Genomic DNA, 53,184 nt, shown 5'->3' with positions numbered 1-53,184 from the left:
CAAAGTCAGATAATAAATATAGTTCGGATCATGAACAGGCCTACCTGGCTCCAGCTTGTTGTGCTGGCTCAACTGGCTCATGAGTTCATTTTCCAGCTCCTCCCATGCTTCATACTGGGGAAAATGATCCACGGGCTGCCCAAGGTGCATTCCAGTGTGTCCAAGGAGCATCCACAAAATCCAGTGTCCCTAAGTAGCAAAGAGAAGTGGAGGAGATAATCAAAAGATGAGCAGGAAAAGGTAATAATGGTCAGTGGGTCAGTATATCTAGCAGGATTCCTACCATATTTTCAGCTGGGGATCTAAAATAGAATGCAGTTCTGCACTATACCTGAAAAAAGTGATTTTCTCTGGGATGCATAACCCCTGAATCCTCTATATTGGTTTTTATGTCGAAATCTCAAATCCTAAACAGGTTTATCATATATTTAGGAGACCAGCTATGTGCATAAGCTCATGGACACTGAATCCCAGCTCTGTCACTAACTCTATGACCCTGGGCAAGGTACTTAACTTCTTTGTATCAGCTTTATTTATTCACTCACTTATTTATTCGTTCACTCAACTAACACTTATTAAGATCCTATTATGTGTCCAGGTACCCTGCTAGGCGGTGAAACAAAAGAGACAGAATCTCTAACCTCAGAACACAACATACTAGTGAGAGAGACAGCAAAAAAAAAAAAAATCCAACAAATGAAAAAAATATTTTTTTTAAATGTGAGAAGTGTTATGAAGAAAACAAACAAGGAGCTGAACTGGAGAAAAAGATATTTGCATTAGATAAAATAATGAACTGGAGAAAAAGATAGTTGCATTAGATAAAATAATTAAGAAGAATCTTTACATAGAAGCATCATAATCTTGGGAATAATAATATGCTTATGTGAAAATTGGAATAATAACACAGTCTTCATTGGATCATGGTGAGGCTTAGTTAGATGTTGCATGCAACACATTTGATTTAGTGCCTGAAGTATAGGAAATGTTCAACAAATGTTTATTATTATTTCTTCTATCCTAGGCTGGACTTAGCACATAGACTTAGTACGTAGTACTAACACGTGGCTTTGCACAAAGTAGGAATTTAATGTGTGTTGGTGGTGAGTTATGATGAGAGTATGGTGACATGGTGCCACTCCTCCATCCTGTCGCTATTCACAGTCTCTGGCAGCATCAGAGGGGCTAAAATTGCCCTCTTAGGCACATACCTATGATAGAAAGGGATATATCATCCTCTGGATTCCCAGAGTGGGTCCCTGCAGGATAATATTGTTCCAGGCAGAAATCAAGATAACCCTAGTACTGATTTGTGTCTCAGTTGCTCACAGTATAAACAGAAGCCAGCAGGGCTGTCCACTCAGCACTTCTTCCCAGGCACAGGAAAAAAAATGTTTCTTTTATAAAAGAAAGATGAAAGAAGGGCATTTTCAGTCTAGTCTGCAGCTCTTTAGAACATAAACTGCTCAGCCCGGGGGAATTGAAATGGATGAAGCATATGCAAAGTCAGATAATGAACGGAGTTTGGGTGAAAAAGATGATAAAAGAAATTGCTTGTTTTTATTTTTCCATCCATAGTGATTGATAGATGAAAAGTGGTCAGTGGTACCAGTCTCACTGATGTGGAACATTTAGGGAAGAGGGCAGCAGTATCTCTGTGATCGCACAATGGATGTAACAGGATTTATTATTTTTAATTCATAAAATAAAATTTCAAATAGACACACACAAATCATGTGAATTTCTAGGACTACTACTTATTATACATGAGAAGTAAAACTACCACATTTACTGGTCTGCTGGTAGAATTCAGGAGACATACTTCTATCCTTGAGGATGGTATGTTGGTCAAATTATTAATGAGATGAACTATGGAAAGGGGAAAGAATACAGACTGAGTGGTAGACAATACCTTCTAATCCTGGGCTGTCACTTACAGACGTGGGCCAGACATTTGTGTTCTCTGGGCTTCCTGATTTTTATGCCATGCAGTGGTTATAGGTATGTTGTGATCTAATAAACCCCTGGCCCATGAGGCCTGGGATAACTGAGGTCCTGAGCTGATCATCAGTCCAGGATTCCTTGAAAGCAGTTTGAGGGGATTCTGACAGCATGTCCCATAGTCCCTGCAGGTGGCAAATACCACAAGCTTGTCTGCCACACACTGAGTGCTGCCAGGAAAGTGCTCCTCACTGTCTGTCTCAGCAGTCTGCTTCAGGGCACGCTGCTACCCACTGTGGGCAAGAAATCTGCAGAGATGCTAGAGACTTCTTGTTCCAGGGGCCCGAGGAGCTTGCTATGAGGTCCAAGTCTTGATTGAGTGTGGCGGATGAGGAGAGAGGGAGGACAGGTGAGACTCCAGCAGGGTAGAGTTCAAGGGCTGCCCTGCACCTCTTTCTTCACGTATGCTGGATACTTACATCTGTACTTGCAGTAGCAGTGCCCTTTTTATGGAGTCCATACAAACAGCAGGGCAAGAGCTCCAGCACTGTGAGCACGTTCTGCATGTTCAAGCGCCTTTCTATCGAAATACTTGGAATGAAAAAAGTTTGACTGAATTTGAAATCCATTCTCATTATCAAAAGAAATTTTAACATTTACATCGGTCAAAGAAAATAAAAAAGAAAAGCTCAGATTCTTTAAAGATAATTTCAACTGTTATAAATTTCTGAATGGCTGTAAAAAATGGTTTTATCACCTACTTGTGAGAACAAAGTTTCTCATCAATGGTGACTATCAAGAATTTGAAAAGATCATTAAAAAGATTTGATCAGGACTTGCTTGTAGCCATTTCAAACATAAAACTTGGTATAAAATAGTTATGTACATGGAAGCAAGCTCAACTTTCTCGTTAAAATTCTTGGAAAAGATGTATTTTGAGCTTTTACACACATTCACTATTCAATATCCATCTCTGATGCTCTTTATTTTTATTATAAAGTATAAAGAAAATGCAAATGTTTTCACTTTGTTTATACAGGTGTCCTCAAGTCCCCCCTTGTATTAGGCCATTCTTGTGTTGCTATAAAGAAATACCTGAGTCTGGGTAATTTATAAAGAAAAGAGGCTTAATTGACTCACAGTTCTGCAGTCTGTACAGGAAGCAAGGCACTGGCATCTGTTTGGCTTCTGGGGAGGCCTCAAGGAGCTTTTACTCATGGCAGAAAGCGAAGTGGGAGCAGACATCTCTCATGGCAGAGTGGGAGCAAGAGAGAGTGAGGTGGGGAGAGGTGCCACAGACTTAACCAGATCTTGCAAGTACTCACTATTGCAAGGAGAACACCAAGCCATGAGGGATCCGCTTCCCACCAGACCCCACCTCCAACACTGGGTGTTAAATTTCAACATGAGATTTGGAAGGGACATCTAAACTATATCACCTCTAGTTCATTTCTGTGTGATTGGTGTACAGATATTATCATGTCATAGTTTGAGTAGATATCAGGACACACAGATGTTAATACTGGTCAAAGAATGCTGGCTTTCTTTGACCCAATCCCATAAGTAACTTGGGCCTCCACTATCCCACCTGTGAAATGACTGGATTAGATTAAATTATTTCAGTTACTCCAATTTCCAAGTTACTTTCAACCATCCATATACTTCTATGCATGTCAAGAATTTATTTCTTATGAAGATGCATCTTAGTAATTGATCAGTGATTTCTTGAATAACTGTAATGCAAAATGGTCTTGCTACAAACCAAAGAAACTTGGTATGCATCACACAGATAGTGGAATTGGGTATACTTTGTGATAAAAGCATTTATTAGCAGGAGAAATTTAGCCAGCACCTTGACTCCAAAGAACTCAACGTGCTATGTTAATGCCACAAGCCTGTTTTTTTTTTTCAAGTTAAAGTCCCTGCAAGCATTTCTCTTGCTCCTCTAAGTTTGGAAAGACACATCAATTTGAAGGAAGCCACGGCATAGTAGTTCCCTTTCCCTTTGCATTCAGAAAGCATTGATGATATGGCCTGTGTTCATGTTGATTACTTTTACATTCCAACATGACTGCCCATTGATTTCCAGCCATCTCTTTCCACCTTTGAAAACAATTATCTCAGATACCTTTTAATCAGCTCATTTGGAGTCAGAATCCTACCTTAACTACCTTCTCCTCCCCAGTTCCCTGCCCCTCTATGGGCAAACACAGTTTTTTTTAAATAAGCCAGACATATTCAACAGTCGAGAGCAGAACAGAGGTCTGGTGCAGACCTTAAAATCAACATGCTTTAGGAAGAGGTCTGGAAAAGTATATTTCTGATTATCAGAAAATGTGGAAACAGCAAAGCATTCATTTCAAAGGAAAGAATTTAAAATAACCGAGTACACATTACCCTAACAGACATGGACAGCTTTGGCACAGACCATTGAATATGTGAGTGCATGACTCCTAACTGCTTGCAGCTACTTCTAAAATTAGAAATATGTGCAGTCCAGAGAAATCTGAGCAGGAGAAAAAGTGTTATGTATCATGATGCCTCAGACCTGCCCTTTGAGAGATGTGGCCAGTCTTTCTAGGAAGATGAGCATCAAAATCTATGTAAAGAAATGATATAACATTGTCAGCACATTTGTTCCAGGGATTAGTATCAACATCACACAAAATAGGTAATACAGGGTATAAGCAAAAGTTCAGGGTTTGGTCTTCAGGTGAAGGAGATAAAGCAAAAATCAGGAATTAGTAAGGACTTAAAAACAATGAGGTCTCTTGGGATTCAGCAGGAGCTCAAGTTACATAAATGGACCATTTAGTAAAGATGAAAGACACCATAGAAAACTATAAAATTCAAGAACTCATATTGTAAAACCATAGGAAGAAATCACATTTATTAAGCACCATATGTAGGGCACTGTAATAGGGTGCTTTCACACCTTGCAAGCTAAGTATGACCATAGCATCATTCCCCTTTCTAATTGATGAGGAAACTAGGACTAATAAAAATGTTAAGAAATTTGTTACAGGTCATACAGCTGGTAAATGATCAATACCTCCTAAGCTCTGACTTGGTGTTAACTTTAGGCATAAATGTTATGGGTATGTCTATCTCTTGGCTTAAATGAGGGGAAATTCTCCAATATCATAATATCTTCCCTACTGGCTCCATTTAATTCCACAGTTATAGGTAAATTCCTTAAAGTCTTAATGATTTTGTTTTTAAAATTTCTGATCTAAATTCAGTCACCCAAGGTGTGGGGCATCTTAAGTAGCTCCCAGGCATTTAATCAAAAGGGACGTGTTGCTCAATGAGCTCTACCGGGAAGCCAAGAGCAAGTCCTACAGGGTTGAGGGGAATCTCCTCTGGGTTCTGGGGCTGGTTAGGGGATCACAGCAGTAGAATACCTTTTTTCCTACACTTTTTGGCTACATATTCTTTGGTTGACTCTGCATGTGACAATTTTGTAATATTTATTACAGAGAACATAGAATGACAATTCAGTCTTTAACATAATTGTTCAAAATTTGATAGTTTGTTGTTGATAGGTTTAAAAAGCACCTTTGGGCTTCAAACTTACTATTTAAATTCCCTATCTGTGAATTTTCTCTGTAGTTATGTTCTAAGAACAGAAAATGCCCACAGGAGAAAGGGTGTTCCTGAAAGTAAACCTTCTATTTCATAATTTGTTGATGGCCAACTAGATGCAGATACAAGGCATAGATGGAGATTAAAATTCAAGGTCTTTTTCAAGGCTCAGGTGCTGTCTGCAAGAGAAAGCAGCCACCCCAGCAAGAAGACAAAGTTGCTAACTCGGCCTGGGGGCATCACTGCCCTTGCCTGTCATGGTCCTAGGGCTGTTGGCTGGCCTGGTGGGCTCAGAAAATCCTCTCCCTCTGCCTACACCTAATGACAGCTCCTTCTGATAGGCCTGCCATGAGCATCCTGACCCATTCTTACCTTCAGTAATAGGAATCTGAACTAGGCACTGTTCATTACTACTTTGACCTAGGTGTCAGAGCACCTTGACTCCCTGGCCACCTTACCCCAGGTTAGACCTGGTAAGGAAGGAGTCAGTGAGAAACTGTAACTGGGAACAGGGAGGTGGAGTGGGGCTGACCAGCCAGATTAGAAGGTTGACAGTCTCTAAACGTTTTGGCCTCAGGCAAAAACTGCCAAGGAATTTACAGATATGGCATTGCCAATAAAAGGCTGAAGTGAAAAGTAACTTTTTGAAACCAATAATGACCACATTTTGATCAAACACAGTAGAGGAAAGACCAAATTATGTTTTCCTCTCTAGAAAAAATTACAAAATTGTTATATAAAGGGACAATCAAAGAGTATAAAGGCAAAGATGAAGGGAAACAAGCATTATAGAACTGTAATTAGGCGCTTAATTACCAAAAACATAATGTTACTTTCCTTTCTGATTTTTTTTTTTAATTTGTGATATTTTTCAGTGTCTTAGTTCATTTGTATTGCTATAAAGGAATAATAAAGACTGGGTAATTAAAGAAAAAAGGTTTGTTTGGCTCATGGTTCTGCAGGTTGCCCAAGAAGCATGACACCAGCATCTGCTTCTGGTGAGAGCTTCAAGCTGTTCCCACTCATGGTGGAAGAGGAAGAGGAACCAGTTGTGCAGAAATAACAGGTGAAGGAAGAAGCACATGACATAAAGAGGGGAGTGCCAGACTCTTTTAAATAAGCAGCTCTTATGGGAACTAATATAGAGCAAGTACTAACTCATTACTGCAAAGATTGCACCAACCATTCATGAGGGATCCACCCCATGACCCAAACACCTCTCATTAGGCCCTACCTCCAAAACTGAGGATCAAATGGAGGAGTCAGATAAACTACAGCAGTGAGTTTTATAACATTTCTGATTTGATGCAATTTCTTTTTGAAATAAACTCTCCCATGCGTACCTACTTTTTAACTCATCTTTTAAAATTCTTTTTCTTAAAGAGTGACCCACAAGTTTAAGCTTTAGGTCCCATAAACCTGGATCTATCATGGGGGCCAACCTTGGAACTTCTGCTTGACATAAAAGGCCATGCCCAGCACTCTCATGTTCTCAGAGATGGAGTCTCTGTCTAGAGGGATGTTAGGAAAAGATGCCTGGTTCAGTTTCGGGGAAAGAACAATAGACTAGAATGGGACTTCAGTTATATTTCCAGATTCGCCTTGTTCTAATTATGTGCCCCGGGAAGGAGGCTGTAATCCTCAGGGAAATGGGATTCTAAAAGCCTCTGCTCATCTCACAGGATGTCCTGCATTAGTATTATAATATAAATGTTAAAATCTTTGTAGAAGGCAGCTGACATAAAGGAAAATGCCATTGCTACCACTCATTGCATATTTTCCCTGGCTAGCAGCAAACTTCAGAGGTTACTGGTAGCATTTTCGTAAAGTTTTATCACCTTCATATCTTGTTCACACACCAACTTTGAGACAAATTGAAAACTGACACGTTCCTTTCTAAATTTCCCCTAAGCGGTGGTGTTGGTAGTGAGGTTCCTTTTAGTTTCTTTTTATTTTTTAAATATGGGAGAAGATGTGAAAACACTCATTTCCCTCCTTTTCCATCTTTTTACCCTTCCTCCTCCACATCCTCGTTGTCCTCCCACTCTCTCAACAGCTCAATGCCACTGCCCTCTACTTCCTGTCAGATACTACACTCTACTTCCTGTCAGAAACTACACTCTACTTCCTGTCAGAAACTGCCCTCTACTTCCTGTAAGATATTGCCCTGTACTTCCTCTTAGTTACAGAATTGGCCATTGCCCTTGTCCAGCTCTTCCAGGGTCTTGTGGAAATATCCTGGAATTGGGCTGACATTCCACTCACCTAGACTGATTAAGAGATAATGGAGGATTAACAGAGAGTGGGGCTTGTTCAGATTTGAGGAAGGCCCCATAGTGATGAAGCCAAAGTCCTTTGTGTACCTCACTGGTCACCCAGTGAGGTCACTTAGGCTCCTCTGATACATGAAGAAACTCCTGACCTGTATCCTCTTCTTTGCCACACCCTTACCCCACCCCAAGCTATTTTTGGCTTCTGCTATACGCAGAAAATAAGCAAATAAAAATGGGGAAATAATCTATAAGTCAATAGCTAATTAGCCACACTTTAATATCCAAGAAAGGAGAATAACACCCTCAAAGGTGTCATTAACCAAAGTGAAGGGCAATGAGTTGGTCCCTTCTGGAAATTTTCTGTATCTCTATAAATTTGTTACTCAAGGTAAATCACCAGTCTGTCTAGCCACATTTGTTAACAATGCATGTAACTCTTAACGGCATCTCAAAAGCATACTTACTCTCAATTTCGCTTCTCATTCGTTTTTATGATGCCAGAGAAATTCAGATTATATAGGCTTTCTTTGTGCTGAGATGGTAATTTTATATCACTGTAGATTAATAGCATTTTTAGTGATATTTGGTATCACTCATTTGTCTCCTATGGTCATAAAGATATATATTTTTTCTAATTTGGCTTTTCCAACAAATAAAAAATAAGAGTCTTTTTCTGTTGAATGAGGGAAAAAGTCATTCTGATCATGAAGAATTATTCTCTTTTAACATACCCACAATCCACCATCTAATTGTTTTGGTTATTGCAGCAATACAGTTTCTACAAAAATGTGTGTGTGCATGAGTGCATATATACAGTCTGTCCTGCAGAAGATTTTCTCCTTTTTGCTACTTGATCTTTGGGTTCTCATTACTGAGAACTCTGTTACAGCTTGTTCATCTAGGTACTCCTGTTTAGGAAGATGTAAACTTTCCCTTCCTTCCCCTTCCTCTCCCTTGATCCTAGAGTTTTGCAGATATTTTTACTTTGTGAACATATTGATATTTCTGGAATTCTATTCTGGGAACTGATTCTGCAGTGCTCACAGGAACAAGTACCCATTCCAGGGATGGTTATTATGAAACAGAAAGGCAGTCAGACTCGGTTTAGCTATCAGCTTTTAAGAGCTTCCTCCATCTGCTAAAATGTGCACCGCAAAGTTGCACATAAAATGCTGATTAGTATCTCAGTGCAGATTCATATAATGATCCACTTTCTCTTGGTTTACACCACACTCTCCTAAGTACCTATTCACCTGTTCTATTGGAAAATTTTAATCATCTCTCTGACATTAGCTTGGCAATTTCAGTGGCCACTTCACAATCTTTCAAAGTCTTTCTGCTCCACTTCATTCCTATTTCTTTTCTGCTTGTGTTAATTATTTTTGCAGCCAGCATACGTGTTTGTCAATAATGCATTACATTTTCCATGTGTCAGTTCTTCAGCCCATCAAAGAACCCTGCTTTTACATTCTGAGTCTATTTTCTCCTTTCCCGACTCAGCTAATTTTGCTCTGGGCCTGCCTCTGCTCCTCATTCCAAATCCATCAGTAGTTGCATGAAACTTGGTAACTGCAAGGCAGTCCCCAATTTAATTGGGTCTAGTTCTCCACAGAGCATTACGTTTGAGCCTACAGCGGGCTGCAAGTTGTCCAACAGCCTGTACTTCTTTGATAACTGAGGTGCCTTAAATGTCCTCACTTCTGGGATACCAACTTCTGGAATGTGCACAAGACAGTTCTCCTGTCTTGAATCAAGGGCCAGGAGGTAAGTCCCTCCTTAAGCCCGAGGATCATGAAAATCTCTCCTGACCCCACTAACTTCATTCCCAAACATGATGTCTTTGCTTAATGAAAAAGCCTTCTCTCACTAAAGAAACTCCTAGCATAGTGGTAGGTACACTCCAAAGCCCTATGAATACTTACTTACACAATTGAATGCGATAAAAACGCTTAGGATCCACAAGCTCCCTGGGCTGTTTTGGAGGATGTGGAGGGGATGAATGTTGCTCAATTTTAAAATATCAGTACCGTTCTTCCCTCTGTCCCAGCATAACCTATTCTTGGGAATTTTCTAATGGTTACCACTTCCTTTTTCATGATTAGTGTCAAGGTTAGCAACAAGCTGTTATAATTCCAAGACTCTGCTTTTGCAGTTGCTTCTGAGAATCACTGACTAGTTCCCTCTCACAGGCCAAGGAAACGCCATTTTACTTCTCAGAATGAATGCTCCTTTGGTGAAGGGCACATAAAGGGAAGTTTCTTTTCTTGTTTGCTTTTGTTTAGAATTCCCTCCGGGGTTACACACATCATCCTGTTCTAATTCCCTGGCTTCTTGGGGAAACACTCAGGCCATGACAGGAAGAGAAGGGACACAGGCCCCAAGCTCATGGACAGGGAGATGGCATGAGGGTCCTCTGCATCTGGGCTGCCCATTTGGTTTCCTCGTTGGCCCAAGTTAGTCATTCACGTGCCCCGGAATCGTCCAAGTGCCACACACTGACCCTTGGTAAGATTCCATTTCTTACTTCCCTTAACTATGACTGTCATTTGCCAGCTCCTTCTGATATTTTTAACTGCTTGCCATCACTTGGAAGCCCTTCATCTCCATGCTGAAAGAGACTGCTGGAAATGTCTGGGCATGGAAAACAGAAATGTGGAAAATGAGAATGTAAGGAGGAGTAGGAATACAGACTTGGACTGACAAATAATACTAATGCCAATCCTGCATGCTTAAGGTGTGTAGATAATCAGAAATTTCTTTCGTTGTTAGCCCTTTTCTAATAATCACTACAGACAATAATTTTCTTCTAACTGTCCCACAAAGAACATTGCTTTTTAACTGTTGTTCTGCCTACTCTCTGGCAGTCATGCTAATAAGCAAAGGAACTGGCAAAGACCTGCTAAAGGGACAAGAAGAAAGGGAAAATGAAGTCATATTTTATTCATCATTCAGATATTCACCTCATTATTTGAACTATTAATAGAAAATTGAGGCTTTTTCCTCTCTTGTGGGTATCCTATCTCTTTATTTTTAGATCTTCTTGGAAATACCTTTCTGAAACTTGAAGATCCCCTCTAGATATTATTTTCCAGGATGAAAGGCCTCTAGCAGAGTCTTTAATGTGCAATAATGAGAAGATGAAACATTATTGTGTTTCCTCTGGACTCTTGTATTTGAACTTGATCCAGGATTGACACTAGGCAGCTCACCTTTCCCACATCATGGTTAGCTCTAAGTCAGGCTAAGAAATTACCTTCCCTGGCCACTCCCTGCTTTGTCCAGTTAAATAAAAATGAATTTTTAGTTTTATTTAGTTAACTAACTCCATGGGCCATGGTAAGCTAAAGAAAAGTAGATGTATGAGAGGAAACGTTGGCAAATTCTCTGTACTTATTTAGAGTACAGGAAAGATCCATAATTAACCATGCTTTGGGAAAATACTTCCTTGGAATGGTCATATTGAAGGGTTTGGTTTAAAAAAAGTTGAGGGTTGGGGGCTTCTACATCACATCCTCGCTACATTTTTTTAAAAATTAAGATTTCTATAATTTTTTTTTAGAAATTAAGGCTTCTATAAAATTCATGTAATTTTAACCAGGGATAATCTCACTCAGTTTCCACGTGTGTGAAATGGGGATTATAATAGTACCTTTTCTCGGGCTTTCTGGGACTACTTTATATAACATTTGGAAGAGTACCTCTCCAATTATCATGCTGTACACCTTGAATATATACAATTTTTGTGTCAGTTATACCTCAATAAAGCTGGAGGGAAACCCTCATTTCCACAGTGAAAATAAGTACCTAGCACACAACTAATATTCTAGTCTATAATTCTATAAATGTTAGCAATTATTATTATCAACTAATAAAATTCCCAATTACCCTTATACCATATGACCCTTTGGGGGAGAGGACTAATAGTCCATGAATAGTATGGAATCTGCATGTACAGAGTTTTAGAAACTTTTGTTTTCACTGCTGCATTTTAAAATAGATTACTTATCAGAAAAGAAAAGCTATTTTCAATATTACTTTAAAATGGGAAGACCTGCCTGCAACACCAGTCCTTCATTCCTGCAAGGCAACAATGAGCTAGAGCTGAAAGGCCGTTTTAAAAAATAGGGTGTGTCTCACCAGTTTGCAAAATCCCCCAGCGTCCTCCATGCAGCTACTTCGCTCATTTATGCATCTGCATTTCCCTCTCCTGTCTTATACTCTACCAAGTATTTTTATATAGGCTCATCTCTCTTGTTTTACACAAACAATGAGACAAGAGGTTAGGCAATACTATCTAAATTTTACAGTTGAGAAAATTAATAAAAGGTTAAAGGAATTTTATAATAAAATGGTGCACAGTGAGTCACTTGGGACAGGGACTAAAATCCAGACCACCCTCATCTCCAATATTGTGCTGCTTCCCAAACCATGTGAACAAACTCCTTCCTCAAATTTCATTAGAAATGATTTGTCCTCTGTCAATTGCATCCAGTGTTCTTTGCTGTGATTTTAAGCAGCAGGACAACATGATGCGCCAGTTTTAAATAGTAAGTTAAAATGTGACCTAAGGTGTTTGAGGCAGCGTCCTCTCCACTCTACTAATAATCAGGGCAGTTTCTAATTATTTGCATGGAAGTTGGCTCCCAAGATAATTCAGTGTCCGTGTGGCTCCATTTCACCTCTACTTATTTCCATTACCTTGCATATTAGCTATGTCAAGTTGATGGGCCTGCTGTTCCCCAGGGTGGCTATTATAAATACTGGTGCTACAGTGAAATGCTTCCAGTCTTCTGGAACCTCATTTGAACTAAGGAAGTTCTCCATAATGATCATTAATGATATATTGCTTGCATAAAGATGTTGGATATTAATCTTTTGTTTACTTTCTTTATGCCATCAGACTTTTAAAATGTTCTTTGTAATATGAGTTAACTGTTGACCAGGAGTAGCTTCTCCATTGGGGACTGAATGACTTTTTATAGCTGACAATTTACTATGGCAGGTAAAGGAGCTATCTTAGACCCCTGCCTGAAAAATCCACTTCTCTTGGCAGATATGGCTGCCTAGAGCTCTTGTAGCTAAAATAGCATTAATGCCTATGTACAAAACTTCATCTGAGTCTCTTTTCAAGTCTGCAAAGACTGTCAGCTGCCTAAGTGTCATAAATTTGGGACTGGAGCTTGTTTCGTGCCAGGAATTTCCTGCAAGGTGACTGGGATGAGTCTAGTCACCAACCCTTGAAGGAGGGGCATTGTGGGTGCTGGATGAATTATGTTCCTTTCTCACAGGACCTAGATTTGGTCCATGCTGATGAGTCTGAGAGTTCATCTGGTCTGGATCCTTCCACAAATTCCCTTCTGTTGAGACTCAGATTTCAAGTGCTGGATTAAATCTAAGAGAATCCTCTAAGGCTTAAGATAAGCTTTTCTTCCAATTTTGAATTGGATTGGGAGAAATGCCTGCAGTTTGGTTTAGTTTGCCCTTATATCATGGGACTGGACTAGAAATAGATGAGCATCTGTGCAGGAAATAACGATGATACTCTCTGTGGCACAGCGTCACTGAGCTTGAGCTCAAGAACATGATAGACCTGGATTTGAATCCCTGCTTGCCACCTACTAGCTATGAAACTTTAGGAAGGTTTCTTAAACTCTCTTTAAGAGTTAGTTTTCTGCCCAGGCATGGTGGCTCAGGCTTGTAATCCCAGCACTTTGGGAGGTCAAGGCCGGCAGATCGCTTGAGGTCAGGAGTTCCAGACCAGCCTGGCCAACATGGTGAAACCCCATTTCCATCAAAAATACAAAAATTAGCTGGATGCCTGTAATCCTAGCTACTCAGGAGGCTGAGGCAGGAGAATTACTTGAACCCAGGAGGCAGAGGTTGGCAGTTAGCCAAGATTGTGTCACTGCACTCCAGCCTGGGAGACAAAGTGAGACTCTGTCTCAAAAAAAAAAAAAGACATAGTTTTCTGTCTGTTTAATAGGAATGCTAACAGTAGTCACTTCATAGGATTTTTGTGAGGATTAAATGACAAGATATACACAAAACTTTAAGCCCACAGTGCAGTACAAAGCAAGAGCTCAGTACAAAGTACAAGGGTGTAATATTTATTTATTTTGTTATTATTATTATTATTTGAACCCACATAGGTCTCAGCTGTATGGAGTCCCTTTCTAATTTTACTCATCCTGAAAAAGAGAGGGTGTTTGTAGGCTGTCGCCATGTGTCTATTCCTGCACTACCTGACTTTGTGATCAGCAGTTAGAATGTAATAGAGGTAAAGAAGATCTTGCTGGATTTAGTTATGAGCAGGATGAGGAAATGGCCCTATGCCAAAACTGTAAATTTACCAGAAATCTGTTACAGTAAGGAATGCACATTAAAATATATTAGAAGCAGACATGCTGATGATATGTAAGCTCATATCTGAGGAAGATGTGGAGCAGCTCGTGGGTAAACATAGACACCAAAGCCACCAAGGTGGGGATGACATGGTCTGGGGACACAAGGAGGTTTGTTAGGACCATGGTTGTCAATGTAATTGCCACTGTCCTTGAAATTCTTATCCTCTCTCAAAGTACTTTTTATTGTATTGTATTTTTTTGAGACAGGGCATTGTTCTATCATGCAGGCTGGAGTACAGTGATGCAATCACAGCTCACCATAGTCTCAGCCTTCCAGGCTTAAGCAATTCTCCCACCTTAGCCTCTCAAGTAGTTAAGACTACAAGCACACAGCATGACATCTGACTAATTTTTCTGTTATTCTTTGGAGTTTTTTTTTTTTTTTTTTTTTTTTGTAGAGACAGGGTCTCATGATGTTGCCCAGGCTAATTTCAAACTCCTGGCCTCAAGTGATCCACCTCAGTTTCCCTAAAAATGTGCTGGGATTATAGGTGTGAGCCACCACTCTGGCCATAGATACCTACGGCAATGTTTGCTGCCATCATCCTATTCTTGTTCTAATTCATCTCTCCACACTGCTGCCAGAGTGGGCTTTATAGAACACAACCCTAATCATGCCATTTCTCTGCTTAGTGGTCTTAGCTGGTCCCCATGGCTTACCCAATTAAGTTTAGTGGTCAGAATCAAAAGGATAATCCCCTAGACCTATGCACCATTGTCAATCCCTTCATCCCTGAATCCAGAGGAAGCTGGTGGTCCCACACTAGAGGACAGTGCTAGGAAGAAGCTGGAAAACTCAAGGAATGCTTTTCACCACATCCTCTAAGCATTCCCCCAGGGGTCCAACTGAAAAAAGCTTAAGGGAAAGACACACACGAGTTTTCCCTCTTGCCTGGAGACTAAATATCTTCACAACAAGGAAATGTTTGTGGCTTTATATACCTGAAAAGCTGTTCAATCCCTGTATTAGTCCATTTTCACACTGCTGATAAAGACATACCCAAGACTGGGCAACTTACAAAGGAAAGAGGTTTAACAGACTTACAGTTCCATGTGGCTAGGGAGGCCTCACAATCATGGCAGAAGGCGAAAGGCACTTCTTCCATGGTGGCAGCAAGAGAGAGAGCTTGTGCAGAGAAACTCCCATTTTTAAAAACATCACGTCTCGTGAAACTTATTCACTATCATGAGAGTGGCACATGAAAGACCTGCCCTCATGATTCAATTATCTCCCACTGGGTACCTCCCACAACACGTGGGAATTATGGGAACTACAAGATGAGATTTTGGTGGGAACACAGAGCCAAACCTTATCATTCCATACTTGGCCCCTCCCAAATCTCATGTCCTCACATTTCAAAACAAATCAGACCTTCCCAAAAGTCCCCCAAAATCTTACTCATTTCAGCATTAACTCAAAAGTCCATAGTACAAAGTCTCATCTGAGACAAGGCAAATCCCTTCTGCCTATGAGCCTGCAAAATCAAAAGCAAGTTAGTTACCTCCTAGATACAATGGAGGTACAGGCATTGGTTAAATACAGCTGTTCAAAATCGGAGAAATTGGCCAAAACAAAGGGGCTACAGGCACCATGCAAGCCTGAAATTCAGCAAGGAAGTAAAATCTTAAAGCTCCAAAATGATCTCCTTTGACTCCATGTCTCACATCCAGGTGACACTGTTACAAGAGGTGGGCTCACACAGCAGTGGGCAGCTCTGCCCCTGTGGCTTTGCAGGGTACAGCCCCAACTCCCGGCTGCTTTCATGGGCTGGCACTGAGTGTCTGCAGCTTTTCCAGGCACACAGTGCAAGCTGTCAGTGGATCTACTTTTCTGGTGTCTAGAGGACGTTGGCCCTCTTCTCACAGCTCCATTAGGTGGTGCCCCAGTAGGGACTCTGTGTGGGGGCTCTGACCCCACATTTCCCTTCTGTATTGCCCTAGCAGAGGTTCTCCATGAGGGCCCTGGCCCTGCAGCAAACTTCTGCCTGGACATCCAGGCGTTCCCACCCATCCTCTGAAATCTAGGCAAGATTCCCAAACCTCAATTCTTGACTTCTGTGTACCTGCGGGCTCAACACCATGTGGAAGCTGCCAAGGTTTGGGGCTTTCACCCTCTAAAGCAACAGCTGTACCTTGGCCCCTTTTAGACATGGCTGGAGCAGCTGGGATACAGGGCACCAAGTCCCTAGACTGCACACAGAAGAATGACCCTGGGCTCAGCCCATGAAACCATTTTTTCCTCCTAAATCTCTGGGCCTGTGATGGGAGGAGCTGTGGCAAAGGTCTCTCTGACATGCCCTGGAGATATTTTCCCCATTGTCTTGGTGATCAACATTCAGCTCCTTGTTACTTATGCAACTTTCCACAGCCAGCTTGAATTTCTCCTCAGAAAATAGGATTTTCTTTTCTACTGCATTGTCAGGGTACAAATTTTTCAAACTTTTATGCTGTTTCCCTTTTAAAACTGAATGCCTTTAACAGCACCCAAATCACCTCTTGAATGCTTTGCTGCTTAAATAATTTCTTCTGCCAGATACCCTAAATCATCTTTCTCAAGTTCAAAGTTCCACAAATCTTTAGGACAGGGCAAAATGCCACCAGTCTCTTTGCTAAAACGTAACAAGAGCCACCTTTGCTCCAGTTCCCAACAAGTTCCTCATCTCCATCTGACACCACCTCAATCTGGACCTTGTTATTCTTATCACTGTCAGCATTTTCGTCAAAGCCACTCAACAAGTCTCTAGAGAGTTCCAAACTTTCCGACATTTTCCTGTCTTCTTCTGAGCCCTCCAAACTGTTTTAACCTCTGCCTGTTACCCAGTTCCAAAGTTGCTTCCACATTTTTGGGTATCTTTTCATCAGCATCACTCTACTGGTACCAATTTACTGTATTAGTCCATTTTCACACTGCTGATAAAGACATACCTGAGACTGGGCAATTTACAAAATAAAGACGTTTAATGGACTTACAGTTCCACATGGCTTGGGAGGCCTCACAATCATGGCAGAAGGTGAAAGGCACTTCTTACATGGGAGCAGCAAGAGAGGGAGCTTGTGCAGGGAAACTCCCATTTTTTTAAACCATCTGATCTCATGAGACTTATTCATTATCAGGAGAACAGCACAGGAAAGACCCACCCCATGATTCAATTATCTCCCACTGGCTCCCTCCCACAACACGTGGGAATTATGGGAGCTACAAGATGAGATTTGGGTGGGGACACAGAGCCAAACCATATCAATCCTTAATGTTGATTCTGGGGTCTTCCAGAAGAGTCGCTACAGAGGACTTGGGACTCAGTTTTTCCAACTGATTACCATCTCTTTTTGGAATGATGTCTTCCTCTCTGCTGCCTCCATGTGTCTGACTTAACAGTCTTCTGCTTTTTCTTTAAATGCATACCTGATTATCTGATTGGCATAATCTGTGTGATTCATAGGGAAGCCTCAATTACATATAGCTTTTTAGTGTTCCATGTGTAAATGGGAGTTGAGACTGCTCACCTTCAGAGTTTTTAGAAAAACCGAGTTGTCCCTTGACAATTACAAAAACAACTATTCTTTCAAACCTAAGGGGCTTCACTCAAAGTCAATACAGGTAATTTGGCTGAGGTAGCAGGTACAGGTCCTCCTGTTCTTCCCCACTGTTTTCAATTTCTTGGCTCCCACGTCAGCAAGCTAGATGACTCTGCCTCTCTGCTGGGAATTTAGGAGATTGCCCGGGAAGGCCACTGTGGTAATGATGGTGGCAGCAGCCTTTCTCTAGACATTACACTTTGCTCCATATGTGGCTATCATTATATGACATGTTCCCATTTTAATAACCCAAACCAAGAAAGATACATTATGTTCAGCTCTTCCCCAATACTTATCTCACAAAGAAGTATAGGTTGGGAAAACATTTATATTTTTAAAATCGGTGATCTCTGTGCATTGAGATTTACCTAACTGACACAGATCAGTAAACTGTTGGCCTCTGGTTTTGGATTAAGCCAAAGCACCTTGGCTTATGGCATACAGAAGATGCCAGGAAGCCTGAGGGTCCTCTGAGAGAGTTAACTGCTCTAGTACCAGCTACCTGTCAGAGGCTTTATTTACCACAATTTATAAAATACTTTGTTTTAAGCATTCAATGAAAATGGGTATGTTAATTCCATATCATGACAGGCATTTCATGAAGATACAGAAAATAACTTTTAATATTTCTCCTTATGAAAGAAGAGGGTTTGTGAGATAGTAAAAATTCTTCAGCTCCTTGCTGGAAATGAGAAAACTCAATGAGAAACTCAACCTACAGACAAGATTCCCATCTCTACAACTATTAGCTTCTAAGTCCTATCAGTTAAGAATCTAACAACACGTTTGGTTTCTAAAATTACTGACCTATGTTCCAAATCAGTTTTTTAAACAGAAAACGATTTCACTCCCATCAACCTTGTTGGTCACTGGAGAGATGGCTTGAGAAATGCCTGCCGTCAAACTTGTACTCAGCAGCATATTTCCTATTAAATTAGCAGCGTGAAAAACAAAAATAGAAGTTAGTGATTTCCTACAGCCCCTAAACCGCTTTATTCTTCCAACAGAAATGTTGCAGCACATTACTCCAAAATGTAGACTAGGACCCTTGGGTATTTTACAAGTGAACAATGGCTGAGACATTTAATTTAAGAAACACAGCGAGCTAAGCACTTATTTATTTGAGCAAAAATTTCAGAGGGCTTTTATCATGCTTGCACAAGATCCAGATATCTGAAGACTCTGTAAATCCATAAATACCCTCTGGCATGATGGGCCATTATGGCTCTTAAAGACTCATTGCTGTCTATAGGATCAAATGTGTGCTTCATGTGGAAGCCTGGGAGGAAGATTTATATGTCGACAATTCCAAATCAAATCTCTATTTAAAACTCACTGTCTTGGGAAAGAACCTCAAACTATTTTTGCCTGCTGGTATGAAGCATTAAGTTTCCTGCAGAGAGTCCTAGTAACATTTCAATTCCCCAAGCTCACATCTGTACACACCTGCAACCAAATCTCTTCCCTTTTTTTCTCCCTGGGGGATGGAACTCAGCTTAGTAGATAAGTCTCATGGGCTCAGACCTACTACTTAAATCAGATTTGACCAGTGTCACATAAATCACTTAATCTTTTGGAGAGATGAGTGTTGGAATGAAGAGATAAATTTCTTTCCAAAGGTCATTTCTGTTTTGCTCATGACCAGAAGGAGAAGCAGGGCAGTGCCGCCTCATTAAAGAAACAGAAAAAGCTTCCAGAAGCCAGGAGTGTTAAGCAATGTCATGTGGGCGGGAAAGGTTAGAGAGGATAAGAAATCTGAAAAGAACCTTAGGTGCCAACCTTTTCCCATTTCTTACTCCAAGAGGTCATTTGGTCTTGTTGATTCTATCTCTACCATGTTTTCAAACTTGACCCCTCCTTTCCATTGGTTCTCCTGTAGCCTCAGTCCAGGCCATCATCATCCCAGCCCGGGACTATTTGCTCTCCGTTTGCTCCACGTGGCTGAGAGCAATATCTCTGTTATTTGTACAACTGATTGTATGTCAAGCCTGGTTCTCCTCACTTGGAAAGTGTTTCTTCCATTATCCTGTCCTCCCCACCCCCAGACTTCCTGTTGTTTCCTGAAAGCATCTCAGCTCATTCCTATTCCCCTCTGCTTAGAACATCCTCTTATATCCCTGCCCTTACTGTATTTTACTCTGTCACCTTAAAAAAACGAATACCAGCATGTGATGTTGTTTAAGGCCTTATGAACAGGTTTCTCTTTGTTCCTCAATGTCACCACTTTTCTACAAGCACAAAACCTTCCCGTTTGTACCATCACATGTTGAGACCCTGTAGAACCTCTGGTGTCTAAAGACCTTCAACTGGCTTTGGCAAAATCTCTGGGGTCACAACCCAGGTTGTCCTGACTTTGGTTTCCACACTAATAGTCAACATTTACCCGCAGGGCCCCTTTCCCCACTTCCTCTGTCTTTATATCTACATGTAGCATAACAGCTGTGACCCACCTTTTACCACACCCAACAGCTACTGGGTAAGCACCCATGCAATTCTCGTCACTTATTGCCACCAGGCCAACTTCTAGAATGGTCTCTGATTTGCTCTCCCACACCCACCACTTGCCTCTGCTTATCCCAAAAGATTCCCATCCCTTGGCTGAGGATCCTTAGTGATGGAAAATCTTGTGATATTAGGTGAAGAGTGAGTCCAATCTAATTTCATTTCTCACCACCTGTATGTCCTCTACCCTCACTATGCCTTCCCCTAATTTTTTCTTTTATGTGCTTTCTGATGCTTTTCTATGATGCTCCAAAGAGAGTCTCATTTCCCTCTGCTCCTCTCTACAGCTCTAGTTCATTCATCCTTGCCTACAGAGTTGTTATTTGTAAGAATAGCTAAAAATGATTGAGTCCTTACTGTAAGCCAGGCCATGTACTTTTATGTGGATTATCTCATTGATTCTTCATGACGGTTTTATAAGGAAAGCACTACTGTTTTCATGCCCACTTTATAGAGTGGAGAACTGAGGCTTAAAGGGATAAAATAACCTGTCCGAGTTTGCACAGCTGGGAAACAACAGCAGCAGGAGTTCGGTGCATTCACTCTCTTTTTACCCATCATGCTCTAAAGCCTTGCTTGCTGGAAGCTGGGTGCTGCCCACACATTGTTCATACAGCAGGGTAGTTTGGAGATGCTGACATCTTGCATCCAGTCCACTAAGTGCTAGTCAGCCTCCCTGGCAGAGTGCCTAGTGACAGCTGCCATGGAAACGACCTTTCTCCACACCTGTTCAGACTGTATCCATCTAGGGGAGGCTCCTTGGAACCTTGGCTGATTCTGGTCTGATCCCTTCCTTCTGAAAACTCCACCCTCAGGGCAGGTGACATGCCAACTGGCATCAGCCAGAAAGCAGCCACCTGTAGCCCAACCTGCCCTTGGAGAAACAGCATTGAAACAAACTTGTACAGTTCATACCAAGAACTCCTTCCCCCACACACTTTTCCCTCATAGCTTCCCTAAAACTACCAATGCCATTCTCCTGCCCTTGCCTGCAACTTCTGCTTATAGTGCTGATTAAGAACTGATGAAAAATCTGAATATAGTAAAAAGCAAATACAGACACAAAGACTTTTCTCACAAATTCTTCCCTGTCATCTTTTCCTGCCCTTCACTTAGACCATTTTTCTGACATGTATTACTCTTATTTCTTCAAATAACATCTTTGAAACTAATTAAAGTTATCTGAAATATTTCAGAGTAAATAAAATGAAGTTATGATTGCCATCCTCTTGACCAGTTCTGTGTATGATATAAAGAGCCAAATACCAGACTGATTTTAGCTTCAGCTCAGCTTTGAACTTCAATTTTTTGGACGTTTCTTCTTGGCGAACCCCAACTGCCACCATCGCCAACAACCCCACCTAGAATCCCATCAGAAAGGTTTTGAAGAAGAAAAGTTACTAGATTCTGATTCTTTTCAGGTATTATGATCCTGAATTTTAAAAACAACTTCCCTGTTGACGTCCTCAGAAATTATTGACATAGGGTTTTAGAAGCTAAAGGTTTTTTTTCTAATTATCTTTTTTTTCACCAACTGAATATTATCATTGACATATTCTTTTTTTTTTTTTTTTTTTTTTTTTTTTTGAGACGGAGTCTTGCTCTGTCGCCCAGGCTGGAGTGCAGTGGCGGGATCTCGGCTCACTGCAAGCTCCGCCTCCCGGGTTCACGCCATTCTCCTGCCTCAGCCTCCCGAGTAGCTGGGACTACAGGCGCCCGCCACTACGCCCGGCTAATTTTTTGTATTTTTAGTAGAGACGGGGTTTCACCGTTTTAGCCGGGATGGTCTCGATCTCCTGACCTCGTGATCCGCCCGCCTCAGCCTCCCAAAGTGCTGGGATTACAGGCGTGAGCCACCGCGCCCGGCCGACATATTCTTTATTAATAGAGCTCAGCACCCAAAACCACATTACCTAGAGATTCAGCATCACTGTTTTTATGTGTCTATGTCATTGTGTTTTCACAATGTGTCATCTGAAATATGACCACCTGGGCATGCAATGCTGCCAGGCTCTTTTCCTAAAAGGTGATGGGTGGAAATGGGGCAGAGATGGTTAAGCCTTGATGGTGGAGGTGGAGCGGGTGATCAGGGAAGAACAGATCTGGGCGTTTGTGGGCAGCAGGATAGGATGGTTTGGCTTAGGAGAAGTGGACAAAGTGGATGAAAGAAGGCAGCAGAACTGAGGAAAACCATGGTGGTGGGGAGACCAGGTCAGTGCCCAACAGAGCCCCAGAGTCCAGGGTCCACCCTCTTCTCATCCACCAGCTGGGCCTACTGATTTGTTCTTTTTGGCTCTCTTTCTTCTCCTAGTCATCAATTCCTCTTTCATTCTTGCTGTAGCTGCACTTTTCCCTTCTCCCAGACCTCAGCTTCAGCTTTGCCAGTGGTGCCCTTTTGTCCTTGCTCCTGGCTCCAGAGCTCCAGGTGTTACTGTTGCCAAAAGCTACCAGCTTTGGGGGCTGTGATTGAATTTCTATTTTCAACATGAGGGAACAGGAGGTTTGGCATCTCTGTTGGCTCTGTTGGGCTGGAGTTTGAAATGTGAACTCCTGGACAGTCTTCTGGATGCTACTCTGCATTTGTTACACATCTGAGCAATGAGGGTAGTGCCCTGTGTCATTTAGTTGCCCTTTAGCATTGAGAGTATATGCTCTTGTGCAACAGAGGGTGAACCTGTAATAAAGGCCTGGAAGATGTATCTGGATGCATTGGTTTGTGGAGTGAATGGGAGAGAGTGAAGGTATTAATAAGCTGTGGGCTGTGTCGGGGCAGCCACTTGGTCCAACTATGCGTCTCTCCATACCCAGCTTCAATCATAAGCACGGGCCCAATCACTCAGTTAGAACTTACTAAAGATAGGAATGAATGAATGAATGAATGAATGAATGGAGTGGACAAATTAATAATGCCGCATGGAAACAAAGAAGGACAGGAACATGAAAGTAAAGGATTGCTTTGTCTGAAAACCATACAGGCAGTAAAGGGCACACGTCTTCCTGGCACTCGGGGAAGCCGCACTGCCAGCAGCAGCTCTCGAGAGCTAGGACGCTGCACAGAAGGTATGGGAGCATCTAAACAGGCTGCACTGCTTGATGGCTTAAGATAAATATTCATACTTAATACTGGTTCTAGGGTATGAATTTTTAGACTATAATTCTTTAAAATTTATTATAGTTTTAAACTTAATTGGGTGAAAATATTTATTGGTGGGGGAGGGGATGCAATTACCCAATTACCAAAGCTAGAATGAATCCTAGGAGGGATACTAAAACTATCTTTAAGTACTGAGAGGATTTTATTACAGCAACTCTTAAAACAATAATGAATGTTATGTGTTCCTCAGCCATTTTTACAACGGAAGAGAAACACACCTTTTTCAAACAGAAAGCAGATTTGCGTCTGTGGAGGAAGAAGCAAGAAACGGCTCCATGCCAACAAATCCTCCTCACAAACCCCCACCACTAAAAAAATCACATTTTCTTTGAACGTTAAGAAAAAGGAGGAGTGGGTGGAGAGGGAAACTCTAGTGAAGCTACAGACAGTACAATGGAGAGGTGGGAAATAGCATTAAAAATATGTTGGCATTTTCCCTAATGGGGAGTGCTGACAAGTACAATCCTATTACTCAAATCACATCAGCAATGAGATAAATGAAATAAAAACAAGATCTCGTGTGACCAGAGTGGCTATTTGTCCACAGATTTTCATTGCATTGAAAGTACCCCCAAAAATGGGACATAGTAGAAAACATTGTTAAGGAGGCTTTTAAAACACATCATTGAGATTACAGCACCTTTTAAAATAAACAGCACTGAATAGCAACACAGGTAAAATGTCATTGTAAGACGGGGTTCCGATATTCAACGGCGTGCTTTATGGCTTTCCAGTGTGTGATAAAATCTGTTCACCAGATGTACTGTATGTCTCCTGTGTAGCATACTTGAGCATCCTGTAGGCCCAAGGCACATTTATTTCATGTAATTGCCTTTCCTGTGCACACCTTGGGGCACCCTAATTCTCCATTTTATTTCAGGCACTGTACAGGGTACCATCTGGTAGTTTTAAACTCATCCCGTTTTATGGCACTACTGCAGTGGCTATATTCAGCTGTACTGCAGGCTTTCGGTGGAGACAGACTTCTTACTACCAGCTATTTATTTCTGCCTGAAATAAAGTAGCCTTGAACTATCAACATGCAGGATTCACACGTAGATTGTCACCAGTCCATACGAGCTAGACAGAGATTCCCAGGCAACCTGCAGACTTGAAGCATTTCCGAATTGCTTTACGCACAGCTGTTAACTTATAGAATTGGGATTCTAAATTCTTCGCCTACTTCTGCACATAATGATATCTTTTTAGTATCTCGTTTGTATTATTTCAGTTCAGATGAGCACAAAAATAAATGTATTCCATCACATCTGGAAAAGTACCACAGAGAAATCACTTAATATACAAAGCTGCACACCTCATTACGAGGTTCGTCACTCATTTCAAACCCAACCTTATCTCTGTCCCTCATCAACATGGCTTTTGTTTTGCTGTTGTTTTCCTTAAACTGTTGAATCTTTTCTTTTCAAGGGAATTTGCAAGATCTTGAAAAGACGAGTTTGGAAATAATATACTTGCAAAAGGAAAATAAATCTCAGAAGCACGCAGCTTTTCTGCAGCAGGTCCCCTATGAGCATGCCATCCTCAACTTGTGCACCAGTTAGATAGGAAGTCACTCTGTTTTCTCTGAGAATTCATCTTCTGCTTCTGACCAGCGCCCCCCCGACCCCCCACCAATGTGCCCACACAGCTGGGCAAGCCACTTTAACAAAGGGTCTCTGATATGCAAATAACACACACCCAGCTGCATGTTTCCAAATGAGTCATTGTTCACCTGCTGGTTCCTGCCTCACCAAATCCCTCTTGCTGCATGTGTTATGCATTCCCCCTTCTCCTATCCCTTTCTTCCCTGTGCAACAGCTAAGGTCTGTAGGCCCCCTCGGAATGGCAATGAAAAGACTGCAATGAGAGTGGGCCAGGCCAGTGATGGGACGAGGTGAGTGATGAGTTGGCTTGCGAGTCACTGCTGCCTCTTGACATGTGTGATCTCGGCATTGCCCAGGGAGATTACTAGTCTTTGGCCTGAGACACAGAAAGCCTTCCAGTGTACAATCTGCTACCTAGCGTCAATGACTTGCATAAATAAATAAACCAATCAGGAGATGCTGGCTTTACTATTGGCACCTTGGCCTTCATTATGGCAATGGTAACAATTACAGATGAAAAAATAAGGTAGAAAAAGGCTGGATCTTGACCCGTTTGCCACAGATTCTTTACATGTTTTGCATTTGTGGCAATGACAAATGTAGCTAAATGCACCTGGTTGTAGCTGTCTGCTGTGATCTAAAGCCTTTTTGAATGAAAAGAAAAACTCCTTCTGTTATTTATTGTTGGAAGCAGAGTTTACTTTGCTGTCTTTCACCTCGGCAGAAATCAGAAATGCCAGTTTAACAGCAAGCTGATGAGCTCTGGGGAACAGAGCAAAGAGTCGTTTGCTGGAGTCTTGTATATCAGTAGAAGACCAGTGACCAAATAGATTCATATTTATTTTCCTGGAGTTTTCCCCTCTTCTTTGACTCTCAGGCAATCTTGTTCTATAAAAATGTTAATGCTGGTCTGAATATAATGGGTGATTTTTTCCCCCACAACTCTGTCAAACAGATCTTCCCAATAATTAAATGTGCATCCTTGAGCTCTAAGAGCAGGCTTGTTGAACAAAGCAACCGCAAATCCAACTAATCTTTGAAGAATGAGAGTGTCAAAGTATAAGCAGATGTTTTAATTTGCACAATGCTGGGATTTTTTGGATGCCAAATGTTCCTAAAATAGTTATTGTATCTAGACAGCAGGAGAAAGATATACTCAGAAATGACCTACACGCCTCTCAGTTACAGACATTGTTTCCTTCAGCAGAAGTGATATTGAATGTGTTGTTAAGAAAGCTGTATGTTAATCAGCATTTAATGAGAAGGTATCACAATTCTATGATTATAATATATGAGAAAAAGAAAACAAGAGGGCACTACAGAATTTTAAAGTAAAGTACACACACACACACGCACACACACACACAGTCTTTGTAAAGTCCATAGCTAAAACAAAGATGGGACACAATAAAAGGGCTCATGTTCCCTTGTGTGGGCATCAAATGTTTCTAAAAACGACTTAAGAGATGCCTGCTATTAAAGCAAAACAGGAGGATATATACTTTAGCCATGAAATTAGCGCATAATGTTATCTAGCCAGTTGAACTTGCATTGCTTTAGGGAAATATTAGCACACGTTTTCCACAAGTGGATGTAGGCAGGAAAGATTTATATTAGACATCAGGAATAATGTCCTGACTTTCAGAAGAGTTGTGAGAAGCCAAATAGTTTACCAAAGAAGGCTGTGGAATTTACCTCCTGGAAATTTTTAGCAGCAGACATGAGACCCATATGTTTGAGACTATTTCGGAGTCTTTGAAATGAATAGAATGGTCTTATTAAGAGTTTCCTAGTCCTTTTCTTTTGTAGCTTGCCTGAGAAGAGGTTAGACATTCAGTCCACAAAGCCAGGCTTCTCTCCGACCTTCCCGTAAGTCCACCTTCTCTCAAGTCTTAGCCATATCCTACCAGAACCTCTTGATCTAAAGGGTTAAACTAAGGGACTCTCGTGCACTGCTGCTAGTGGGTTGAGGGGAGAGGGAGTTTAAATTGGTACAATCTCTAGGGTGGACAATTTCTCAGAATCTACCAAAATTAAAAGTGTGCTTGTCCTGTGACCCTACAATTACATTTCCAGGACTGTATCTCTTAGATCTATTGATACGTTTCCAAATGACTTATGGATTCATGATTTATTGCAGCAATGTTTTTAATAGCAAATAATTGGAAACAACCTTAATATCCATCAAAGGAAGACTGGTTAAAAAATTTATAGCATATCTGTGTTAAAGAGGTAGCTCTACGTGGCCTTGTAAAAAAGGATTTCTAAGATACACATTTTTAAAATGAGGTGCAATATATCACATATACTACGCTATTGTTTGTATGTTTTCAAAAAGGAGTAGAAGAGAGACATACTTTCCACAGCATAAAAAATAATTTTAGAACTATTATACCTTTGGCATTAGTACTGTGTATAATATCTATTAACATCAAATAAATGAATATTAAATAAATGATTAAGAGAAAATAAGGGAATTCTTTTCCAAACCAAAATCTCCCATATAAGGTAGGGAATTCATTCTGTCTTATCTCTGGTTCCCTCCTTGATTCTTATATTAAAAAAAGCCACTAGGATCAGATGGCTATAGCAGGGTGCAGGGTGGGAGTAGAGTGGGGGACACGGGGACATGCCTGCTTGACTTATGTTTTTCTTGTTCCCCTCCTGCAGCTATACATTTCCGAAGACAGAGAAGAGGAAAAAGGAGGTAGAGTCTGGTATGAGGGCACCAGGGAACATTTCCTTACTTCACAATTTGGTGAACTGAGTAGAACTGCCTGACATCACACAGAGGGTAAACTTCTGCCTAGGGCCATGGAAAAAGGCAAGAAGGTCCCGTGACCAAGAAATGACCAGCTCCACAGAGGAAATGCAGGGCCACTCTCCGACTGGACCCCACTGTGCACAAGGTGAGAATTCAGCCTGTTTATCAGGGTTTCCCTTATTAAAGTATATGTCAAAAAGGCCTGGTAGAAATGTAACTCTGTGATGTTAATTTTGGAAAGTCTCATCTAGAACTTTCTGGGAAGTATTTGAAAGCACAGTTGTGGAATCATTTGAAGACTCAAACATATAAATTAAACACTCTTCTTGGATACAGCAGTTAGAATATGGAACAGATAGGGTCTACATTGGAGAAATGAGAGATGTGGCAAGTGCTTAGCCTCTCTGAGACTCAGTCTCAATGTCTCCATCAGGGACAGCTAGCTAGCTCACGGAATTATTGTGAGGGTTCACTGTTATAATTTATTCCAAGGTCCACTGCAGCACCGAGGACATAGGTGGCACTCAAGAAGCAGTGGCCAGTAGTATTCTCTGCTAAAATATTTGCCACCTCAGCCACTTTGATTCTGCTCCAGAGGGCTTTTTCGCTCATCCCATTGGCGACACAAGGCAGGTTAACTAAAGATACTCTCACCTAATCTAAAAATTCAAGACATCAGTCCACAAAATACCAGAATCACCATGGAGGCAGCTGTTTAGCACTTTGGATAGTCTATTTCTCCCCCTAAAAACAGCCTACTTAAAACAGGGGAGAGTTAAGGTTCCAGGATCTTACTCCTGAGATTTTTTATTTAAAGAACACCCCATCTTTACTCGCAGCTGAGAGGCTAAGATTAAAAATTAGCCACTGTATAGTAGCTGAGCAGTGACAATTTTTCATAAAGGTTTTTAGTACACATTTGGGATTATAATTTCAATATTATGCAAATGCATTTTATGGATCTATAATACAGAATGTGTACTGGCGTTAATGTGCATTAGCAGGCGAGAAGAAAAGGCTCCAAATGAGCCATTTTGGTGTCTGCTTTCAACATGTATTATGAATAATAAGTAAAATGTTCTGGTTTAGAACAAATAATATAAAATCTGAATTCTTCTTGATGTACATCAGTGACAAAGCCCTACGCAACTCCCATGGAATTATTCCATTGGACACAATTTAAAACTGGCTCTTAAACAATATATTCCTGTTTCTGGCTTCTCTTCTTGAATGAGATGTGAAAGTAAAATAAATATATTTAATATGAATACGGGATAGTTCCCCCCATTGCTCAAAATCAGGCATGAACTAGATGAAGGCATTGGGAAGGCTGAAACACCATAGTGGTCAAGAGAGTGGCCCAGGATACTTGTAATTTGAGAGGCTCTGAGTATTGAAAAGTGAAGAAGCATCTAAATAGGGTTATATAACTTGCATATTTTCAATGAATAAAATTAACAAATATAATGCCTTTAACACAAAATATTTAATACAAGATGACTGTATTATTCTGAAGATATTTAAATGATGTGTAAGTAATATTTCTTAATGTAATGTGCTGCAAGCTTTGTTCCAAAATGGGAACTTGAGTTGAAATTTGTCTGATGTCTATTTTCTTTCAGCCTTGTCAGAGTGTTTCTGTGACTGCAGATTAGAATAAAATTCTCACAAACTAATTTGAGGCTTTTCGTAAAGGCAGAGGACTGAGCCAAACAACTAGCTTCTCATGATAGAGCCCCAAAATGTTTCCTTTTTAATTAATATTTCCATGTTGCAATTTTGCATGTACAGAAGGTGGTAGCTGGTTATTTTAGTAGTAATTCAAACTTTCTATTTGCATTGATTTAGTTAAGACTTTCAGATCTATTGACCCTGTTTCTTGAATGCATGTTTCACACCTGCCCCATTCTTGGGCAGCCTGCAGGAATACAAGATCACACTGTCCAATGAGTATGGACTAAGCATTCAGCTGAGTAACAATAATACAATCATCTTGTCTCTCAAACAGGTGCCCTTAACTTAATGTTTTTTAAAATGCCACCACGTCCATGACATCTTCAAAATGATACTAAAAATATCCATGCGATGAGTTCTGTGTGTGTTAAGTGTTTTATATGCATTATCTCAATTGACTTCCAAAGCAACCTCACAAGGTCAGTTTTACAATCCCCATGAAATGGTTGAAGAATTTGGAGTCTAAAAAGACTAAGTAATTTGTACAAAATCACAATTATACAGGTCTAATTTTGCAACCCAAACTCTTGACCAGTATATAACCCTGAATCCAGTATTAATGTAGTAGATAATTGTCTTGGCTTAATTTATCATATAAGTTATAGAAATGGTGTTTTGTCCTTACTCTGACATGGGGACTATAATTGACACTAAAATCTGAATCAATTTCAACCAGTCATTGCTTCACTTCACTACTTGTCTACATTGCTGCAGTTGGTTGCTGCTTTCCATTTCCCCCGATGCTTTTCCATTCGAGATGGAGGTCTGTGGAAGGAAAGATGGATACAGCAAGAGGGTCTATCCAAGAACCCAATAAATATGTACTGCATAAATAAATCAGATGTTTTAAATTTGGCAATTTAAATTCAGCAAAAAGTCTTTGACAACCTGTGGAGTGTAAGCTATGGTTTCTATCCTTGCAACCTTAAAATTTCAAAAAGCCCCAAATTCAAGCTTATCAGTAGCAAGGAAGCCCTTCCAAATATTAACTTACAATCAATATTGGAAAAAACTGAGTAGTATATTGTGTCCTATTTTGAAAACAAGCTATTTGCCATGTGTAGATAAGATTCCTACACTAAAGATATCTTTTTAATAGTTGAAATATGAGATGCCGAGTAATAAAACTTGAAGTACAGTGGAGCAGCTCTGAGAGAACAAGTGGCACATTGCCTTGAAATAATACTCTCAACGCCATTTGCTGAGTCTTCTATGCTCTTGGCCCTTTGCACAATCTCACTTAATCTTCACTGCACCCTGTAAGGTAAATATTATTATCTTCATTTTACAGATGAGGAAATTGAAGCTTACATAAATTGTCTGAGGTCACACAGTTAATAAGTGGTTGAATGTGGATTTAATTCGAGGTCTGCTTTATTTCAAAGTGATTCAGTGAGTGAGACAGAGAGAAACAAAGAGAAGACAGTGGTTTTTAAAGAAAGAATGAATCTCAATTTTCTGAAACCCTATAGCAATTCCTGCCTTTCTTGTGGCTCTTACCATATTCTGCTGTTATTTCTGGATTTCTTATATAACCTTTACTGAATTATAAGCTATTCTATTTGAGAGAAGAGACCACACACAAACCATTTCTGTATTCCCCCAGGACCTTGTTCAGTGCCTGGAACAAAGTAGGTATTCAAGATACCTTTCACTTATTCCTCATATATTTGCTGGGTGTGGTTAAGCCCAGTAAAGAAGACAAGTCATGCCTTCCAGGAGCTTCTAGCTCAGGGGAGAAAGTGATTGAAGACCCAGTGTTCTAAACTGGGTGTGGCACCACAGTGATGGGAAGTAGGGGAAGCCAAGGGGAAGCTGACTGACTGGTGGGCTCAACCAAGGTTTCCCGAGGAAGAGGTCATCCAAAACCATTCTTGAAGCTTCAGTAAGAGCCAAGCAAAGAGGGTGGGGAAAGCCTCACAAAGCGAGAAGGATCAGGAATGCACAAAGGCCCTGAAATTAGAGATAAGCACAAAGCCTGTTTCCAAGGATTACAAATCACCTGGAGATTACTGGAGGACAAGAGAAAGGGGAGAAACAGCAAGACAGAAGGTGGCAAGGTATCCGCTGTGAAGTCTAGAAGGACTGTGTACACCATGGTAAAGTATTTCTCTATCCTGATCTTTCTGGGGAGGGTTTATGCAGAGGAGAGGCAAGACAAGGCATATATTTGAGAAAGAGGATCATTAGCTGAATTGTGGAGAACAGACTCGAAGAGGATGCTACTGGTTGCAGGGAACAGGAAAGAAAACCAAGGAAGCAATCACTAAAGCCAGTGGGAGGGAGGGTCTTGCCATTAGAGAAGAGAAGGCCATTTTGTATACACAGCTGACGCTTGAACAACACAGGTTTGAACTGTGAGAGTCCACTTATATTTGGAATTTTTTCAATAAAAGTTACATGGAGTGTGCCTGCCTCTCCTGCCTCCTCTTCCACCCCCGCCACCCTTGAGACAGCAAAACCAACCATTCCTCTTCCTCCTCTTCCTCAGCCTGCTCAATGTGAAGATGACGAGGATGAAAACCTTTATGATGATCTACTCCTATTTATGGTAAATATATTTTCTCTTCCTTATGATTTTCTTAATAACATTTTCTTTTTTCTAGCTTATTTTATTGCACAAATACAGTGTATAATACGTGTAATATACAAAATATGTGTTTATGTATTCCACAAGGCTCCCAGTCAACAGTAGACTATCAGCAGTGAAGTTTTCGGGAGTCAAGTTACATGAGAATTTTTTTTTTTTTTTTTGAGATGGAGTCTCGCTCTGTTGCCCAGGCTGGAGTGCAGTGGCGCGATCTCTGCTTACTACAACCTCTACCTCCCGGGTTCAAGTGATTCTCCTGCCTCAGCCTCCCAAGTAGCTGGGATTACAGGTGTGCACCACCACGTTCAGCTAATTTTTGTATTTTTAGTAGAGATGGGTTTCACTATGTTGGCCAGGCTGGTCTCGAACTCCTGACCTCAAGCAATCCCCCCACCTCGGCCTCCCAAAGTGCTGGGATTATAGATGTGAGCCACTGTGCCCAGCCACACGACAATTTTTGACTGCATGGGGGTCAGCACCCCTAACCCTCGCACTGTTCAAGGGTTAACTGAAATTTGGACTGGCACATGAATATTTTATGTGTGAGATATTTTTGGAGTAACTCCAAATTAGTTTTCTCTCATTATTAATTTGTGGGAGCCCCATGGACTAAAACATGAAAGGAGTCTTAATTTTGGATGTCCTTGTGTTTAGACATCTAGTGTAGCTCTCAGACTTAATTAGAGCTGTGTTGAGCACTTTTTATCTTAACAATCTCTCTGTGAGTAGAGGTAAAAAATAATAGGAATCGATATAAACAGCCTAAGAGGAATACCTCAGAAAGATAGAAATATTATTTTTGCTGATGCACATTTTTTATTTTGAAAAATCATGAAGATCTCCATTAGGAAATCATTCTTCCTTGGCATTGTGTTGCATGCTCAACAAATAGAAGGTAAATATGCTAAAATTGGTGTCTTTTTCATGAAAACCACATAACTGTAAAGCTCTTTGTTTTCACCCAACTGCTGAAAACATTTGTGTAGGCAATTTCAGTAAACATTTGGAGAATTGGAAGTGCTCTTTCCTACACATATGGTTCTTTATGAAGAGGTAATTTTTATCTATGTTCTACTCAATTGAATATTTATAAGTCTGTTTGGCCTCAAAGGTACCTGATCTCCCCCCAAAATACAATTGCCCTGTAAAGCTAAAGTGAGATTTATTCACTTACCCTTTAAGAACTTTGCAAGTTATTTTCATTTTTCTCCCTATGAATTTGTTCCCAGTATAATCCTAAATTTGTCTAATTTGCTGTGTTATTGCAATTAGTCAATTCTCCCTCAGTTACACAAATAATAGCCTTATAAGTAAGTTTGAGGCTGTAAATCATTCATCCATTAAAAATGCCATTTCCTTGTACTGCAAATTCGATTCATTTAGAAGAGAAAAACCATGGCGTGGAACAGAATTATGCAATGTCATGGACACATTAACATTTGGATCAAAATTTTACATTGTGTCAGCCAGTAAACAGTATAAATGGTTCAGATTTGCAATAAATAATTGTCTATTAATACTCTGGCATGCTGTAGCAAATTATAGTCTCACTTCAGTAAGCACAGCTGTAGATAGGCACCAGGGCCGAAGGAAGCAAGTGCCACAATTGGTTTGAGAGGAAAAGAGCCCGTTATGCAGGGATGCAGGGCAGGGGCAGCTCTCTTCAGCAACTGGAGGCATAGCTGTGGATTAAATGCTTGTGTTTATAAACACAGGAGGAAGACCCAGTGGGCTTTTACTGTAGCTGGAACATTAGACACCAAAACGCAGCCCTTTGCTAGAAGATGCGTCTTTGTGTTTGCTGAATGTGAGAGGGATGGTGGCACATTCTATATTAACCAGAAAAATGTTCCTGATGATAGGACCAACTTTGATGTCCCTCGGATCTAGGAGCCAGGCTTATGGCTGGAGCAGCAACAATATTAGGTGTTGATTATGGAGTCACTCAGGGACCACCAGAAGCTCAGACTCTCCCCAGAGGCTACCTTATGTGTGGGGGCAATTTAGGCCCTTCTTCCCTCTCTCCCTGTCATGATCTTCTTCACTAACCAATTGAGGAACCTATAATTAATATCATTTTTCACTGTTTGGCTTAATGCTTTTAAGCCCTGTTAAAATGCAAACAAGATATCTGGAAAAGTTGATAAGGAGATATGTGAACATTCATTGACATCTCGGCATGCAGCAGGTTCTCAACTTAGTCAAAATTACGGCACTGAGTAGGATGAACTGGAACATCAGGGCAGGCAGCACAAATGATGGGAAAATGAAGTGTTGCTGAGAGAACATCCTGATGGCCAGGATCACTATGTACGAAATGCAGGGGTATACAGAGAGGATTGGGAATGATTCTCAATGGTGACTAACATTTGTAGAATTCACCTGTGAGGGCAGGCAGTACTATCATTATCCCCACTTCCCAGATGAGAAAACTGAGGCCCAGAGATGTTAAGTAAAGTAACTTGCTCATCAAGTTTACCCAGCCAGTGTGACAATTTATACTACGGAATTGGGTGGGTCTAAAAGCTAATTTACCTTAGTTCAGAATTTAGCCTGAGGCTGTCTAGGAATAACAGATCTTGCTTTGCTTAAAGCCATGATGTTAGATTAATTGATATTGTGACCCTTGGCAAATATCAAAGTTTCGTGGAATTCTCTATAATAAAGACTCTAGACTTTAGAAAAGTCAATTCAAAACACTAAAGTTATTCCTTTATTCCTACTGTTATCCTATTCTGTTCCTTAGCTCACAAAGGAAAAAATAATCCCCTATTGACCTCCAAATTTAGCATTCATTTGATTTCATTTATACATTTAAAATAGAGAAGAATTAAAGCAACCTTATAAATTATATTTTAATAAGAATATTGATATCTGAAAAGCTAGCAACCCAGAGAAATGTTTTTCTTGCTTGACTTAGATAATATTTTCATCAACATAAGAAAAACAAATTGAGCCCCTATGAAGTATAGGGTGTGCCCTGGATTTTAGATGGTTGCCTAATTTTCCTTTTCATGTCTGTTAAAAGCCAAGTTTAATTTGGAGCTATTTCTCAAGAAGGGTGAGCAGCTGTGATTGATTTATTTGAATACTTTACAACATTTAAAAATAGTTTTTCTAATTCACCAGAGAATTATTAAATCCTTGGGGCTGTATGCTCTCTTTTGTAGTCTTAGGTTCTCTCTCATGCTTGGACAATTCTAGTGTCTTTGCCAACAATAGCTACTTTTTCTTGCACACCACTAAACTAATCATTGCAAAAGGTCATTGTTGTGACATCATTCTCCTGTCCCAAACTGTCAGTGGCTCTTCACTTCCTCCCAAGTAAACTCTGTGTCAGAGCCTCCACCATCTGGGTGCTGTTTACTATTCAATACATATTTCCCACAGCTTTCTGGGCAAGCCCACTGTGCCTGGCACTGTCTCTGATCTCCATGGTGCTGCACGTCTGGCCACCACCCTTTCCTCCCCTCCCTTAGTTATTTGGCCTCCAATGCCTTTACCATCTCTCCAGCCTCCTCCCACGCACTCCCCACATCTTTGAAATCTTTTTCTTTTCTTTTTTAATTCCAGCTCTTTTCCTCTCTAAAACTCAAGATTTGACATTTATTCTAGAATCATAAAAGGCTAGAACTCACGGGGACAGGAGTGGAGCTATCTGTCATTTTTAAATATAGCTTCTCTCAATCTTTATTTAGTGGACTTGCTCTGGATTAGGGATGAGAAGACCTGACTCTACTGTTTTCTTGATAAGTGACCTTGAACCAGACACATGTGCTCAAGTTCCATATCTGTAAAATGAAGATACCTGGCCTTCCTACTTCACAAGGTTCTTTTGAAGATCAAATGTAATACTGCATAATAAAGTGACTCATAAATTCTTTTTTTTTTTTTTTTTGAGATGAATTCTCACTCTGTTGCCCAGGCTGTCATGACCTGGTGCAATTTCAACTCACTGCAACCTCCGCCTCCAGGGTTCAAGAGATTCTCCTACCTCAGCCCCACCGAGTAGCTGGGATTACAGGCATGCACCACCACTCCCGGCTTTTTTATTTTATTTTTATTTTTTGTATTTTTTGTATTTTTAGTAGAGATGGGGTTTTGCCATTTTGGTGAGGTTGGTCCTGAACTCCTGACCTCAAGTGACCTGCCCGTCTTGCCTCCCAAAGTGCTGGGATTACAGGAGTGAGCCTCTGCACCTGGCCTGACCCATAAATTCTAAAGTACTAAGTGATGTCCTCATATATAGCACAGTCCCTCCAGCCCCTGCAATTCAAAGATACATCTCACTGTACTTAGGAGAGTTAGAGTAGAGGCATGACCTAACTTGTTAGCTGTTTATCTCCTATAGAAAGTGGTCAACAGATCTTTGTTGGTAAAATGAATGAATATTCATTTCTTATCTTTCAATGAGAATGTGATAACTTTGGTTATTGATGTATACTTCCGTGCAAATTTGCTCATGCAATTTCAACCACATCCCCCAGAACAACTTTCTACCATGCTAATTGCTCCGAACATTTAAATACCAGCATAGGAATGGAAGCTACTGACTGTTAACATTTCTCACATTTAGTTGCTGAATGCCTCTCACATTTACTTACTGAATGTGTGCTTTAGACCATCTTAAAAATATAATAGTATGTCTGATAAAGAGGCCCATCAGTCCTCAAAATGTCTTCATCTTTTAGTGTTGAAACAATAATGATGATTTGCTTCATTTGTGCTCTACACACCAATGAGATGAGCTAACTGCATATCTACTATGAAATAATGTCTATTATTACATGGATAACTACCCATTAACTCCATTGGAAACACTGGTAATTACACAGTATGTTACGTTAATGCACCTGTGTTAGCTTCTGATTGCCATATTATTAATTCAAGTGACCTCTTGAATTAATTCAAGTTTCCCATCATCATTTTCTTATTCTGGAACTCTCTAACACTTTAGAGACTGTTGGCTAAACAATAAAAGTATACAGTGAAAACTATTTTCAAAAAAAAGAGGATCTGATGTGTGATCCCATTGATGTTTGTTGTTGTTTTTCACTTCTTTGCTTGACATATATAAACAACTTTAGAGCTATATTCTGTTACCTTCTGTGCAAAATTAGAACAATTTTCACTTTGTGAAGAGTTGCAGAAAGATTTGACCTTTAAAAACTCTGAAACACGTCTGGTTCACAAACAGAATCACATCTTAAAAGCCCTAAGTTTGCTCTAAAAGTGTCAATCAAGTTTTCAGCACACTAACACACGTAATAATGAAAGGCTTGTATTTGCTCCTAAAACCCAAGTTGCCTCCCAGTCACTCTGCATCTGGTTACACCAAACTTAACTTTTCTACAGTCCATCTAGTCCTGACCTTCCCCTCTTCTTACGAGCCCCCATTTAACCAAAGCAACTCCAGCCCAGGAGATGAAAACCCCATCAGCATTTTCATAGTTAATGACAGGGCTACAAAACAGAAAATAACAGCGGGAATCTGAAGCCAGTGCTTTTATTGGACTAACTAACGATATAAATAAAATGGTCCCTGACTGAGCTTTGGAGAATCACTGTCTCTTTATCAGGCCATAGAAAACAGATCCAGGAGGGCAATAAATACAGCACATAACAGAGTGGAATTAAATGATTAGGCCTGAATTAACACCCTGTTTCTGAGCCTCACTTAGTGTTCCATGGCCCCAATGAAACACTGCAATTCACAAATGCTCAAGGCCCATTTAATTTTTATTTCAAGCTAGTTCAGAAGAAGGGATTACCTATAACTCCCCCCTATTCCATTGTGTAACTCTCGAAGTAACAACACTGATCCTGTCTAGATAGCTGTTAGGAAAATAGGCTGTGCTATAGGAAACACAGAGTCTATTCAGAATCCTGCCTCTACAAAAATCACATTAATTCAAAGGGACCAAATCCCTCTCTGTGAAAGTGACAAGGCTGTCCTTGATGGGAAAATAATGAATTATTAGTTAAATAAACTTGATTATTTTCCATGACATTAACAACAAACCTATGCAACTGTCAGCCCAAGATTTTTACTTTTTGAACTGTGGCTTTAGCATGCCAAAGATCCTAATCAAGTCTTAACTGCAAAATGGAATTGAATCTCACCTTGGAGGGTAATCTATGGAGGCCCATCCCCCATTACACCATATGTCACAGGATAAGGTGGATGAGTTTCACTTAAACCCTGTTGGCGGGGAGTTAATATTGTTCTATACGTCTTCATTTATACAATGGCTTTAGAGCAAGAAATCCAAGGATGGCATAAGAGGAAGGCTTCACTGTAGCAGTGAAGTACTTAGAAATTTTAGACGAAATATGCAGCAGATGAAACTGAGTCATTAAAACCACTTGTATACCTGTGACTTGAAGTGATGTATGAGATGGAGATATATTTAGAAGGCAAGGTCCTCAAGAGGTAAGAGAGCTTGCAGTTTTGAGCACTTAGTAGATGCTGTGTGCTGGTTTTTATTTTTCCTCATTTAATCCTCACACTGTCCTATAAAGTTGACATAATTATTCCTGTTTACAAGTAAGGAAACTGACCCTCAAAGAGGAGTGTAATAATTGCCCAAGTTCACACAGGAAGTGGTAAGGCTGAGATTCAAATCCAGATCTAGCTGATTCCAAAGCCAGCCCTTTCCGTCAATACTATGACTGTCACCTGCTTAGAACTCCTGACTGCTGCCTGGAGCTTTTACTTGGGATCTTCTAGAATAACCAAAGAAACAACACACAGAAGAGGATGAGACTAATGAAGTATAGTCTCAAACAGTAGGAAAAAACCCCAAGGGCTTTGGCACTGGATGAGATTAACTCTTATAAAGCCCCAGGAGATCCAGACATTCAGTGAATTAAGGAGCCCTCCTCTGAAATTAAATGAACCTGCCTGTCCAAAACTGCTTCCGAGTGTCAGCCATGGCGTACATGGGGTCCAGACTCTATCATCACCCTGAAAGGGCACCTTGAGCCTTGACTGAAGTAGAGCAGGGAGGATTCTTCCACATTTTCAAGAGTATGAGGTTTGACCACACCCAAGTTTACCCTACCAGTCGGTTCAGCATAGCGTGTAGCTGTGTATGGGACAGAAAGGGACACCTATTAGATGGAACCTTCTGCCCCAACACTTTTGTACTACAAAATAACTGTAATTGTGGCTCAAATTTATGCTTAAGTAACTTCAGTGAAACAATAACACACACATAACTCTCAGAAAGCAATCTTACTCAAAAGGCTTGGGCACTGATACATTGTGAAGAAATTACACAATATGAATTTTTTTTAAAAAGGTAATCACTAGAAAGTTTACAGATGATAGATTCATGTTAGCAAAAGAGTGTTAAGTATCTGTTGAATTACAACTAGACACTTATGGAAAGTGTCTAATTTCACTTTCTCTGCACTATCTTTCTGTATTACCAGTACCCAATAAATTAAATGCTTTTGACATTCAATCAATATTACATGGTAATAATCACATCTTTTCATTAAAAAGGATAAATTCCTTAAAATTTTATGTTTTAAGAAAAGGTCTTTGTTTACCAAAAGGGATAGCAAAATGATTTAAGTGAGTTTAATTTGAATTATTAATTTTTTGTTCCTCGGCCAGCAGTTCTTCAGCAAAGGTCTAGATTATGGTGATTGTTCTTGGTTGTGGTTTTTTAACAGTAATGACAAGGCCCTTGATATCCTCTGGCCTTGACTTAGACACAATTGCAGGCCTCCTTTTCACCTTTAGTTTTAGTATTAAGGAAAATCTATCTCACTGTCAGGAATAAAAGCCAGACTATGTCTTTGAATTTGAGTCCTTGTCTACTTGACTCCACAGCAAGCCATAGTTTTAAGCAGCTTTTTTGGGAGATAGGACCACGTGAAGCATCTGCCATGCCCATTTGCTTATTTAAGTACTTGTTTTTGTATTTTGAAAGCATAACTTCAGTTTAAAAAATCCACATAAAAATGGGGTAAAACTTGGAACAAAATTATGGACTACCAGAGGTTTTCACTTACAACTGGCTACAGAAGCAGAGTGCAATGCAATCACAAAGAATTATTCCTTTAAAATTGTGAGGTATCACATCTGCATTTTTGAGTGAATAGCTGACTATGATAAAGAGACCAGTTTTACCTTTGTAAAGCTGTATGTCTCTTCCACGAAGTAGTTCTTTCATCTAACATGCGGATTGCAATAACTTACAGGATTGATGTGGAAATCAAAGGCCATAAAATGTGAATTGTACTTAAAAGAAAAACATAAAGTGGTGTGCAAGTATGAGGTATTACTATGAAGAATTCTCAATGAAGACTGCCCAGGATTTTAAGTTCTTATCCTTGCTGTGTCATTTTTTATTACCCATCAATGAAAACCCTGCCCCTGTGGCCTTATTTCAGGCTTTGTAAACTTGGGCCTCCTTACAACAATTAATCACTGATCCTGTAAAGTTTAAACGCACGATGCCAAACTACAAGCTGCTCCTGGAACTACATTGCCTGACCACCTTGGTATCAACTCATCTCTTGGTCTAAACTCTTTCATTTGAACTTCACAACACATTTTCTTTTTGGGCTGGGTTTTGCAGAAGTAAAATTGTCCAGGGAATTGTTTTGCTAGACCCTCTTCTTTTCTTTTTTATTTACACAGGGTCTCGCTCTGTCGCTCAGGCTGGAGTACAGTGGTAGGATCCTAGCTCATTGCAGCCTTGAACTCCTGGGCACAAGCCATCCTCCTTCCCATGCCTTTGCCCCCTATGACTCCCCATCCCACCTCAGGGACTACAGGCACACACCATCACTCCTGGCTATTTTTAAATTTTTTGTAGAGACAGTGTCTGCCTTTGTTGCCCAGGCTGGTCTCCAACTCCTGGCTTCAAGCAATCCTCCCGCCTCAGCCTCCCAAAGTGCTGAGATTACAGGGATGAACCACTGTGCCCACCCTGCTTTTCTGATTTAACATAAAGAAGCTATCCTTTCAGGCAAACATGGAAAGTCACTGCACCTCAAGGGGTTCTCAGCTCAAAGTCCTGTGACACAGTCTGTGTGTTTATTACATGGGACTTATTGTGATTTGAAACCATTCTGTTCAGCTACAGTATTTACTTGCCTGTTTATCATCCACCTCCCTCCTCTGAAATGTCTGTTCCAGGGGAGACGGAGCAGTGCTTGTCTTTTTCACCACAATCCCCTGGGCTTCGAATACTTCCTGGAACATGGTGAGAAGCCCAATAAAATAGCCGTTGAGTGACCAGATGAATTGCTACAAATAGGAAAGGTCACATTTGATATCACTAAAGCATTTACGTTTGAATACAATTTTTTCCTTCCCCAAATGAAAGCTTAACACTCTTCTAAGCTCTCACAATAAAAATTTCACCAGCCAGGTCCTTAGTAATATTAATTCCTTAGTCCTATCACCGTCGTTCTCAGGGCCCGAGGCTGGGCCAAACATGACTGAGGTTTTCAAAAAATATACTTTTAATATAATTTTAAAATACACTTACTAGGGGAAGGCTCATAAAATTCAGCTTCAGCCACAATCTGGACTATAGGCTGCCAAGTGCTGCATAAATAAATCATCAAGTCATTTTGGCATCCTGTGGGCCAGAAGGAATATCTTCCTCAGTAGATTTAAAGAGACACAGTTCTGAAAGAAATAGGAGCAAAGTGAGCCATTAAATATGTACTCTCTTATGATATTCCGGACCTTGGACAGATTCCTTGAAGTGGCAATTGTCCATTTTACCAAGGGCAGATTCTTTTTTTCCTCTTTCATTGGAATCCATTGAGGAGTTGAAAGAATTCATCCCAATATCCACAACAAATGCCCCTACCCGCTTTCAAGTGTACCAATAGTTGCAAAGAAAAAAAAATACAAAAATACAGCAGTCAGAAGATCGGGTTATGCGGGCAGCTTGTAACTGTGTATGTGCAGCATGGATTCAGGTAAGTCAGAGGCCATGCTCAGCTGAACAAAGGAAATCCCCCAAAACAGTGGCCAGTGGCCAGTGAGGTGCAGGAGACCAGAGGGGCTGCTTGGTAGAGTCTGCATTGATGGCCCAGGCTGAGTGTCCAGACTAGAGCTCACCTGTGCATCACACACACAAACACACACACACACACACACACACACACACACACACACACACACACACACTGCTTCCCTTGTCAAGTTTTCCTGGCTAATTTAAATCTAAATCAGTCTGCTCACTGGCCTTTGTAAACTTGCTAGAATGAAGAACATGGAAAAAAAAATGATAGATATAGGTCCGGTGGATGCAGAAGCCAGGCCAGAAATCTGAATCCTCCTGACCTGCAGCTCTGAGGTTTGCAGAAAGCCCTTTTTCAACATGGTTCCTGAAAAGTGACTGTGTCACAGTACGTGAGGGCTACGGGGGGTAAAAATTGTAGTATGTCTTTTCCAAACTATTGATTAAAATACAGCCCCATTGATGTACAAAGCTCAACCGATTCAGAGGAAAGCTGCGAGATATGTGATGTATGAGGTACCTGTAGGAACACACATTCAGACACAGAAGTACCAGCGGGCCCTCTTGTACCGCCTCATGCTCTCACACACAAGCACAAGCACACATGCGTGCATGCACGCACACACACCAACCCCCTTCTTGACGGCATCCCATTTTTTGCTGCCTCATCTTTCATGTAACCATGACTAAAAAATAAAAACTGTATACAGTTCCTTTTGTGTGTTGCATTTACTAAAACCCAGGCCAATTTGGCTCTTACTCCCAATAAGAAATTTCTTATCTGCTCTCTATCTGGATCTGTCTTAGTCAGTAGCTGATAGACCCTCTTTGGGTTATTAACCAGTTAGTTTCTTCCAGAAAAGAGGTCATTAGCATCTAACATTACTCAGGGGTGTCAGGAGATGCAGGTATCAGATCCTCTCATCCTGGTTTATCTTTAATTTAATCTCTAGATTTTTCAGCTCTAGCTGTCAGCTGGCTTCCACTTAATAACACATTTTTATCTGTTGTTGGTGTTTTTTTTTTTTTTTAACAACTCAATAACCGATATAATGATGACAGAACTGACGAATTCTGCATTAATGGATTTCCTTCCCGCATCTAGGCTCCGAGCTGCCAAACGCTGCTAGAAATGCTAAAATAGGTTCCAGGCAGTTACAGGTTAAGGATCATTTGCATAAATTAGCAAGTTTTGCAAATGAATTCATCTACTGAGAAGTAAGACACGGGACACTGCATTTTAATAATTGACATTCCACATGAAATGCAATGTTCTTGAGGAGGAAATTGAGCTCCAGGTTGCTATTAGAACCAGCGGACCAGCACGAGTGGAAAGAAATGCCATCCCCCATTATGTGAGCTACTGCTCCTGCATAACAACTACCCCATTCTGATGGACTCCTTTTAATAAAAGTATTAGTGTGCGCTCACCGAGAGGGAGAATAGAGAGGAATCTACTCATCAGCACTATCAAACAGGAAATGAAAATAAAGAGTTCTTCAGCATACCACCTTAATGTGCCACCAGCAACTCTGCATTCTCTTTCTAAAGTCATCTTTCATTTTCAGCTTGATTTGGCAGCCACTCCCCACCCTACCTCCACCCTCTTCCTTTTCAGTTTTCTGAAACACTCAGGAGATTATTTACATATATACAGAAAGTAAGTAAAAGTTTTAAATTGCCCAATTTGGATGTTGTCTCCCATAATGTTGGTTAAGTTACAAATAAAGATAAGTGGGCCATTTTGCTGCCTCCTCCTGGCCTAATTTGTTTAAGGACATGCCACATTGCAAATATTAGTGAGAATGCCAAATGAATGCCTTTCCTAAGGTATTAGTCAGTCAAAATCAGGGTATTCAGCATGTCGGAAGTACAAACTGCTCACACATGCAATGTAAGCTGGAAACAAGTCCATCCGTAATAGTGTTTCCTGGCATAATTTATAATTAACATAAAATGAATTAAATCACTCACTCCATAGACTTTTTTCCAAGTTCATGTAGAGTAAGTGTGTCATATCAATTAATTTTCAGTGAACTGCGGCAGCCAATAAAATTTCTCCCAGACACTGGTAATAATCCAAGATATTGATGGAAGAGGTATTATCATTAATATGAGTATAAGCCTCAAATCACGTACAGGGAACAGGCAGAAAGAGTTCCTTTCTTGGAAAGGGAATGTGATTCTTGCTAGCTGCCTGTTATTCTTTCCAATTTGTTAGGCTTTCTGTCAGTTCTCACTTTTCACACTGATAGCCTTTTAATTTTGCCTACATAACTAAATTCCTCTAGTGCAGCTGTCTGTTTTTGTGGGCTATCTAATCTGAAAAAGTTAATATACATGAACAAATTAAACAGATTCATATAGGAAGAACAGATATATTGCCCATTTAGTTGAGACATTTTCAATGGCTTTCCTACGTGTTCACAACCACAAATAATTGATAAATAAAAAATTAATGCAACCGATCTTTGGTTTGTAGAATTCAAATAGGCATCTTAACTGATATTTTGGGGGAGGTGTTTGCTTGTTTTCTACTGAGTTAACCACCTTTTTCTGGCACTATGTAAACAAAGCCCAAGTGCCTCACATTTCTTTGTTGATAATAAATGATTTTACAAAGAAACCAACTGCCATTCATTTGATCTTGTTAAGTGATACGTCGCTGATTTCTCTAGCTTTTTCTCAACAATAACACCTGTTAGAAATGCTTATGATTTTATATGCATTTTTCTTTCTAGGGAAATACTAGTTTCTGGGGAGTACTAGTTGGTCCTAGGGCTAAATGTGTTTGATAGTTTGAGAGGACAACCTTTTGTCTATGTCACTAGCTGCATGCTTATGACCATATCAAATACAGAAATCCTGCCGAGCCAGTTGATATGTGGAATGAGTTGCCGTGACTCCCTCTCCCAATAAAGGGTGTGTTCAGACTTTGCTTATTTATAGACCAATAAAGAAAAATTTCCACTGTTCTCTTCAGCCAGCTGAAGATAAATAGCTCTTCCGTTTCTAACATTTAATGTTCACAGACACAAAAACAACTGCTCTGAATATTAAGCCAACATTCGTAATTTTTTTCCTATGAAGGGGAGAAATCCTTGAATATGAAACAATGAAAGGTTCAGATATAATCTTTCCCATTTTAGAACTGTTTTATTGCAACTTGTTTTCCTCAACAAAGAGGCTCTCTGGGCTTAATTTGATTACTAGGTGAAGCATCGACTCACATGCTTCAATAATTTTCTCCATGACCTGAGAGCTTAGGGTTCCATAGAACGAAATCCAGTTCCTGAAGATGGTGCAGCCACAGCACCAAATGTCCTCCGATGAGGCTGTTACTGTTGGGTCAAGCTGCTCCTCATGAGTATGTGTGCAGCAAATGCTTTCTATTTTCATATTCTAGAGCAAGGAACAGCATAAATTATTCCTAATTCTTGATTCTGTGATGAAGTAGCCATCTGGTCTGATAGTACAGTGACAATGATATAGGAGTGAACACTCTATGCTTGGTCTACTGCACAGAAAAGGACAATAGGACATATTTTAAAATGTCAGGATCCATCAGAAGCATATTCAGGAAAGTTTACATTTATGAAAATAGATAGTATCGAAAATACATCATGATGCAAATCTAACCATGGCTGTTGGGCAGCTGAATTAAATTAAGAGTAAATCTGAATATTTCTAATTAAAATTGTGTTATTCCATTTCCTGCTATGTTTTTCATGTCTGTAAAATGAATCATTATTTTAGTACTTTTGGGAAGTTGTGTCACAAAGGAGGTTGACCCATCTGCTTCTCCTTTGACACGTGGATGTGGAGCTCTTTGGCTACAGATATTTGATGGCTTTGGCTATTTCCAGTCTGTTATTAGTGAAAATTGTGTTCACCACTACATTTGTGTTCATCACGAGATGAGGCATATGCGTCACTGGCATGGGGACAATTAAGAAATCACATGTGTGAGCATAAGGTACATTGATAGAGCAATAAAAGAGTTTTTTGATGGCCTCCATTTAATATATTTATCTATTCTTTTATTCAAAAAACATTGACTGAGTCCTTCTCATGTACTAAGCACTGAATTAGGTGTCTCATTGAAGTTAGGGGAGGAGAACAATAATATATTTTGAGAGTACTAATGTAGTGAATGAGCATGACTTCAGAAAGAAATCACTTCCAACCACATGAAGTAATTGCCTATGAACGTCCAGCGGCAGTATCTGGATCACTGCTGTAGGAAACCAGTTAAATGATTATCGGAGTGCAGGGTCTTGGTAGAGACACAGGAGAGGCTGAATGAGGCTAGGTAGAAGACCTGTGCATTGGGTGTTGTGGGTGTTAATCCACATTATAGATGCTGGTGTAGACACAAAGTCCAGAGGATCTAGGAAACAGCTATGATTCAAAGAGTCAGGACAAGGAGGTCTAACCCAATGTGTAGAACACAGCATCAGGATCTGAGTAACAATGCATGCCTTTAATTTTTGGTAGAGGTCAACTTTGAATGAAAATTGAGCCTTTATTATCTTAATTTCTAATAGATACATGACACTATTCAAAAGACCTTAGCACTCTTTCTTTATGGGTCTTATATATCGGGAAATAGTCATTTCTTTTCTTTTTGAAAGAGAAAGGAATTCACATATTTAAAGAATAATGAGTATCTGTTCTGTGTCACAAATAGCTCAAAATCACCACGCACAGAACTGTTCCATTACCTTCTCCACACCAGCCTGCTTCTGCTGTCTCTCAGTGAGTATGGCCCCATCATTGCCCAGTTTCCCAAGTCTGGAACCTGGAAGTCAGCCCAGTTCACTTACAACTTTCCCACCCCCACTACCAATGTTCACCAAGTCCTATAGAGCCTATTGCCAAATATTTTATCTCTTTCTTCAGCACTGTCATAGTTCATAAAGTCATCATCTCTAGGCTACATGGCTGCTATTGTTTCTAAAATAAAAATCTATTCTTGTGTTATAATATGAATCCCACAATGACTCTACATTAATTTTAGAAGCAAATCTATGGTCTGGCTGCTATCCATGTCCCCACATTCATCTCCCATTTACTCCCATTCCCCACCCCCAGATGTAGCAAATATTACAGCCATACTCTGTGACTTAAGCCCTGCCTTTCTCTCCCAGAATGTATGTAACCTTCCACTGGGGTCTTCTCACTTCTTTTATTCCAATCTCCATCTAAACTAACAATTGTTTCTGCTTCCTTTTTAAAAGCTGGCCTAAACAAGCATGGTGGCTCATGCCTATAATCCCAGCACTTCAGGAGGCCAAGGAAGGAGGATGCTTGAGCTCAGGAGTTTGAGACCCACCTGGGCAACATAGGGAGAACTCATCTCTGCTGAAAAAAAATTAGCCGGGCATGGTGGCATGTACCTGTAGTCCCAAGTACTTGAAGGCTAAGGCAGAGGGCAATTACTTGAGCCCAGGAGGTCGAGGCTGCAGTGAGCTCTGATTGCACCAGTGCACTCCAGCCTGGGTGACAGAGTGTGCCCTGTCTCAAAATAAATAAATGTTGGCCCCAAGTAAACTAAGCTCTTGGTACCCTCAAGAGCTCTGAGGTCTTCAGAATCTTCCTTAAGAACTGAGAAAGGGAGCAAAGTCCCAGGTTCTATGCCTGTCTATACACTTGTGTTCTTATTTTAAAGGGTCGGTATCCCCTAGGATCCTTGCTCCCCTGTTGTTAGTCTGCTTATTGTCACCCTTCTTCCCAAAACACAATAGAAGTTCTCTCAATAGTTTCACACACTCTGAGAAAAGCATCTTCATTCTATTGCCTCACTGAGCAATGCCTCTTATTCCTGAGTTCTCTTTGGATGGCAGAGGTTTGCTTCTTCCTCAGAGGCTTGCTAAAATTCTGGAGCCTGGCACCACAAGTAGTCTCTTATTCAAGGGAAACCCTATTTTCTGCCTACATGGGGTATGTCTTTGACCTTTATCACCCAAACAATAAAACGATACCTTTAGCAAAAAAAATCTTAATATCCATGTAACAAAAATCACTTATGAACAACAGAGTTATTTTATAAACAAAACTATGTTCTACTTTTAGATGTATAATTATAAGCACAGATGTTATGTATACATTCAGATATGACACTACTAAGCAAGATTTTATGTAAACACAGTGACATTGATAGAACGTACATTTTCAAGGAATAAGATGCCACAAGTTTGCACACTCCTTCAGAATGCTGAACATTCCCTGAGACAGAGGTATTTGCTATTCACTGGAAATCCATTTGCTCCCAAGTGATTAGGATTGGACAATGAGCCATGAGCAGGAGCCACTTCTGGGTTGAAGCATTCAACAGTCAGTGTGTTACTCTGACCCCCTTTTTTGCTGCCATGATATAAAGAAGGGGATATATTGACATGGTGGAGCTAGAAGGTACAAACAGCCTGGATCTCTGTGTCACAGCATGGAGGACAGTTACTCTGAAGGAATAACCAACTCACACTGGGGCTAGCATAAATAAGAAATAAATTTTTATTATGTCACTGGGACTCTGGGGTTATAGTTTTACCACATTAGAGCCCATGCTATCTGACATATACATTCCATTATCTCAAATTCCAACATACACAGATTATGAAATAGTATTTTTAAATTGATTGAAGTATTGGTATAGAGAATCATATCAATTAATGTCAGTTTTTATAATAGTACAGCTCCTTTTATCTTAATATACTAGAGACATGGAGACTATCGATAACTAGCCTGAGAGCCTTCAATGTTGGCATATTATTTAAGTTAATGTGAACTTTTATCACTGAAACTATAGACAGGTTAAGAAGTTGGACTCATACCAAAAACACAAGCATTGCAGCAAATCATTTTGAAGACTCAATAGAAGCCTTAAATACAGGTTATGTAAAATGAAACCTTTTATATCTCAATTTGATTTAAGCCCAGCAGTTCAAAGAAGATTTAGGGCACAATTTGTCTGATGGAACTGCTTGTGGCATAGATCTATTCAGTTTTGGAAAATAGATTCCACATTGAAGAGACTGTTTTCCTCTCTATGCTGGATATATAATCCACATCCAGCCACTTATCAGCAAATCCTTGATCTTTGGAGAGATGTTGAACTTGAACATCTTTCTTCTTGTTGTTGCCCACTTATATATTACTTCCCCCACATCAGCCTTAAAATATTGGACCAACAAGACAGAAATAAATATGATTTCCAGAATGTTTCTTGACTTTCTGGTTTTTTTGCCCAGTGTAAATTCATTAAAATATTTTTAAAATTTCTATAGTTGTGTGTTTGGGGGATAGGATGAAGGTGGGGTTGAAAAGGAAGAGGAATTTTATTAGAAAATCTAAGCCAATAATTGTTATTATAATTAAACATTAAGTTTAGCTATGAGCTTCCTAGTAGTCAAGTCAAGAGTTTTGTTTCACTTTTGGCAAAAATAATGCTCCCAGAAGATTACTGGCTGACTATTTAGAGCATTTTAAGAAAATTCAATAGTCTAATTTTGAGGAGCACTGCATCCTAACCAGAGGAGTCCTCCACAAAGTTTACCCTCAATGAAACTAAACCAATTTACTGGTTAAATTAAACTGTTTTATATTTTTTGAATGCTTACAAGAGGAAATTATATCTGAGAAGTAGATAAGCAAATTTAGCAGGAGAGGAACTCACCACTCACGATGATATCTAAAGATTCTCCTCCTGGAGACTTTTTCCATTTAAGTTAATCAATTGTTTGAATTAGTGTAGATGGTGGTTATCAGATCCTTTCTCAGGAAGTTCTGGGTAGGGGTGTCTACAAAATGTGTAACAACCATCGTAGTACTGGGGAAAATAACTCAGTCTGATTGATGTTTTTTAAAAAAAGTTATTCCACATGGGTTATTAAATCTCTAAGTCTTGGGGCCGGGTACAGTGGCTCACACCTGTAATCCCAGCACTTTGGAAGGCTGAGTGGGGGTGATCGCCTGAGGTCAGGAGTTCAAGACCAGCCTGGACAACATGGTGAAACTCCATCTCTACCAGAAAAACAAAAATTAGCTGGGTGTGGTGCTGTGCACCTGTAATCTCAGCTACTTGGGAGACTGAGGTAGGAGAATCGCTTTAACCCAGGAGGTGGAGGTTGCAGTGAGCCGAGATTGTGCCACTGCACTCCAGCCTGGGTGGCAGAGCAAGACTCCATCTCAAAAAAAAAAAAAAAATCCCTGAGTCTTTATTTATCAAGTTGTCCCACCACAATCTGATCCAGTATATTTTTCATAAAGAGAGTTGTTACAAAGAACATGCTTCTTTGTGGTATCCTCTGATACCATCTTATCCTTCTTTGTTGGTTTTTGTGGGCTTCATGGAAGTGTTTGCAAATCTAAGATAGGATGTTGAGTTACCCAGTCACCCAGACCCAGAGCAGTGTCAGAGTCTACTTCGATTCTGTGATTCCTTCAATGTGACTAATGGTGAAGCCCAACCCAAAAGACAGGCATTGGATCACAAAGGGTCACGGTGAAGTGGCATTTTTGCTCCATTTTAAAATAGAGACCTCTGTTTTGTCACCACTACTGCAGTTTTCTGCTTTCCCAGAAAACTATTAACACTGACCTGTCAACACAACCCATGGGCCCCAAAGTCCAGGAGATCAGACACAGAGTCTTTGAGCTTGGGTTGAGACCAGTGCTCACTTGACTCAGACTCCATAGAGACTACAGGCAACATGAGGCTAACAAGCACTACAGCTCTTGACGCTCGGGCTTAGAGAGTATGCTTATAGCCTCTTTCTAAGCAAATTTGGTATGTGAGCCTAGGTGACTAACTCCTTGCTCAGTCCCTTTAAACAGAAGAGTGATCTGTCTGGGAATCTGTCTGGAAGAGTTACTATGACATTCACCTCTGAACTCTCCTCTTTCTGTAGCTCACCAGTGGTGGAGTGGAGGCCATAGGAATTATAGTGAGTCTTAGGTCAGATTCCCAAGGAAAGAGATTTGGGAAGATATTTACATGCAGATAGCTCATAAGTGATTGCTGTAAAAAGCAGTACCTGTACGGATGTGAGGAAAGCAGGCCTGGGCAGAGGAAGAAGTTGAACTGTGATGGGGTTGCAGCAGAAGTCTCATATGATCCCACAAAGAGGTCTGGAGCTGGGATGGCTTTCCAGAGATGCGCTACATTGAGGCAAAGGAGTTGGCCCTTTATTTGTACTCACTTATAGTCCAAGCATTTGATACGGGCTGCCCTTGCAGAGGACATGTAACCTCGGGCAAGGCAGCTCCCTTTGAGCAAAGGCAATGCCTAAGGAGAGTCTCAGCTGTGAGCTGCCTGCAGACAATATCCCTAGCAGCTGGGAATGATACTTTGGCCCAAAAGGGGGCACCTGGGTGGCACACCAGAGCATTGACTACACCCTTCTTTCCTTCTATCCCATATCTTCAAATGAACAATTAAGCTTAGCTTCAGAAATATTAAGGGGAATTAATGACACATTTAAGAGAGGAAATGATGGATTGACTCCATCCAAACTATAATAAGGATACACACAAAGTAAAGGGCTAATTATTAAATAAACTATAAGACCATAGACAACTATAGACAGGTGAGTGGAATGACTCCAGGTGATCTCCATAAGCTATTAGAGCAATTTTTTTTTTGAGATGGAGTCTCACTCTTGTTGCCCAGGCTGGAGTGCAGTGGCACAATCTTGGCTCACTGCAAGCTCTGCCTCCCGGGTTCACACAATTCTCCTGCCTCAGCCTCCGGAGTAGCTGGGACTACAGGCGCCCACCACCACGTCCGGCTAATTTTTTGTATTTTTAGTAGAGACGGGGTTTCACCGTGTTAGCCAGGATGGTCCCAATCTCCTGACCTCGTGATCCGCCCGCCTCGGCCTCCCAAAGTGCTGGGATTACAGGCATGAGCCACCGCACCTGGCCTAGAGCAATTTTTTAAAAGTGACAGCGGTAGGGAAGCAGGGGTTGTTTTTGCTTCCATGACCTAATAAGAATCAAGCCATCTGAGGTCCACCCACTAGAACTTTTTCAGCTTGGAGTACAGCCCTGAATTGCCTATCTTTTGCTCCAAACTTGACCTTTGGGGTCCTTGTGGGAGGCATACTATCAGTTCATGATCATCAGGTCTCTGGCAATGGCCTCATAGCTGACTTTCAGAAGACCACCAGCCTCAAGCTTCCCTTGTCAAGATAAAGCTCAGGGGAGCCCTTGCCATTAATAGTTATCTTCCTTAATGACTCCTCAATATCATTTTAAGTCCTATACTACATTTAAATAAGTACATATACTTGCACATTATCAGAAATTCAGAAAATTAAGAATAGGAAAATGATTAATTAAATGTTACCTTTAGGCCAGGTGCAGTGGCTCACGCCTGTAATCTCAGCACTTTGGAGGCCAAGACGTGTGGATCACCTGAGGTCAGGAGTTCAAGACCAACGTGACCAACGTGGTGAAAACCCATCTCTACTAAAAATATAAAATTAGCTGGGCATGGTGGCGCATGCCTGTAATCCCAGCTATTTGGGAGGCTGAGGCAGCAGAATGCTTGAACCCGGGAGGCAGAGGTTTCAGTGAGCCGAGATTGCACCATTGCACTCCAGCCTGGGCAACAAGAGCAAAACTCCATCTCAAAAAAAAAAAAAAAAGTTACCTTTAATCCCACCACTGCTAACATAATTGTACACATTCATCTTTTCAATCTTTTTTCTTACCCATATGCAAGTCCTATTAAAAAAATAATTTTAATATGGAGTCATACACTTCTGGATACAAATCTTGGTTCCACCACTTAACGGGGTGACCTAAAGTAATTCACTCTTGATTTGTTTATTCATCTATAAAATGGGAATTACACTCACCCCATGGAATTTTGTTAGGCTTTAAAATGAGATGATATATATAAACCATTTATCCCATTGCTTGGTGCATAACAAACATTCAATAAATGTAATATCCCTTGACGTCCACACCTGAGGAGCTAAATTGCAAAAACCGCATAGGACCCAACTTCAAGAACTGAGTTATGATCTGAGAAAAGCCTCCTTTAAAAGATCTC

General features: G+C 40.4%; 1 long non-coding RNA gene across 1 annotated transcript, besides 4 other annotated features; it reads left to right on the top strand.

Annotated features, from left to right (window-relative positions):
- Nucleotides 20,204-20,263: a silencer, noted in NCBI's record as "silent region_12141". NCBI's record gives its function as "represses an Ori minimal core promoter by ATAC-STARR-seq in GM12878 lymphoblastoid cells {active_cell/tissue: GM12878}" and the evidence as "EXISTENCE:reporter gene assay evidence [ECO:0000049][PMID:35858748]".
- LOC101929963 (uncharacterized) lies at nt 26,845-36,008 on the top strand. The gene is made up of 4 exons (XR_923598.3): nt 26,845-26,908; nt 27,710-27,948; nt 32,029-32,088; nt 35,826-36,008. It is a non-coding gene; the product is annotated as an uncharacterized LOC101929963 (long non-coding RNA).
- Nucleotides 41,614-42,113: an enhancer, noted in NCBI's record as "NANOG-H3K4me1 hESC enhancer chr2:177612023-177612522 (GRCh37/hg19 assembly coordinates)". NCBI's record gives its function as "activates a minimal SCP1, AML or CMV promoter by ChIP-STARR-seq in primed H9 embryonic stem cells {active_cell/tissue: H9 hESC(primed)}" and the evidence as "EXISTENCE:reporter gene assay evidence [ECO:0000049][PMID:30033119]".
- Nucleotides 42,114-42,615: an enhancer, noted in NCBI's record as "NANOG-H3K4me1 hESC enhancer chr2:177611521-177612022 (GRCh37/hg19 assembly coordinates)". NCBI's record gives its function as "activates a minimal SCP1, AML or CMV promoter by ChIP-STARR-seq in naive and primed H9 embryonic stem cells {active_cell/tissue: H9 hESC(naive and primed)}" and the evidence as "EXISTENCE:reporter gene assay evidence [ECO:0000049][PMID:30033119]".
- Nucleotides 43,587-43,696: an enhancer, noted in NCBI's record as "active region_16792". NCBI's record gives its function as "activates an Ori minimal core promoter by ATAC-STARR-seq in GM12878 lymphoblastoid cells {active_cell/tissue: GM12878}" and the evidence as "EXISTENCE:reporter gene assay evidence [ECO:0000049][PMID:35858748]".

Source organism: Homo sapiens, chromosome 2 (genome assembly GCF_000001405.40).
Source record: "Homo sapiens chromosome 2, GRCh38.p14 Primary Assembly".
Lineage (NCBI taxonomy): Eukaryota > Metazoa > Chordata > Mammalia > Primates > Hominidae > Homo > Homo sapiens.
This window is presented reverse-complemented; position numbering and strand designations above follow the sequence as displayed.